This window comes from Gossypium hirsutum, chromosome A07 (assembly GCF_007990345.1).
Source record: "Gossypium hirsutum isolate 1008001.06 chromosome A07, Gossypium_hirsutum_v2.1, whole genome shotgun sequence".
Classification (NCBI taxonomy): Eukaryota; Viridiplantae; Streptophyta; class Magnoliopsida; order Malvales; family Malvaceae; genus Gossypium; species Gossypium hirsutum.
In genome coordinates this window covers 31,422,063-31,494,151 of record NC_053430.1, presented here as the reverse complement: position 1 = coordinate 31,494,151, position 72,089 = coordinate 31,422,063, and the positions used below count along the sequence as shown (strand labels likewise).

General features: G+C 35.6%; 2 protein-coding genes, 1 long non-coding RNA gene and 2 other non-coding genes across 5 annotated transcripts; 4 read left to right on the top strand and 1 right to left on the bottom strand.

Annotated features, from left to right (window-relative positions):
- The first annotated feature begins 3,024 nt into the window (after nucleotides 1-3,024).
- Nucleotides 3,025-4,192, top strand: LOC107956308 (uncharacterized). The gene is made up of 3 exons (XM_016892015.1): nucleotides 3,025-3,230; nucleotides 3,318-3,512; nucleotides 4,051-4,192. The coding sequence occupies exons 1-3, from the start codon at nucleotides 3,025-3,027 to the stop codon at nucleotides 4,190-4,192; spliced, it is 543 nt and encodes a 180-aa protein (XP_016747504.1).
- A 4,929-nt stretch (nucleotides 4,193-9,121) lies between these two features.
- Nucleotides 9,122-14,228, top strand: LOC121232341 (uncharacterized). The gene is made up of 3 exons (XR_005930723.1): nucleotides 9,122-9,907; nucleotides 9,997-10,134; nucleotides 10,225-14,228. It is a non-coding gene; the product is annotated as an uncharacterized lncRNA (long non-coding RNA).
- Nucleotides 14,229-23,126: 8,898 nt separating this feature from the next.
- Nucleotides 23,127-23,232, top strand: LOC121204349 (small nucleolar RNA R71). Its single transcript, XR_005899276.1, has one exon. It is a non-coding gene; the product is annotated as a small nucleolar RNA R71 (small nucleolar RNA).
- A 3,691-nt stretch (nucleotides 23,233-26,923) lies between these two features.
- Nucleotides 26,924-63,361, top strand: LOC121203701 (uncharacterized). Its single transcript, XM_041074141.1, has 5 exons — nucleotides 26,924-27,218; nucleotides 27,415-27,702; nucleotides 62,609-62,844; nucleotides 63,021-63,187; nucleotides 63,238-63,361. Exons 1-5 carry the CDS (start codon nucleotides 26,924-26,926, stop codon nucleotides 63,359-63,361), a joined length of 1,110 nt encoding a protein of 369 aa, XP_040930075.1.
- On the bottom strand, nucleotides 50,825-50,931 carry LOC121204292 (small nucleolar RNA R71). The gene has a single exon (XR_005899220.1). It is a non-coding gene; the product is annotated as a small nucleolar RNA R71 (small nucleolar RNA).
- Nucleotides 63,362-72,089: the final 8,728 nt, after the last annotated feature.

Sequence of the window (72,089 nt, the reverse complement as noted above, 5' to 3'; positions counted from 1 at the left end):
AGCCGAAGCTATCACTTATCACTTTTCACTTGTCACTTGATCAGATAAGTGTAGCCGAAGCTATCACTTATCACTTTGTCACTTGATCAGATAAGTATAGCCGAAGCTATTACTTATCACTTTCCACTTGTCACTTGATCAGATAAGTGTAGCTAAAGCTACCACTTATCACTTTGTCACTTGATCAGAAGTACTCAAATCCGGCGTTCCGCTCAATTTGATCATTTATTCATATATCAGGCTTACCAACATGTGTTAATTCATAAACCATTCATGGTATTATTTCATGCCAAATCATATACTGAATATACCATACACACATACTATGAAACTTTATTTTCACACATGAGCTTAAACCATGATCAATAATGCACAAAAATAAGCATCATTCATATTTCATCGTTTATGAGTTATAATCAAACATATGACCATTTATACACGAATCATTCATATATTTCCCAATTTTCCTCCTCCTCCTCTCCATTCCACATCCTTAATGTGTATAACACACTTAAACAACATTAACCATAATTTCAATATTCACTAACATGTATATTCAAAGCTGTTTATCCGAGTCAGAGTCACTAAATTATTTTTATCCGGAGCTACAGAGCTCCAAATTAAGATCTGTTAATTTTACCTGAAACTAGACTCACATATCTTCATACCATAAAATTTTCATAATTTTTGGTTCAGCCAAATAGTACAGTTTATTCTTTAAAGTTTCCCCTGTTTCGCTGTCTGACAGTTCCGACCACTCTTCACTAAAAATTAATTATCTCATTGTACAGAATTCGGATGATGTTTTAGCTTGTTTCTTCTAAAAATAGACTCATTAAGGATTCTAACCATATAAACTATAACTCATAATCATTTTTGTACAATTTTTAATGATTTTCCAAAGTCAGAACAGGGGAACCCGAATTCATTCTGACCTTGTCTCACAAAATCTATTATATCTCATGATTTACAATTCCATTGCTCACATCATTTCTTTTATAAGAAACTAGACTCAATAAGCTTTAGTTTCATATTTTATTCATCCTCTAATTCAATCTATACAATTTTTGGTGATTTTTCAAAGTTACACTACTGCTGCTGTCCAAAACTGCTTTAGTGCAAAATGTTGATTTCCATTTTGCCCCAAATTTCACAGTTTATACAATTCGGTCCTTTCTCAATTAACCCCTCAATTAATCTAATTTTCTCAATTAGTACTTTACTAGACATTATAAGTTGTTACACAACTATTGAAATTCAGAATTTCCACATATAACTCTATCTTCAAACTCTTTTACTATTAGGTCCCAAACATTCACTTTCTATTCAATTCTTTCAATAAAATCAGCATATGAACAATTTAAAGCTCTAATTTCATGCTAAATCATCATATACTTCCAGCACATATTCATATCAACTTTTAACTTCTTTCATAAAATCAAAAACTAATGGATTTAACAAGTGGGCCTAGTTGTAAAAGTCATAAAAATACAAAAATTTCAAGAGATAGTCAAGAATTGAACTTACTTGTAATAAAAATATGAAGAACCAGCTTGAAGAAGCCCTTCCATGGTGTTTTAGCTGATGAGAATTCAGAAAAATGAAGAGAAATCTAGATAATTCCACTTGGGTCCTAACTTTATTAAGCAAATTTTGCAATTTTCCAATTTTGCCCTTAATTCTCCTTACTTTCTTGCTGATTTCATGCCTCTGCCGTCCAGCCCAAATAGACCTTGGGTCTATTTGCCTTTTAAGCCCTCTTCCTTTTATCATTTAAGCTATTTAATCATTTCCCAAAATTTTGCATTTGTTACAATTTAGTCCTTTTAGTTCAATTAATTATCGGAACTTTAAAATTTCTTAACGAAACTTTAATACTAACTTTTTAACACTCCATAAATATTTATAAAAATATTTATGGCTCAGTTTAAAATCCCCGAGGTCTTGATACCTCATTTCGATTCTAATTATTTTAATATTTATTTCTAGTGTACTATTCACTATTTCAAAAATTTTCCTAACTTCATATTTAACTTATACTTACTAAATTAATAATATTTTCTACCCATTTGTCGAATTTAGTGATCTCGAATCACCGTTCCGACACCTCTGAAAATTCAAGCCATTACATTTTTTTTTTCGTCGGATTTGTGGTCCCGAAACCACTGTTCCGACTAAGCCTAAATCGGGCTATTACAAGTGGAGCAGGAAAGAAGAGAATCATGGGACTTACTAAGATTGTTGAAACGCGGAAATAACAAGCCCTGGCTGGTTACCGGAGATTTTAACGAATTTTTTTTTCTTTTGAAAAGAAAGGGGGAAGAATTTGGGAGGAAAGACAGATGGCTGCATTTAGGGAGGCAATTGAATACTGCGAGCTATACGATTTGGGGTTTTCGGGACAGTGGTACACTTGGGAAAGAGGTCGTCTGGTTGACAACAATATTAGGGAGAGACTTGATAGGGGGTAGCTAACTCAAAATGGTGGGATCTTTTCCCAGGGTATAAAGTCTGCCATTTGCAACACAATTTTTCAGATCATTGTCCAATCATGGTGGAAACTGATAGGGAGGAGGGGTTGCGAGGAAATAGACAACAAGGTCATTTTCGGTTTAATGCAGACTGGATTTTGGAGGCAGGATTTGAGGAGCGATTAAAATGGGAGTGGAATTCAAATAATCTGGATGTGTTGGAGAAACTAAAGAACTTGGGGTTATCTTTGAGTAATTGGGAAAAACAGGAGAAAAAGCAGACCAACGACGAACGAAAGAACTAAATGACAGGTTGAGCAAATTAAGAGCAGGTCAAATCAGTGATGAAGTGTTGGAGGAAATTACAAACATTAAATTAGAGTTGAATTTGGAAGCGGATAAGGAAGAACTATTCTGGGAACAAAGAGCAAGAGTAAATTGGCTTCGTCTGGGGGATAGAAATACGGCATTCTTTCATAAGAGTGCGACACAACGAAAAAGAAAAAATCTAATTACCGGGTTAGAAAATGAAGCGGGGAATTTAATTACCGATATGGATGGAGTATCTAATTTGGCTACCGAGTATTTCAAAGAGCTGTTCTCATCTACAGAGGTAAGTAATTGTGATAGATTGTTCGAGTCCTTTTTGCCATGCATTACGGAGGAACACAACAGTATGCTAATGGCAACATTTAAAGTAGAAGAATTTGTTGAGGCGATAAAATCTATAGCACCCCTCAAGTCATCAGGGAAGGATGGGTATCCGGCAATATTCTATCAAAAGTATTGGAACATAATAGGGGAGGATGTGACTACATATTGTTTGGATGTTCTTAATGGATGAAGAAGCATAGAAGAGATAAATCAAACAAGCATTGTTCTTATTCCTAAAGAGAAATCACCAAATTCAATGAATAAGTTCCGCCCAATTAGTCTTTGCAAGGTGATCTACAAAATTATCTCAAAGGTACTTGTTTACTGTTTTCGACAGGTGCTGGACTTATGCATTGAAGACACACAAGGGGCGTTTGTACCGGAAAGGCAAATCACAGACAACATTTTCGTGGCATACGAAATTTTGCATTCATTCAAAAGAAAGAGAGGAACAACGAAGAAAAACTTTGCTCTAAAACTTGATATGAGTAAAGCATATGATAGAATTGAATGGGTTTTTTAGAAAAAATGATGCGAAGTATGGGTTTTTGTGAAGGCTGGATCTCGCTTATTATGAGATGTATTACTAGCGTAACATATACAGTGGTGATAAATGGTAGGGAGGGAGAAGAATTCAGACCTCAACGAGGGCTAAGACAAGGCGATCCATTAAGTCCATATTTGTTTCTCATTTGTGCGGAAGGTTTTTCCAGATTAATTACACTAGCCAAAAGGGATGGAAGGCTGTTTAGGACAAGAGTGGGAAGAGGAAATGTATCGGTGTCACATTTATTTTTTACAGATGATAGTGTGCTGTTTGGTGAGGCTTCAAGTGAAGGGGCAATTAATATGAAAAGCGTGATTCAGGAGTATGAAAAAATCCGGGACAGTTGGTTAACTTTGACAAATCTCTTATCTACTTCAGTGGCAACGTGGATTTGGAAACACAGGTACAGGTGGGAAGGATTTTGGGAGTTAGAGTCTCTAACAATCCAGAACAGTATTTAAGGTTGCCAACTATGGTAGGACGCAGGAAGAAGCATGCTTTTGTGGCTATTAAAGAATGATGTGTCAAATTATTGAATAATTGGAGTATGCGCTTTTTATCAGCTAGGGGAAAAGAGATATTTTTAAAATCTATTTTACAAGCGATTCCAACTTATGCAATGCAATGCTTTAAGCTACCAGTTTCATTTTATCGAGAGCTCGAGAATTTAATGTGCAAATTTTGGTGGCGGAATAGTAAAACTAATAAAGGTATCCATTGGTGTAAATGGAGTGAAATGTGCATCCCCAAAGCGAAGGGAGGTTTAGGTTTTAAAGATCTGTCAAAATTTAATTTAGCTTTGTTAGCGAAGCAGGGTTGGAAAATTATCACGAAACCAGATTGTTTGTTTGCACGCGTTATGAAAGCTAAGTATTTCCCGAAAGGAGATTTTATGAGTGCTAGGGTAGGTTCTTACCCTTCGTATACCTGGCGTAGTATTTGGGGAGCCAGACAACTTCTCGAGGAGGGGATGGGGTGGCGAATCAATAATGGGGAATCAGTCAATATATGGAACGACAGTTGGCTTCCAGGACTTGGCAGTGGTAGAATTAGATGTCAGAGTATGGATTTACGAGTTACTCGAGTCTCGGACATAATTGATAAGGAAAATAATACCTGGAAGCAAGACATTATTCAATCATTATTTGGAGAGGAACAGTTGAAGCGCATTCTCACAATTCCATTGGCAAATAGTAGACCACAAGATGCATTGGTATGGCGAGGGGATAATACTGGGACATATACAGCTAAGAGCGGATACAGATGGCTAATTACAGAGGGGGGTACTAGAATACATAATGAACTTCCTACTAATTTTTTTACAAAATTATGGGAGCTCCAAGTGCCATGCAAAATTCGTATTTTTATGTGGAGAATTGCTAACAACTATTTACCCACTTTGCATAATCTAAAAGCTCGTCAATTGGCTGTCAATCCTTTATGCCCGGTATGCAGATCTGAGGAAGAGTCCGTGGACCATCTTTTTAGGGAGTGTTCCTTCACACAGCAGGTTTTGCGGGGTTCGGAGATGCCATTTTCAACATGTAACAGAGAAGCCAATTGAAAAACATGGTTAGTAGCGGATTTTGAAAATAAGAGTCTGGAAGCATGCAAAATCAAATCTATCGCTTACTGGGCCATCTGGTATAATCGCAACAAGCTATATCATGGAGGAGTCAGAGAGCAGGTACATGAAGTTGTTGGATTTATCAAGGCTTACTATGCAGAAATTTCTAGTATGGGGGAGATATTACAGAATACACATGACATTAAAGAGTCTGGAAACCACCGGATAATGACACCATCACAATTAATTTCGACGCCTCATTTAATCGAATCACAAGAAGCTCTATTTCAGGAATCATTGCACGTGATAAAGAGGGTTTGCCTATGGCAGCTTGTACCTTTCCATGGGATAATATTTTAGATCCATTTATGGCCGAGGCAAGGGCGTGTTTACAAGCTATTGTCATGGCAGAAGAGCTGGGTTTTCAGGATGTTTGTGTTGAAGGAGATGCGCTAACTATTATACGAAAACTGAACTCTGCAGAAGAAGATCGATCGTGTATTAGCAATTTGATTAAAGAAATCAAGGGGAGAGTTCTCAAGTTTAGGAGATTGTGTTTCAAGCACGTACCTAGGGAAGCCAACAAAGCTGCTCATGAGATTGCAAAGGAAGGAATCCGATTTCAGCACCCTCGATACTAGATAGAGGAGGTACCGCCTGCAGTGGAGAACCTGGTAAATCAAGAGCGACGAAACGGTGGTTATGGAGGATAGATGAAGAGGTAGAGTCCGGGCTCAGTGATTTTGATTGCCCGATGAACTCGAAATTTTGACAGAGACTGTGGTTCTAGAAAGATTTGATTCTGGGAGGGAATAGGTCTCTTCAATAGCTGATACAAAGGGGTTTTGGTTTCAAATGAGGGAGAAGAAGGGTTACCAGAGATAAGGTTTCATTTCTGCCGCTTCATTTTACTTTACAAGCTTCTGGAATAGTTTTTAATTGTGTTTATTTTTGCTTTCTCAAGGCACCGTTTTGGTGCCCAATCATATTTTGACAGTTTTTATTTCCTTTTTTTAGACTGGTAACCACATTTATTACTTCTTCAAATCAATAATAGTATCAGTTGGTTCAAAAAAAACTAGAGCGAAAATTAAATTGATCGAGTCACTGATTCATTGGTTCAATTAAATAAATTATTAAAAATTATAAAAATATTTAAAAAATAACTCAACTAATTTTTTAATTGAAATTGATCCATACTAATTACAAGTAAATCAATTTTATGTCTTTCTCCGAATCAGTATGTAAACTTATTCTCGATCCATCCAACATAACTAATCGATTTTGTTGAATCAACTATGCATCTAACAGTTACTTTTGAGTCTATAGTTTAATGGTTCTTTATTTCAATACTTCGATTGCCCTTAAGCCACAACCTTCATTCAATAATTATTTTAAAAAAAAACATTATTAAATAACAATTCGAGTAAAATTATCTAAAAACTCAAATAAGTCTAAAGTTAAGCCTAACGCTGTTTTCCATTGCTTAATGAAAAGCTAAGCATTCATCAATGGCTTCAGTTTTTTTATTCAAAAACAAAAATAAAGAAATTAATAGTTAGTAGCCGACCACATATTTGGTTTGATATTCACAGGACTCCTTAGACTGTTTCACCATCTCCGCTCGTTCTGCGATGGCCCTTTCTTTCCAATAATCTTTGTGCTTGTAAACACCACCAAAAGCATATAATATAAATAAATAAAACTTTTCAAGGTTTTAACATTTATTTAGAATTAAATTGATAAAATATGTAAATATTAGAGGATCAAATTTATTATTAGACTAATAAAAAAGGCTCATGTTAGCTTTTAGTTAAGTATTTAACTCTGGGTGGTTAAAATTTAAAAATTAAAATATATTGGTGATGAAATTGAAAATCTTTTAAGTTGGGTGACCAAAATAGAACCTATCTAAAAGTTGGATAACCATCCAGGTAGTTTACCCTATCTTTTAGTTTGGTTTGGTGGATCCTCATTGTTTCCTTTTAGGGTCTTGCCAAATATTTGCTAAAATGGCCTCATTCTCTGGTTCTTTTAAACCAACAAAAAGGTAACTTAATATCAAACGGTCGGCCCTTAGAATGTTGGTAGTTTGGGCTAATATTGGGCTTCACCAGCAGTCGAGATGGTTGGCCCTTGGAATGTTGGTGACTTAATATCACATGCTTCCCCCTTGGATTTTCTTTTTCTTGGAAGTTAAAGAGTTGGGTGGTTCAAACAGTCTCATCTTATCTCTTACTTTTAATATTGTGTCAAATTATTTTTAGTGTACCTATATTATATTTACTTACAATATATTACCCACCAATTAAGTCCCAATTCAACGTGGAATCAGGTAGTCATTTCTTTTACAAAATAACAGGTAGTATTTTGTGGATATTTATATTTTTGTATATTTTGATAAATCTAAAAAAATACTTATAAATGATGAAAACGGTAAAATTTGAACCCAAAACATTATGAATTTCACTATATACATAATTTTATCATTCTAACTAAAGTTACATTTAGTTTTTAAATCATGTTTTATAATTTTATTATATAAAAATTTTCACCTACATCATGGTATATAATCTACTATCTATATTCTAAGTTAATTGAAAAAGAAAATACTCATTTTAGTGCGTTCGAATCCATGTTCTCCTAGTTATTACAATAATTACGATATTAACTAAGTTAAAACTAAATCACAATTTGGTTAATTTTATTAATTGTTACTATATATCACAACATATAAATTTAGGGATGACAATGGTGTGGGACAAGAGTGAATATTGTTAAATCCACCGTGGCACAAGTTTTGTTAGCTTTTTTTTTAGAATAATACAAAAAAATAGATTATTTACTAGAATAGTATGAGTTTTTTTTACCAAAATAATATGGGAGATGCATGAAAACCCCAAATTAACAAGGCAACTGACATTTTGGGGTTGAAATTAATCCATTTGATATGTTTGGAACGAACAAGAAACCTCAAAACCTCAAATCGATAGCCAAATACTGATTTGAGTAAATTATGGCACGTTATTTTTAGCAAATTGTCAAGGTGACTGATGATACGGGGAGGTGACTGATGATATGGGGATAGGTACATTATTAACTCTAACCACCACCCATCTCCATAAATGTTGATCCCCCTAACCCTATAAATACCTTCAATACCCCACTCCTAACCCCACATCACACCTTCATTATTTTCTAACCCCATCAAATTTCTCCCGAAACCTTTCCTCTCCTTCCCCAAACTCCTAAATCAATAGTCACCAAAATATTAAAAAAAGTCAAAACCATTTCCCCACAAAATATCTTAAACTTAAACTACTCTTTCAAACCCTAAAACCATTCAAAAAAAATTCATTCTTAATTTTACAATCCAAAAAAGTTAATTTTTGAAAAAAATACTTTTTAATTATAATTTATAATTAATTAGTTTGTTTTTTTAATTGTATTTGTAATTTTTTTTAGGTTTGGAATAATTGAATCATAAGATAAGTGTTTATACAATTGATATAATTTAAATTTAAATTAAAACCTATTGTTTTTATTAAATTATATGTTTATTTTTATTAAAAAATGTGAAGAAATTGTATGTTGTTTATAAATGTAATGATTATAGATATATATTAGTTTATAATGTAAAATTTATGTCATTATATGTTTAAATGAAAAAATATTGTTATAATTTTATTGGTTTAGTCATTAGTGAAAAATGAGAGTAAATAAATGAAATAAATATTATTATAAATTTATTATAGGTATATTGTAATTAGTGAAAAATGTAAGTACATATTAAAATAAATTTATTTGTATATAAATTTTCATATTTAATTTTTAAAGTTATATAAATTTTTGGTTTAGGGTTAAGGTTATAAATAATTATGATACAAAAAATATATATTGTTAAATTAAAATTGATTCTTAAATATTGAAGTAAATATTGTATGCAGCATGTTATTGAATTTGGTATTATGATATATATGTTTAGGGTTTATTGTTTGAAAAAGTTATTGCTAAAGTTTTTGGTTTGTGCAAAATGGATTTTGGATATGACAGTATTAATAGTGTCTCACATGTCTGGTGATCTAAAGAATGTGGTAAATTTAATTTAACAGTTATTTATAAGATTTTAAAAATAAATTTAAAATTTTTATTTAAATGTTAACTAAATAAATAGATAGGACGTTGATCACATTCCCGTAATTGGGGCTAGGCTCAAATTGATTTAGGTCTGATAGATGATCAAATCCATGAAGATTGCAATATTGTTGGATTCAGATATGTCTTAAACTTAAGTCCATGCACAATTTAACTGAAGTTAATTGTTGTATTGTTGGAACAGTGGTGACTGGAGATGCATACTTTTCATCTACTGTTAGGGGAGTGTGCTATCACTTTCCAAGATGTCGTAGTTATACTCGGCTTACCCATTGATGGGTTGGCTATAGCAGGGGATACTAAATTCGCCTTGACCAGTGTTTGTGATACTTACCTTGGAGCAAATCCTCCGAATGATAAAATCATTGGGTCGTTTATTATGCATACATGGTTGGATGAGTTCCCTAAAGTGTTATTGGAGGTTATGGTAGATATAGACATGCAGTATGCCGCTTAAGCATTAATACCAAAGCTTATTGGAGCCGTTTTCATCTACACAAATCTGGCAATCGGGTTAGTTTTCATTACCTGCTTTTACTACATGACCTATCTATTTTAAGAGGATATAGTTAGGGATTTGTTGTACTGGCATGATTATATAGGGAAATGTGCTTAGCCACGCATTCGTGTTATAAAGGATTGGGCTTCTATGTTATACTATTGCAGAGTTGGGCATATATTAGAATTCCTTTCATAATCCCATTGAATCGTATTGTCTACCAAGTCCCACTTGCGATATGGTTAGCATTGAATTATTTATATATATTTAAAATTTAAAATTTTGTATTTATGAATAAGTTGTGTTTAACATAGTTACAATGACGATGCAGTGATTGGATTTTTCCTAGGCGCAATAATCGAGGCAAAGAGTCGGCCGTATATAGAATGGAATTGGAATGTAATGCAATAGCTTCTACCCATTTGGACACATAGTCCACTGCTAGGAGAATATATTGATTCCCAAAAGAATTGGGAAATGGTCCCATAAAGTCAATGCCCTAAACATTAAAGATTTCCACTTCTAAGATCCTTGCTTATGGCATTTCATTCCATTTAGAGATACTCTCTTTTCGTTGACATCTATTTCATCTTTGTGCAAACTCGTAAGCATTTCTGTGCAAACACATAAGCATCACTGATCATAGCCGGTAAATAAAATCCAGACTGTAATACCTTCTGTGCAGTTCTTATTCCCTTAAAGTGGCCACCACATGAGGACGTGTAACATCTTATCAAAATGTCATCTATTTCTTCTTCAGCCACACATGGTCTGGTTAATTGATCAGTTTATTGTCAAGAGGCTTACAGTTGCTCCTATATATATTTCCTGGAGTCCTGCATAATTCTCTTTTTCTATTGCCATGATGCATTTGAAGAAAAAACTCCTCTGCCAAATAATTTAAAATATCAACATACCAAGGCACTTAATGGGTTATTTGCATTACCTAATACTGCTTTACTTGGAAAAACTGCTCATCGATGAACCTCTCATTTATCGCCAAGTCTATCTCTTCCTCTACTTCTATTTCTAGCCTCGAGAAATGATTTGTAACTTGGTTTCCATCCCTTTTTTGTCTAAAATCCAAGGTCAAATTCTTTAAATAGTAATGATTAGTGTAGATGTACACTCGATTCACCATTAGATAAGGTCAGAATTTTTTGCAAGCAAACACTACAGCTAACATCTCTTTCTCAATTGATGTGTAATTGAATTGGGCTAGGTTTAGTGTTTTGCTAACATAATGAATAGCATATAAGATGTTGTCTCTTTTGTGCCCTAGTAGTGCTCCAACAACATAGTTACTAGCATCATACATGATCACAAATGGTTCTGTTCAGTCTGGGTTTATTATAATGGGAGCTGAAATTAACTTTTGTTTTAGTACCTCAAAGGCCTGTGCACACTCTTCTTCAAATACGAAGGGTGTGTCCTTCTATAAGTGTTGAGTCAATGGCTTCGCAATCTGAGAGAAGTCTTTAATGAACCAACAATAAAAAGCCTACATGACCTAGGAAATTCTAAGACTCCACAAACTGTTGCTAAATGTGGCAGTTTCTCAATGACCTCCATCTTGGCCTTGTCCACTTCCAACCCATTTTTAGATATTTAATGCATCAAGATAATCCTCTCATTCACCATAAGGTGACATTTTTCCTAATTAAAGACCAAATTTGTGTCTTCACACCTTTCCAAAACCCTTTCTAAGTTGTTCAAACATTCTATAAATTAGTTCCCCAAATACTGAAAAATCATCCACAAAAACATCCAACCCATCTTCTCTCATGTCAGTGAAAATCACTGTCATACACCAAATGAAAGTGGCTAAGGCGTTACACAACCTGAATGGCATTCGTCTGAAAAGCATAAGTCCCAAATGGGCATGTAACATTTGTTTCTTCCTAATCATTTAGATGTACCAAAATTTGGTATATCCAGCGTACCTATCAAGGAAACATTAATATTCTTTTCCAATTAACATGTTTAACATCTAATCAATGAAATGAAGCAGGAAATGATCTTTTCTAGTTTCATCTTTCAGTTTTCGGTACTCAATACATACCCACCATCCTATCACCGTCTGCATTGGAATTAACTCATTCTTCTCATTTTCCACAATTGTTAAACCACTCTTCTTTGGAGCACACAGTATTGGACTAACTCATTCACTATTAGAGATGTCATAAAATATACCTATACCAAACCATTTCAAAATCTATTTTTTCACCACCTCTTTGATTGTTGGATTGAGTCTCTCTTATGCATCGACCGTTGGTTTCTTTCCTTCCTCTAACCGTATCGTATTTTAACATAATGTAGGACTTATCCCTTTTATATTAGCAATAGTCCATACAATACCTTTTCTATATATATATTTTTAAAACCTCCAACAAAACCCTTTCTCACTCTGCAGATAGATGTACGACGATGATCACGTGTAGAGTGTTGTCTTCGCCCAAATATCCATATTTCAAGTGTATAAGTAGCAATTTTAGTTTCAAAGTGGGTGGTTTAATGATCAATGGGACCATCTTTTCTGGTGAACTATTCAATGGGTCCAACGGTTTTTTACAATGCCTCCACCAATCTAATCGATAGATATGCTCGAAATCATTCTTGACGAGTTCCTAAATCAACTTGTTTCGAATCTTATCTTCCTCACTTGATGTGTAATCCTACCATCGTCGACCTATTCTTCCTCTCTATCAGGAGTGTCTTTAATCAATTCTTGCACCATTTATTCATTAATACCTATAACTTTTTCATCTACTTCCTCGTCGACTACCACTACTTCATTTACCAATTTTGATTGCTTGATTTTCTCCCAATTATGACCATTCTTACTCACGTTTTCTAGAAGAACGACAGAAAATGGGCTATTTTGATCTAGATACTACCCTCTACAATAATGTCAAGCTTCTCTCTATTGTACTAATCCAAGCCCCTATAAAGGTGTTGCAAGTGGATGGCTAGATCAATACCACCCCAAGTACTTTTGAAAGAATTGTTTTAAATTTGTCTCAAGATTGACCCAACATATCTATTGCACCTTGCTTAAATTCAAATAATTCCTCATAGGTGCCGAGAATTGTAGTCATAGGTATGGTTCTACACAGGAACAATTGCACAAATTCTTTCCAAGATGTGGTAGCATCAAGTGGTAATGCCTCTAACCATGCATTAGCTTGACGTTCAAGTGAAGAGGGGATTAACAATAATTTAATCACTTCATTTGAAACCTCGATATAAGCAACCGTGCTGCATAGATGTTCAAACCGTCTAAAAAATATCACAAGATCCAATCCTTCATTGTTGTCAAACTAAAAATTTGTTCAAACCCATGTTAATAGAGTCGAGTTAATCTCAAACTAGGGGTTGTTAATGACAAGTCTTACATTGTTAGGTTGAAACCATCTCGTATTGAGGGATATCTTTTCAAGGATTATTGTCATCTTATATTCAATTTTTCTATATAGCCTACTTGTATGTAATATTTAACAATATAACCTAATGCTGAAACCTCCCCGGAACGACACCAATAACTTGATCGTGCTTCGACATGTGTGCTCCAGGGATTTGTAAATCTTCAATTAAATATGATAGTAAGGTGCGTCATCTGCAAGTATAAAGGTCAAATTGTAATATAGTTCTGTTTTATAATGAAACACTTTAGAAGTATTCTGAGAATCATACCCAAAGGAGGTTTGATTAAATTAAATTGTAATTAACAAATTAATGGGGCTAAATAGTACTACCTTACTAATTATATTACAATGATCAATTAAATAAGATGAGATGAAAATCATAAAATAGAACAAAATAACAATTGAATTACAATCAAATAATAGAAACAGAAGATTAACCCACTTTAGTGTTTGTGACTAACTTTGGATCCAGGTTTTAATGATTTAATTAATAATTAACCTAATTAATAGCTTTCAACCTATAACTAGATTAACTAATCATCTTGATCTATTTGCCTTTCGACCTTATAGATTAAATCGGGCTAGATTAAGAGATGCTTAATAGACTATCCTTTTGGCCTCACCTACCTAAGTTACTTCCTAGGGTGGTCAATCCTAGGGTTTAAATTCACTTAACCTAGACCAACTAAATTGGGATAAACCCTAAACCCTTGGCCAATCACTTCCACTTTCACTCATTAATCTCCCTAAAGGTTTCAGTTCATGGCCATTCTAAATGCAATTTTCCCTAATTGGATTTTATACATTCAAAAAAAAGTAAGAGCAAAAAAGAGGGAAAAGAGAGATAGAAACATTGATGATTGGTTAAAGAACAATCTGTAACATCCTGAATTAGGACCTAGTCGGAATAGTGGTTTTGGGACAACAAGTCTGACGTTAAAATAATTATTTCATGATTATTATGAGGTCTAGGATATTAAAATAAGCATGTGTTAAAGTTTCATGAAGAAATTCTATGTGTACGGTGTCCAATTGGAAATTAGGGACCAAATTCAATAAATTACAAAACTTGGATTCTAGAAGCAATTTGTATGAAGTTGCTTTGAATATTTATTAGAGGTCCTTAAAGAGTAATTTTCCCAATTTCTAAGTTTTTGGACAAAAATGGACATGCATGGAAAATTTGGAAAGATTAGTAAGGAAGGGCATTTTGGTCATTTGGTTAATTAATGCAATAAAAAGGGAAAATCAAGCAAAAATTCACTCATTCTCTTCTCCATGTTGCCGAATTTGAAGGGGTCTCCATAGCTAGGGTTTTCCAACATTTCAAGCTTGATAGTAAGTGTTCCCTACCCCCATTTTTAATGTTCTTCGTATTTTTAAAACCCTCGTAACATGCTCTATCCATTTCTACCCATATTTCAAGCTAGGATTCATGTTAGAAATTTGAACCATGCATGAGATGATTGTTATTTGATGATTTATAGAGGATTATGGAAGTGGGATGTTGGATAAACATCTTTTTCTAGGTGATTTTTCACCAAAATAACAAAAAGGGACCTAATTGAAAAAGGCATGAAATGTGGGGTAGAAATGTGAAATGGAGAAAAATGTGGGCTAGTATAAGCTTATAATGCATTTTAATTGGCTTGGGTATCCAGGGAATTTCATGCATTTCATCATACAAGCCTAAGGATTAATTTGTAAAAAAAATGTGAAAGGTTAGGGGCAAAATGATCATTTTTCCCTAGGGTGAGTTTCAGCCGAAATTGAATAATGTATGGTATTAATGATTTATTTTTACTGATATAGACCCCAAGGAACCAATTCCGGAGGTCGACCGTGGAAAACGAAAGGTTTCAAAATAACCGAGACACGAATCTGAAACGACTACCAGGGAAGTTTGTATAACCCGAAGTAAACTCTTAATATACTTAAATATGCATGTTCTTGAATGTATGAAAATTTAGATATTCATGGTATGATAATCCATGAAATGTGCTAGTGCAATGAAAGGATGATAAATGCCCCGGGTGAAATAAAAAGGGAAATCCAATAGATAAATTATGGCTTACATGACACGAGATCCTACATGTGTTGTAGAAATGGATTTAGGCCGGACGGGTAATCTGATGATCTCAAAATAGAAAGGATCTAGCCTGGACGGGTGTTCCTTGAGTGATTGAGCCTCTCGAAGAATATGGGTGCATTAAGGATTTAGCCCGGACGGGTAATCTGATTTAGAACTGAATTTAGCCTGGACTGGCAATTTAGATTCGAGCTTATGAGAGAAATTATCATTAGAAGGGATTTAGTCTGGACTGGTAATCCTGATATTACTTTATGAGTCATTAATACGGGAGATTTAGCCTGGACTGGTAATCCCGCCGTAAGATGTAAGGTTAGTGAGAGTGCGTACTTGTGATGACCGCTTGTATGACTAGACGGTAATTGGGCCATCCATTGAGATTTTTGAGAAATTCAACGAGATTAATATGAGAAATAGAGATGGAAATATTAAATTGATGAGCTCATCTAAGACTAATGATATGATGTATTGTTATGAGACTAACTTGATGATTGAGTGCAAGTGATAGGGAACTATTTCATGCTTGTTGGAATCATTGCCTAATATGGTTGTATGTTAAATAACCGGTAAGTTTACTTTCCAGTTATCCGGACTCACTAAGTATAAAAATGCTTAACCCCTACTCTTTTCCCTATCTTACAAAGCTCGTGGGCTCGTGAAGATTGGAAGACGGTTGGAGAATCAACACACTATCGACTTGTTCCGCTTTGGTATATAGATACTTTTATTTTGTTTAATGACATGTATAAGATTTTTGATTATTTTGTTGTATGTGTCGTTTGGCTAGCCAATGTAAGGGCTTAAATGGTATACTTATTCGTTTGTATATGGCCATGAGATATGGCTCATATTGATGTAGGTATAACCTACTATGCATGTTTATGTTTAAATGTTTCATGAGATATAATGATGAGGTTTATCATGGATGGGTGCTTGAAATGAGACTTAATAATTTGAGAATAGACATAGCATATAATGGTATATTAATGCGTGATATTCGTAACAGGTTTTAAATATTTATAAATGAATTGTTCTTGAGACTAACTTATTATCACGATTAAGGCAAGTGTACCTATCGAACAGTAGTATAGTTCAGCAAGACCGGATTGTCGAACCCAAAGGAACTACGAGTACTAGTATTTACTTCCTTTTATTACCTAGCCTAAAAATTAAGAGGTTTGGTTATCTAAACTAATTACTAACTAAGAATGCACAGAAAGAAAACTTGGGAAAAATACTTTTGGGAAAAATTCGATTGATTGAGACAATACCTAAGCAAAAATCCACCTAGACTTCACTTGTTATTTGACTCTGGATCAGACGATTTATTCATTTGACTTGATCCATTGAAATCCCTAGTTATATTATTATCTCTCTCGAGACTAATAATGTCTAACCCTAGGTTGAATAATTGAAATCTCTTTCTAATTAACACCCTAGAATTGCATTAACTCGATCTATGGATTCTCTTATTAGGTTTCACCCTAATCCGGCAAAATATTGTCACCCTATCTCTAGGCGCGCAATCAACTCTGCTTAATTATGACAAATTTACTCTTAGACAGGGTCTATTCCTCCTCTGAATAAGAGCTTAACTTGAATCAATATCCTGGAATATCAAAACAAGAATTAAGAACACATAATTAAGAACAAGTCAAATATTTATCATACAATTCAGATAATAAGAACAAGATTCATCTTAGGTTTCATTCCTCTTAGGTATCTAGGGGGTTTAGTTCATACTTATGAAAGAAAACATATCAAAAGCATAAAGATAAAAAAACCTAAGAAAACCCAAAACTCCTGAAGGAACTTGAAGGGAGTTCCTCAGTCTTAATGATGAATCCGGCTCTTGAGATGTATCAATCGGCTTTCTTTGAGTAATTCCTTGCTTCCTTCTCCGCGTCCTCCTTCTAAGTGCCTCATCAGGTGTTTATTTGGCTTTAGAATGCCTAAGTGCCTTCAAAATTGGTCTTTTCCGAATTGGACTAAACTTGGGCTCGGTAGGGACACGCCTATGTGCGATTACTTAAGGCCGTGGTCAAGGCTGTTAAATGGGCACGGGCGTGTAGTCTACTCGTATAAGTCGACATGGACGTGTGACACTCTTGTGTGAGGAAGTCTAGGTCGTGTTGATTTCCTACATGGGTCTATTTTCTCTGTTTTCGGCCCGTTTCTCACTCTTTTTATTCTCCTATGCTCATCTAAGTATAAAACATGAAATTAAAGGATTAGGAGCATCGAATTCACCAAATCTAAGGAGAAACCATTCATAAATGGGTTTAAGCATGGGATAAAAATATGTATAAATTACGGTTTATCAAATACCCCCACATTTAAGAGCATTTGCTTGTCCTCAAGCAAAATCCTCAACTCATAATTAAAATAAATTCTTCTCAATTTATAATCCCTATCAATAATATCTCAAAATAATCCATAAGTATTCATACATTGAGAATTCAACTAAAAGTACATCAAAGTTTCAAACATTCCAAGTTGAGCATTTTATCACGAAAACATAGGTTTCTCCTCTTATCTAAGTGATTACCTTTAATCAAAATATCACAGAGTTTAACATCCTCACTAAAGATTCACTCAAATCATTCAAGGTGTTTAAGGACATCAGTAAAAGCACTCATTAGTCAATATGAAAAGTTATTACTATAGGCTTGCTTGAAAATCAAATCTCCACCAATATATATTGAGTTGATACATCAATCAAAAAAGTCTTTTTTAGGGGGTTGTAACGTGGCTTTGGTTAGGGGGTGTGGTCACAAGCTGAAAGAAAAGGTTAAATCGAGATTGAATTGAAAAATTACCTAGCTAGAAAAACAACTAGTCATCAGTTGAATACAAGTGAGCTTCTTCTCAGAATATTGAGGGTAAATCAATTAATGGCTTGTTAGGCTCAAAAGGGGTTCACTAAGGGTTAATTATAGAGGTAGGCTTTTGTGGAGTGAGTGGGTTAAACCTAAGTGCCTTAATCATTTTGATATATCAAATCAAATGGTGTGGTCTTGACATGCATAATCAAGCAAGTTCTAGAATAACAATTCAATACTGACGCACTCAAAGCAACAATAAAAGTGAGCATGAAAGAAATAATAGATGCTCTAAAGGCTCAAGATCTCACAAAAATCAAGACTTTTTGATGTTCAAACTTGTGAATTTCAACTTAAGATAATACTTAAACTTAGGGAAACAACCTAAAAGTTTTTAATTCTTCAAAAATTAACTTATCATGCTTGATTCCCTAATGTCTTAAAGTTTAAACAATCAATGCATAAATGCCTATGTTTTAATTCAAGACATATCAATAAAAATCATAAGTTAATTAAAATTCATTCTAATAGTGATATGAGTGATTCACGTGAGAAGAAGACAGAATTCAGGGATTTCTAATGATGATATAAAAGACTTCCCACACTTAAGAAGTATATTGCCCTTAATGTACAAAGATAGATATATGAAAAAGATAGATTTATAATCATAAGATAGGGAGAGAAGTGAAACTTCCTGAATGATGAATGAACTCCTTGAATTGGAGTTATGGAGAGTCATCGGCCAAATCAAAGATGAGAGTGGAGAAGGATACTCCGGTGGTGGTCGAGGTTCATTAATCCATAAATCCTGCACCAAAAGAATATTATATCTGGTGGTAGCTATGGTCGTGGTCGAGCAGGACATGGCAGTCATGGAGAACCTTTCCCGGTGGAGTTTTTAGTTCCTATGCGATGATGAGCTTTGGAGCTCTTTATAACTTTGATAGAATCAGGAACTTTTTAGGGAATATAAAGAAGCATAATTACTCGTAATGAAATAGCCGAAATTAAAAATTGTAAAATAATAATAATAAAACCTAATAAAAATAAGCTTAAAGAAAAATAAAAAGTAGTATTAAAATATAATAAAAGTAAAAACATAAAATAATAAATAAAAGTTTTTAAACATCTTCATCGCTAGATGGTTCGCGAGGTGGGGGTGGCGATGAGATGTGGAAGTGCTGACAAATCTGCTGTAGAGTAGCATCAATGTTATCGAAGTGCTGAAAACACTGTTGCTCGAATTGAGTAAGGCGCTTAAAGATGTCAGCGTATGAAGCCGACGCATAAACTGGACGAGAGGGGGTGGTGGCTGAGTCGGTGGATTCTCGTGACGTGGAGGGACTTCATCAGTAATGTCCTCTAGGTCCTCCTCCTCGGTGGATTGGGCGAGGTGGTACTGAGGAGGGTATGTGCCACATCGTTTCTCGATCATCCTCATACTTAGCATGCTCGAGATGCCTTGTGGGGACATCTAGCCAATGAGAGTGAGGGAGGATGATTGTATTGCTGTGTTGAAGAGCCCAAAGTTCCGAGCCAATCGAGTCACATAGGGCCCAATAGAGATGACCCCTCTTCTGTGCCGCTCCGTCTGGTGGCGAATGGCGAAGGCAATAAAGTAGGAGAGGTCAATGACGTGCCCATTTGCCATACTCCATAAGAAATAGGCGTCGTGGATGGTGACGACGCCAGTGCTCTCTCGTCTCCCTGTCAGAGTGTGAGCCAAGATGGCGTGTAGATACCTCAAGGAAGGAGGAAGAGCCGATACCTTGGAGTGGCTAGGATCCTAGGTGGTCGAGGTAGGGACGAGGTCCCTCCAACATTTCAAGGGGGAGTAGTGGATGTGGCGGTAGAGGGGGTCGAGGTCATTGTCATCCATGAACTCCTCCGTGTCGTTTAGGATCGTCAAATTTGGTCATGACAGTCTGAAAATGGAACGTCGAGCAGACTTCCAATCTGAACTCGAGATACGTCGGCTCAACGATCTCATAGAAAAGCTCCCACGGGTCAGTCGTTAGGAGGGCTCAGACCACGTCAGCCAATTGAATCTGTTCAAGTGTGTCCCAATCAATGCAGCTGCCCAAACTTAGGGGTCGGGCCCGTAATATTTGATATAATTCCTCCTAGGGTCCTAAAGGAACTTGGAGGAATAGGTGCCTAATCTCCGTGGTAGGACCTGAGGATGACATTGCTCTTTTCCGCTTCTTCGAGGCGGGAACAGCGGTCTTCTTACCACCTGAGGATGACATTGTACTTGCGTTAAAAAATCGAGGGTCAACCAATACGTCCCAAAAATAGCACGGAAGCACAAAACTACGGGCGTGGGTGGTAGGGCGTATGGAGTTGCAGTGGCTAGGGTTAGGGATTTTTGGGGAGGGAGATGATGAATAGTAAGAGGTTTATATAGATTTTGTGGCACATGGCCGTGTGACACATCCGTGTGGATTGGACGTGTGGGCGCACACAGTCGTGTCGCACGGCCGTGTCTTGCTTCGTTCGCTTCTCCCATGCGCGTGTACATAGGTCCACACCCGTGTTGGTTTTCAAAGTGTCGACCAGGGGTGGATAGCACTGGCGTGTCACACACCTATGTTACTTCCTCAGTTTCAACCACGGTTTCAAGGCACAGGCATGTATCACGCCCGTGTTGTTCTGGCAGTTTTGCCCACGGCTATATCGCACGGCCGTGGCAACTTAACGCATTTCGTGTTGGGAAAAATCTTGCCCTATTTTCACATGGCCTAATGCATGCCAATGTGCCTGGCCGTATGGTATTTAGAAAGCCTTCATTCCATGATTCGGTTAGTATGTTAGATATTAAAAACTAAGATTTAAAGAAATTAACACTATTAGTGCTCGGGTTGCCTCCCGAGAAGCGCTTATTTATAGTCTAAGCTCGACTTACCTATTTTCTGCATGGTCAAGGTGGTGCGAGGAGTTTACACTCCTCATCCCTACTATAAACTTTATCAACATAAGATTTAAGACGAGTATTATTTACCTTAAATGTGCCAAATTTGGGATGATTTACCTCGACTGTACCATATGGGAAAATACTGAATATCGTAAGAGGAATTTCTTCACTAGGTTCAGAAGTGGTAATGCAAGGATCTGCTGTATCTAGTAGTACTTTGTCACCAACCTTAAGTTGATTTGGTGAGGTATTGAGCTCGGTCTGGCTCGATTTTGGTTTATTGGGTGTTCTCGATTTCTGTATTCGCCATTCATCTAGCTCCTCGATTTGTAGCCTTTGTTCTTCATAGATAGGTTTTTTGTTGTTGCTTGAACACGGCTCATATGTGTTCTTCGCAACTGTTTCTTGCACAGAAGGTTTCACCACATGATCAGTACTAGTAGAATGATTTATACAACCACCTTCAATTTTCGATGTATTACTCGAATTACGAGCTTGAAGGGTGATTGTTTCGTCTCCCACATGAAGTGTGAGTTCACCTATGCCAACATCAATAATGGTTCTAGCAGTCGCTAAAAAGGGTCGTCCTAAAATTAAAGGTGCGTAACTATCCTCTTCCATGTCTAGAACAACAAAGTCTACTGGGTATATAAATTTATCGATCTTAACAAGAACATCTTCAATGATACCCCTAGGAAATCTAATGGTTTTATCAGCCAATTGAATGCTCATCCTAGTTTGTTTGGGTTTCCCAAGACCTAGCGGTTTAAACATTTTATAAGGCATAACATTAATGCTTGCCCCTAAGTTAGCCAATGCATTATGAACATCTAAATTACCAATTAAACAAGGAATCGTAAAACTCCCTGGATCTTTCAATTTGTTGGGTAGCTTATTCTGTAATATGGCTGAGCAAACTGCATTCAATTCCACATGCGACGCCTCATCCAACTTTTGTTTATTTGTTAAAAACTCCTTTAAGAATTTGACTGCGTTTGGCAGCTACGAAAGGACTTCAATAAATGGTAAGTTAATATGTAGTTTCTTTAAAAGTTTAAGGAATTTACCAAATTGTTAGTCTGATCGGTCTTTCCTTGTCGCATTGGGGTATGGCACATAAGGTTTATATTCTGTACTTACCGATTTCTGGTCATTGTGGTCCACCTCACCCTTACCTTTACTTACCACAATTTATTGCTTCAGTTCTGGTTCAGGTGCAACTAACCCTTCCGCATCTTGAATGGTAATTGCATTGATTTGCTCCTTTGGGTTAGATTCAGTGTTACTCAGTAAACTACCTTGTGGTCATTCAGAAATTAGTTTGATGAGTTGGCCTATCTGAGTTTCAAGCCCATGGATTGACGCTTGTTGATTCTTAAGGGCTGTCTCGGTATTCTAGAAACGAGTTTCTGACACCGAGATAAATTTTGTTAACATCTCCTTAAGGTTCAGATTCTTTTCTTGCTGGTAAGGTGGTTGTTGAAAACCCAAAGGATGTTGTGGCCTTTGATTTCCTTGACCGCCTCACGAGAAATTGGGATGGTTCCTCCAATCTGCATTATAAGTGTTACTATATGGGTTATTTTAGGGTCTAAAGTTAGTTTTACCCATATATTGGACTTGTTCCTCCTCATTACTAGGGTTGAAGGGTTGATATTCTGTGCATGCTCCTTCTCCATTCGAATCTCACCTCATCACTGGATGTACCTGAATAGAACCACACAAACCGTCAATCTTTTTATTTAAGAGTTCTACTTAGTTAGATAGCATAGTAACCGCATCGAGGTTGAAAACACCGGCTGCCTACGTCGACTTTGTCCTCATAACTTGCTACTGATAGTTATTCAGTGACATCTCTTCAATAAATTCATAATCCCCTCAGGTGTCTTATTATTAATAGTTCCACCAGTGGTTGCGTCAATTATCTGCCGAGTCGAAGGATTCAGGCCATTGTGAAATGTTTGAACCTGTAGCCAGAGTGGTAACCTATGGTGAGGGCATCTTCGAAAAAGGTCCTTGTATCTCTCCCATGCATCGTAGAGTTTTCTAAGTCTATCTACACAAAAGAAGAGATATCATTACGTAATTTAGCTATTTTAGCCGGCGAAAAATATTATAATAAAATTTTTCGGTCATTTGTTCCCAAGTAGTGATTGACCCTCGTGGTAATGAGTTCAACCATTGTTTAGCCTTATTCCTTAATGAAAAGGGAAACAACCGAAGGTGAATGGCATCATCAGAAATGCTATTAATTTTAAATGTATCGCAAAATTCTAGAAATTTTTCCAAGTGAGTGTTGGGATCTTCATCCTGCAAACCGTCAAACTAAACAAACTGTTGTATCATTTGAATTATGTTAAGTTTCAGTTCAAAATTATTTGCAGCAATAGCAGGTCTAACTATAGTTGACTCAGTTCCTGTTAAATTAGGTTTAGCATAATCATACATAGTGCGTGGAGCAGGATTCTAATTTACTGGATCAGCAACAATCGTAGGAGGTAGCGAATTTTCTTGGTTTTCAGCCATCTCCTCGATTGTGGTTGAAGTATCGTCCTCTTGCTCGTCCTCTATGTATCTTAGGCTTCGCCTTATTTCTCGTCTATTTTTGTAAACTGTGAGGTCGATCTCACCGTCAAAAAGCAGTGGTCCTGATGGGTTTCTTCTGGCCATAACCTAGAAAAACCTGTCAGAAGAAAACAAATGAAGAATTAGAAAAGAAAATAAAAATTGAAATTGCAATAAAAGTAAAATGGCTATAGTAATAAGAATCGAGTGTTCCTAATAACCTAGTTCCCTGGCAATGGCGTCAAAAACTTGATGCGTGATATTCGTAACAGGTTTTAAAGATTTATAAATGAATCGTTCTTGAGACTAACTTATACGATTAAGCCAATTGTACCTATCGAACAGTAGTATAGTTCAGCAAGACCAGATTTTCGAACCCAAAGGAACTACGAGTACTAGTATTTACTTCCTTTTTATTATCTAGCCTAAAATTAATAGGTTTGGTTATCTAAACTAATTACTAAGTAAGAATACACAGAAAGAAAACTTGGGAAAAATACTTTTGGGAAAAATTCGATTGATTGAGACAATACCTAAGCAAAAATCCACCTAGACTTCACTTGTTATTTGACTTGATCCGTAGAAATCCCTAAGTTATATTATTATCTCTCTTGAGACTAATAACGTCTAACCCTAGGTTGAATAATTGAAATCTCTTTCTAATTAACACCCTAGAATTGCATTAACTCAATCTATGAATTCTCTTATTTGGTTTTACCCTAATTCGGCAAAATCTTGTCACCCTATCTCTAGGCGCGCAATCAACTCTGCTTAATTATGACAAATTTACTCTTAGACAGGGTCTATTCCTCCTCTGAATAAGAGCTTAACTTGAATCAATATCCTGGAATATCAAAACAAGAATTAAGAACACATAATTAAGAACAAGTCAAATATTTATCATACAATTCAGATAATAAGAACAAGATTCGTCTTAGGTTTCATTCCTCTTAGGTATCTAGGGGGTTTAGTTCATACTTATGAAAGAAAACATCTCAAAAGCATAAAGATAAAAAAAACATAATAAAACCCAAAACTCCTGAAGGAACTTAAAGGGAGATCCTCAGTCTTAATGATGAATCCGGCTCTTGAGATGTATCAATCGGCTTTCCTTGAGTAATTCCTTGCTTCCTTCTCCGCGTCCTCCTTCTAAGTGCCTCATCAGGTGTTTATTTGGCTTTAGAATGCCTAAGTGCCTTCAAAATTGGTCTTTTCTGAATTGGACTAAACTTGGGCTCGGCAGGGACACGCTCGTGTACAATTACTTAAGGCCGTGGTCAGGCTATTAAATAGGCACGAGCGTGTAGTCTACCCGTGTAAGTCATGCTTCTATCCTGCCAAATGGACACGGCTATGTGACACGCCCGTGTGAGGAAGTCTAGGCTGTGTTGATTTCCCATGGGGGTCGATTTTCTCTGTTTTTGGCTCGTTTCTCTCTCTTTTTACTCTCCTATGCTCACCTAAGTATAAAACATGAAGTTAAAGGATTAAGAGCATCGAATTCACCAAATCTAAGGAGAAACCATTCATAAATGGGTTTAAGTATGGGATAAAAATATGTATAAATTACGGTTTATCATATATGGTTATAATATGGCCTAAATGTAAAATGTGCTATGTTAATCCTTCATACGAAAAGGATAATTTAGCATGTACTAAGTCGATGAGATGAGGCTAATATGCAATGAGTTATGCCAAGGTTGTTTAAGAGTATAATTAGGTCATGTTAAATACCATTGATGTCTATAAGTGTGTATGAATGTCAGAGGGTGACCAAAGGCTTGGAAAATAGCCCTAAAAAGGTCCACACAGGCAGACACATGGGCATGTGTCTAGGCTGTGTGTGATACACGGTCAGCCCCCATGGGCATGTTGCCTAGTCGTGTGTCCCCTACACCTAAAGTTTTAGGTCAATTTGCATGGTAGTAAACACACGAGCAGAGACATGGCCGTGTGTCTCAACCTGTGGAGGACACGACCTAGCACACGGGCATGTGCCTCAAAATGAATGATGATGTCATAAACAAAATGTCTGAGTTTTTGGACGCAGATGATGACATAGGCATATTTAGGCCGTATAAAGGAACGGGCCAGAGACACGGGCATGTGCTTGGCTGTGTAAAAACCCCTGTAGGTTCAAAATGAAAAATAAATCCAAATAATTCAACACGGGTGAGGGACACACGTGTGTGAGGCATAACCCTAGGAACTTTACTAAAATTTTCTATAGTTTTTGATTTAGTCCCGGATCGATTTAATGTATGTTTTGGACCTTGTAGGTCCATAATAGGGACACTATTATGTTGTTTGATTGGTTTTAAATTAGAATGAATCTTTATAACCCATATTTTCTGAAATGTCTGAGTATGTGTCCGGTAACGCCTCATACTTGTTCTCGGTCTTTGTTACGGGTAAGGGTTGTTACATTTAGTGGTATTGGAGCTGCGGTTTATCCGATTTTTAGACTAACGTAGCATATAATGAGTTTAGCTATACATGCCATTATACAAATTTTGATAGTGTGACATCTCCTAACTTTTAATTAAATTTGAATATAGTAAATGTCTTCCAATTAAGCCTAAGATGAGTCTGAGGAAGCCGAGAGCCATGCTCCAGTTTCTGTATAGCGAGCTGTTTCTGGTAAAGTAGAAGGCCTATGTCTGAAGGCTGGGAAGAGGTAGAGCAGCCTTTTTCGATATGATGGATGAGTGGTTTGGGAAATACCTAGGAAACTGCCCTAAAATACCACGTTCACCTCCACCTGCTAACCGACCTGATGAAGTACCAAGGGTTGTTTAACCAGTAAGAATTGGTAAGGCCTCAATGGATAAACTTAGGAAACATGGGGCTGAAGAGTTTAGGGCTAAGGTTAAGTATGATGCTGAACGAGCTGAGTTCTGGCTCGAGAATACTGTGTGAGTTTTGGATGAATTATTATGTACACTCGAGGAGTGCTTGAAGTGTGTTGTATCTCTTCTGAAAGATACTGCATACCACTGGTGAAAGATGGTGTCCTCAGTGGTACTAAAGGAAGACGTTACATGGGAGTTCTTCCAAGCTGAGTTTAAAAGAAATACATCAGTCAAAGGTTTTTAGACTCGAAGCGAAAGGATTTCTTGGAACTCAAACAAGGAAATAAGACTATATCAGAATATGAAAGAGAATTTGTAAAGTTGAATCAGTATTCAACAGAAAGGATCCACTTAGAGGTAGAAATGTGTAAGCGCTTTGAGGAAGGCTTGAATGAGGAAATTAAATTGCTGATCGGGATTCTTGAGATACGAGAATTTGCCACATTAGTTGATCATGCCAAGAAGGCCGAAGAGCTAAATAATGAAAGAAAGCAAGCTAAGAGAGATGCTCGAGTTTCGAGTAAACGGTCTAGCGGCAGAGTACACTCCTTCCCTACAAAGAAATTGAGAAGTCATCAAGAACGCTCCACTTCCTCGGTAGGATATTTGGGTAAAGCAAGAAGCTCCAAGCGACATAACCCTAAGTCTTATTCCTATGGTAACTAGTTTGGGAAGCGCAGATGATCAAAAGTCGAAGAGTAAAAGCTACAAAAAATTTCACTTCAGAGAGTGCCGAATGAAGAGTGGTGCGTGTTTTATATGTGAGTCTCTTGACCATGTTCTCAGAGACCGCCAAGAGTGAACTAATAAAGAGGTTGAGTTAGCCCCATAGCTGAATGCTCCTATTTCTCGAGGTAGACCTCCGAGACATCTCGAAAGTGCAAGTGATAGTCAAATTGTTGCTAAGGATGCTACTGGAAAATCAGATGCTCGAGCCCCAGCAAGAACTTATGTAATACGCACTCAAGAGGATGCCTATGCTCTCAATGTCATCACTGGTACACTTTCTATCTATAATACTCGTGTCATTGCCTTAACTGATCCAGGATCGACCCATTTGTACATTTGCATAAAATTGGTATCTAGCATGGATATGTCTGTAGAGCCTACGAAATTTGTGATTAAGGTGTCCAACCTTCTACGTAAGTCAGTCCTAGTTGATAAAGTCTGTAAGAATTGTCCCTTGACGATTCAAGGTCATTGTTTTTCTGTTAACGTTATGTTATTGCCATTCGATGTGTTTGATGTAATACTTGGCATGGATTGGTTAACTGTGCATGACATAATTGTAAATTGTGGTAGCAAGTATATCGAATTGAAATGCTTAGATGGTAAGATTCTCTAGATTGATTCAAGTGAGTTGGATACTCTGTCGATTGTGATTACTTCAATGATGACTCAAAGGTAAATGAGAAAATGATATGAAGCCTACCTTGCTTTCATGTTAAATACTAAAGAATCTAAGGTGAAGTTGGAATCGATACCGATAATATGTGAGTATCTGGATGTGTTTCCAAAAGAGATACCCGGATTACCTCCTGTTATAGAAGTAGAGTTTGGTATTGAGCTGGTGCTTGCTCCTATCTCTACTCCGTAGGGGATGGTGCCAATCGAACTGAAAGAGTTAAAAGCACAGCTATAAGAACTAACGGATAAAAGTTTTACAAAACTGAGCTTTTTGCCTTTGGGTGCTTCAGTATTATTTGTAAAGAAGAAAGATGGTTCGATGAGGCTATGCATAGACTACCGACAACTTAACAAGGTAACTATCACGAACAAGTATCTGTTGCTGAGGATTGATGATCTGTTTGATCAATTGAGAGGAGCCACTGTATTTTCAAAAATAGATCTGAGATCCGGTTACTACCAGTTGCGAGTTAAAGAGTCGGACGTGCCTAGGACCACTTTCAGGACGAGGTATGGTCATTTTGAGTTCCTGGTCATTCCTTTTGGTCAAACGAATGCCCTAGCCACGTTTATGGACTTAATGAATCATGTTTTCCGACCATACTTGGACAAGTTTATTGTGGTATTCATTGATGAAATTTTGATCTATTCTCGTAATGAGTCCGAGCATGCTGAACATTTGATGATTGTTTTACAGACCTTGTGAGACAAGAAATTGTATGATAAGTTTCACAAATACGAGTTCTGGCTTCGAGAGGTAGGATTTTTGGGTCACATTGTGTCGGGTGATGGCATCCGAGTGGATCCAAACAAAATATCTGCTATTATCGAGTGGAAGCCGCCGAAGAATGTAACCGAGGTTAATAGCTTTTTGGGCTTGGCCGGCTATTACTGACGCTTTGTAAAAGGATTTTTAATGATAGAAACTCCTTTGATGAGGCTGCTGCAAAATGACGTTAAGTTTGAATGGTCAGAGAAGTGTCAACAGAGTTTTGAAAGATTGAAGACATTGCTGACCGAAGCTCCAGTACTGGTACTACCTGGAAAGGAATTTGTGGTTTATAGTTATGCGTCCTTGAATGGACTGGGTTGCGTACTGATGCAAGAAGGTAAAGTGATAGCCTATGCTTCAAGGTAATTGAAACCACACGAGAGAAATTATCCAACACATGACTTAGAGCTAGCAGCCAATGTATTAGCCTTAAAAATTTGGAGACACCATTCGTATGGTGAGACATGCAGTGTATTCACTAATCACAAGAGTTTGAAGTACTTGATGACTCAAAAGGAATTGAATTTGAGACAGCGAAGATGGTTAGAGTTGATTAAAGATTATGAATTGATCATTGACTACCACCCGAGAAAGACGAATGTGGTCGCAGATGCACTAAGCCGAAAATCCTTGTTTGCTTTGAGAGCCTTGAACAAGCAGTTGGCCTTGTTAGATGGTGGTTCAGTTTTGGCAGAGATAAGAGAACTTAATACGAGTCAGGCACCGAATCAAATTTTCGAATCGGTCTCGATGGTTGCTTGATGTTAAGAGATAGGATCTGTGTACCGAGAGATGGCAAGCTTATTCAAAAAATTTTACAAGAGGCACATGATAACCGTTTGTCTATTCATCTGGGAAGTACGAAGATGTACAATGATTTGAAGAAAATGTACTAGTGGAATGGCATGAAAAGAGACATCTCTGAATTTGTATCGAAATGCTTGATATGTCAGCAAGTCAAGGCTGAACACCAAGTACTTTCAGGTTTGTTATAGCCTGTGATGGTCCCCGAGTGGAAGTGGGATAGGATTACTACGGATTTCGTGACGGGATTACCGTTAACCCTAAAAAAGAAATATATTGTTTCGGTTGTGGTTGATAGGCTAACAAAGTCAGCTCACTTTATTCCAGTATGAACTAACTACTCACTTGACAAGTTGGCTGACTTGTATGTATCTGAGATTGTGAGATTATGCAGGATACCGTTATCGATTGCTTTAGATAGGGACCCAAGATTCACTTCGAGATTTTGGAAGAAGCTACAATAAGCCTTGGGTACAAAGTTGAGTTTTAGCACAGCCTTCTAAAAACAGATTGATGGTTAGTCCGAATAGACGATTCAAATTCTTGAGGACATGTTATGGTGTTGCGTCCTTGAATTTCAGGTAGTTGGGAAAAATACTTACTATTGGTGGAATTCTCCGATAACAATAGTTTCCAGACGAGTTTGAAAATGGCACCCTATGAGGCCTTGTATGGCAAGAAGTGCTGAACTCCACTGTATTGGACAGAACTCAAAGAAAACCAGATTCACAGAGTTGACCTAGTTAAGGAAACTAAGGAAAAGGTTAAAGTGATAAGGGATTGCTTGAGGGCGGCATTGAATAGGCAGAAGTCTTTTGCTGATTTGAAAAGAAAAGAGATCTAGTTTCAAGTCAGAGATAAAGTGCTCTTGAATGTGTCTCCATGGAAAAAGGTATTGAGATTTGGCGAAAAAGGCAAACTGAGTCCGCAATTTATCAGACCATATGAGGTCACTGAAAGACTTGGACCATTAGCCTACCGTTTAACATTACCACTTGAATTGGAAAAGATTCATGATGTATTCCATGTATCCATGTTGCGATGATATCGATCAGACCCTTTCTATGTGATTTCACCTACGGAAGATGAAATTAGACTGGACATGACTTATGGTAAAGAACCAGTCAAGATTTTAGCTCGAGAAGGCAAACAGTTGAGGAATAAGAATATAGCCTTGGTGAAAATTTTATGACATCGACACGGAATGGAAGAGGCTACATGGGAACCCGAAGAAACATGAGAAGTCAATATCCAAACCTGTTTACTGGTAAGACTTTTGAGGACGAAAGTCCCTAAGGGGGGAGAAATGTAACATCTTGAATTAGGGCCTAGTCGGAATAGTGGTTTCGGGATCGCAAGTTCAAGTTAAAATAATTATTTCATGATCATTATGAGGTCTAGAATATGAAAATAAGCATGTGTTAAAGTTTCATGAAGAAATTCTATGTGTAAGGTGTCCAATTGGAAATTAGGGACCAAATTGAATAAATTGCAAAACTTGGATTCTAGAAGCAATTTGTATGAAATTCCTTTGGAATATTAATTAGAGGTCCTTAAAGAGTAATTTGCCCAATTTTTAAGTTTTTGGACAAAAATGGGCATGCATGGAAAATTTGGAAAGGTTAGTAAGGAAGGACATTTTGGTCATTTGGTTAATTAATGTAAGAAAAAGGGAAAATCAAGCAAAAAATTCACTCATTTTCTTCTCCATGCTGCCGAATTTGAAGGGGTCTCCATAGATAGGGTTTTCCAACATTTCAAGCTTGATAGTAAGTGTTCCCTAGTCCCGTTTTTAATGTTTCATATTTTTGAAACCCTCGTAACATGCTTTATCTATTTCTACCCATATTTCAAGCTAGGGTTCATGTGATAAATTTGAACCATGCATGAGATGATTGTTCTTTGATGATTTATAAAGGATTATGGAAGTGGGATGTTGGATAAACATCTATTTCTAGGTGATTTTTCATGAAAACACCAAAAAGGGACCTATTTGAAAAAGATATAAATTGTGTGGTAGAAATGTGAAATGGAAGAAAATGTGGGCTATTATGAGCTTATAATACATTCGGCTAGGCTTTAGTATCCAAGGAATTTCATGCATTTCATCATATGGGCTTAAGAATTAATTTGTAAAAAAAATGTGAAAGGTTAGGGGAAAAATGGTCATTTTTCCCTGGGGTGAGTTTTAGCCGAAATTGAATAATTTAAGGTATTAATGATTTATTTTTACTAATATAAACCCCAAAGAACCAATTCCGGAGGTCGAATGTGGAAAATGAAAGGTTTTAGAATAACCGAGACATGAATCTGAAACGACTACCAGGTAAGTTCGTATAACCCGAAGTAAACTCTTAATATACTTAAATATGCATGTTCTTGAATGTATGAAAATTTAGATATTCATGGTATGATAATCCATGAAATGTGCTAGTGCAATGAAAAGATGAGAAATGCCCCGGGTGAAATAAAAAAGGGAAATTCGATAGATAAATTATGGCTTACATGACACGAGATCCTACATGTGTTGCAGAAATAGATTTAGCTCGAATGGGTAATTCGACGATCTCAAAATAGAAAGGATCTAGCCTGGACGGTTGTTCCTTGAGTGATCGAGCCTCTTAAAGAATATGAGTGCATTAAGGATTTAGCCCCTACGGGTAATCCGATTTAGGACTGAATTTAGCCTAGACTGGCAATTCAGATCTGAGCTTATGAGAGCAACTGTCGTTAGAAGGGATTTAGCCTGGACTAGTAATCCCGACATTGGTTTATGAGTCATTAGTACAGGGGATTTAGCCTGGACTGGTAATCCCGTTGTAAGATGTAAGGTTTGCGGGAGTGCGTACTTGTGATGATCACTTGTATGAATTAATGATAATTGGGCCATCTATCGAGATTTTTGAGAAATTCAACGGGATTAACATGAGAAATAGAGATGGAAATATTGAATTGATATGCTCATCTAAGACTAATGATATGATGCATTGTTATGAGACTAACTTGATGATTGAGTGCATGTGATAGGGAACTATTTCATGCTTGTTGGAATCATTGCCTAATATGGTTGTATGTTAAATAACCGGTAAGTTTACTTTCCAGTTATTCGGACTTACTAAGTATATAAATGCTTACCCCCTTCTCTTTTCCCTGTCTTGCAGAGCTCGTGGACTCGTGAAGATTGGAAGACTGTAGGAGAATCAACGCACTATCGACTTGTTTCGCTTTGGTATATAGATACTTTTATTTTGTTTAATGGCATATATAGGGCTTTTGGTTATTTTGTTGTATGTGTCATTTGGCTAGCCAATGTAAGGGCTTAAATGGTATACTTATCGTTTGTATATGGCCATGAGATATGCTCATATTGATGTAGGTTGTAAACCTACTAATGATGCATGTTTATGTTTAAATATTTCATGAGATATGATGATGAGGTTTATCATGGATGGATGCTTGAAATGGGACCTAATAATTTGAGAGTGGAGATAGCATATAATGTTATTTGGTTATAATATGGCATAAATGTAAAATGTGCTATGTTAATCCTTCATACGAAAAGGATAATTTAGCATGTACAAAGCCGATAGATGCAACTAACATGCAATGAGTTATGCCATGGTTGTTTAAGAGTATAATTATGCCATGTTAAATACCATTGAAGTCAATAAATGTGTATGGATATCAGAGGATGACCAAAGGCTTAGAAAATAGCCTTAAAAAGGTCCACACGAGTAGACATACGGGCATGTGTCTAGGCTGTGTGTGGCACACGGTCAGCCCTCATGGGTGTGTTGCCTAGCCGTGTGTCCCCTGCACCTAAAATTTTAGGTTAGTTTACATGGTAGTAAACACACGGGTAGAGGCATGGCTGTGTGTCTCAACCATGTGGAGGACACGGCCTAGCACGCGGGCGTGTGCCTTGGCCATGTGCCTTAAAATGAATGATGACGTCATAAATAGAATGTCTGAGTTTTTGGACACGGGCAATGACACGGGCGTGTCTAGGCCGTGTGAGGGACACGGGCTATTGACACGGGTGTGTGCTTGGCCGTGTGAAAACCCTTGTAGGTTCGAAATGAAAAATAAATCCAAATAATTCAACACGGGTGAGGGACACGGGCGTGTCCCCAAGCACACGGACGTGTGCTTTGCCTCCACACAGGCGTGTGAGGCATAACCTTATGAACTTTACTAAAATTTTCTATAGTTTTCTATTTAGTCCCGGATCGATTTAATGTATGTTTTGGACCTTGTAGGTCCATAATAGGGACACTATGATGTTATTTGATTGGTTTTAAATTAGAATGATTCTTTATAACCCGTATTTTCTGAAATGTCTAAGTATGTGTCTAATAATGCCTCGTACTTTGTCCTGGTCTTGGGTACGGGTAAGGGATGTTACCCAATCTGCAAAATCTGTATGAATGTCGTTGATTGTAAAATGATTGAAGCATGAAACAAGATAATGAACTCAATTTCTGAATAAAATAAAACTATATTTAAATTGAAAGAAAAATCAACCTAATAGAAAAATCACTAAAACAAGCCCTAATCTAAGAACAAGAAATTAAACTAATAGAAAATGCTCCTTAATTAGGTTTTGAGCACTAATATTTATGGTCTTCCTGTTAAAATACTAACTTTTTTCAATTAAAAGCAACTAATTATGTTAATTTTATTGTACGGACAAAAAACAAATTTGGCTAATAATCAGGTGAGCGATTCTCCCTCGATAGATAAGAGAGATATGGAACACTGAAGTATTCCAAATATCAAACCCAAATGAGTCAACGGTTTAGCGGTTTCTATTCAAAGGTGAGGAGTCTAGCTAGTTACTCTCTAATTGCTATAGTATGGAAAACCATTAATTTGAGAGAAATTAAACTAATTAATAACATAAAATAGAAAAGGACTACGACCGCCTTTAGACATACTAACATCCGGAGTGTGAATACTACAATAGAATGAAGAATTACAAGGTGGTATCTGTAAGTATATGGGTCAAGTTGTAATATAAATTTTACAACGAAGTAGGTAAGTACTCCAAGGATTGTACCCAAGGGAGGCGAGTATTGAATCAATCTTAACCTAAACAATTAAAGATCTAATTATTACTTTAAGTTAGTTATATTACAAAAGTAAAATAAGAGATAATTTTAGGGTTTCTTAAACTAAGAAAATAAAATAACATAAAAAAGACTAAAATTGCAAGAGATAGAAAGAAATAAAGTGAATCAAATCAGAAGATGAGTGTTTAGCTTGCTTCAGCAATCTCAATCAACTGTCGTCTCGGGTTCTTCGTCAACCAACTAGTTGCTACCCTAGCATGTTCTTCCGATCTTCCACTAACATATTGAGTAAGCAAGAACTACTTATCTTTCGACCTCATAGTCCAGATTAGTTTGGGGTCAAAGTGTTCACGGATAGGCAATACCAATTTTGGGTTAATTTCTCCTTGATGACTTCCTAGGGTTGTTAGGCCTAGGGTTTGTTTCACGTTGTTCCTAATTGATCTGTTGAATAACCTTACAAAATAGTTAAGAGATCATGCTTCCACTTGTTAATCCTTCATAGAAGGATTAGTTTCTCATGGCTTTCATAAATAACATGGAATAAATGGAAGAATTAATCATAAGGAATGGACTGAAATCGAGAGTTTAAGAAAAGCCTGATTGATATTGATAATAAGAAGGAATCCACAGAATTTGATCTCCTTTACAATCAGTTTTCTTGAATAAAGAAAATAACTAGAACTAGGAAAACCAAAGAATGAAAGAAAACAAGGCTAAATTTAATGGAAGAAAACTAGGTTAAAACTTAGATGTCTTTTACATGTGCTAAAGGGACCTATTTATAACATTCAAGTGTCGTAGTCTTTAACCCTAGGTTAGCTGATGGTCTCAAGCTTAAAGTTCAATTGTGTAGACCAAAACGCCCTTGCTTCATGTTTTCTTCCCATCACGCAGTCGATGTAGCTACACACTAGGATTTGTGTCATGATGTAGCAACCAACATGTTCCTCTGTAGTCATCTTTATAGGACATTAAAGGCAATTTCTCACTTTCCCTATTCTGCTTTCTATGTTGTGACATTGGATCCCCCATGTTGTGACGTAGCGTCCAGTATTGACCTCAAATGCTCTTTAATGGTCTCCTACACACTCATAAAGTACGTTAGGCTTCATTCAACGCTTAATGTTAATAAAGACTCGATGTGCACATTTTATTGAATGTAAACAAAACTAAAGAAATTGAATTAAAAACATAGCGAAAATGCTTGTATTCAAGCTCTTTAAATATGAAAACTAGTTTAATCAGCTACATCAAATTATGGCAGATCAAAGTCCCCCACACTTAAGTCATTGCTTGTCCTCAAGTAACAGAAACGAATATTACAAAATGAAAAATGACGAACCTTATGCAAGCATGGTACAAGTATTGATTTCAAGGCATATGACTTACGCATTTCACATTTACTGACAATTTCAGCATGATGAGTGGTTGTCTTACCACTTTTGATCAAAACATCTAAGTTCAGTACGTTACAAAATATACAAGTATTAAGGTTTTCATTTATAGCAATCCATCAAAAACTCATACAAGTGCTTTGATTATCCGACCAGAATACAAATAGTTATCTATATGAATGTTTAGTATATGTCCATTCATGTATAAGGATATTTAGGTCACATAGGGCTTTTCGGCTTGTAACGTTATGAGGCTTAGGACATGAATGAAATTCAAAAACAATAAGTATCAAAAGGTTACAAACATGGCAATAGTTTGGCATATCGTATTGATCTCTATTCTTCCTTTCTTAGTGACCTTTACCCACTCACCGCCTTATTTCTCCTTCTCTCACCTTCCTTGCCTCTCCATATATAGGAAATCATATCATGACATAGTAACTATGGCTAGCCCTACGAGTTTTTGTGCACTAATGAACGAGTTCTTCATTCTTTTGTGACTTTTCCACCTTTCTCTTTTTCAATACATCTCATTCATGAATGCTTTTTTGCTGGTTTAAGACTTTTTCTATGCGTTCTAATTCTCTTTTTAGAATTTTCTTTTTCTTTCACACATTAGGCTAACTTATAATTCCTATATCACGCTAATCTTTCCTATTTCACTCTAGTTTTACAAAATCTACTGTAATTTATCTACTTAACCCTCAATACGTATGGCTAGACATCTATAATTGTGCGGTATAGGACCAAAGAAAAAGGGCATGTAATAACTTAATTTACAGTGGTGACAGAACAGTGTTTTAGGACCACAAATTTTCGTCATGTCAACTCATAAATATTATTTATAGAATATATATGGATTCATTAAATTCGTATTAAAATTTGGTTAAAAAATTTTAACGTTTAAATAGCTAATTAAGGAAAAATGACTAAATTATAATATGTGCAAAACTTGTTAATTAATGCATTTAGTGACCAAATGGCTTAATTATTAATTGAGTGAGGATATATGTGGTAATTAGGCCTTAATTAATATGGTGGGACAGCTATTAGAATTAAAAAATGATGGAATATTATATGTTAGTGGCATAATAGTAAATAAATTAAAATTAAACAAAACAAATTGAAAGTTAAACATTTCCTATTCATTTTTCTTCAACCCTTTCTAAACTCACCATTAGAGAGAGAAAGTTTCAAGCTTCTGTTTCTTCATCCTTGTGCATGTGAGCTCAATTCTCACCGATTTCTTGTAATATTTATGTTTTTGAGATCGTTGCAACTAGGTCAAACTAGCCTGTGCCTTCGTTTTTTAATCTGTTAGTTACCAATGATGAATCTTAAATGTTTTTGATGATAGCTATGTATTTAAATCTTTGATTTTGATATTTAGTGATCTTGTGAAGTGATTTTTGTTAGATTTTGATTTAAGGATTAAATTGTGAAAATGTTAAAATTTCAAGGTTGATAGTGGAATTGATGTTTAGTAGGGACTGTAAGGGCCTAGTATATTTAGCTAAAATGTTGACTTGAGAAAAATGGTTAAATTGGTCATTTTCGGGTTAAGGTACTAAATTGCAAAAGTTGTAAAAGTTAAAGGGTAATTGTGTAAATTCAAAAAATAAAAGGGTATAAAATGTAAAGTGAAATTGAAGGTGAAATGTATGTTGATAATTGAGAAATTTTATATTTTAGATCAAGACTTAGTTGATACATGTGGAAAAGGAAAAACCACGGATTAGTCCCTGAACTTATGCAAGTACTATAATTCAGTCCAGGTAAGTTCGTACGGTTTGAAAATTTAGCTTCTATAAGAAATGTTAGATGATATAAAATGGTATAGTAGATATATTTGTTTATAGATAATGTAAATTTATTTGAAAAATGTTATTTAATTTCAATATTTGGATAAGATTAAACGCGGGATAGAGTACAATTGAGGTATGGTGTGTTATAGGGGATTCGAGTGGAGATTGGAGTGGAGATTGTTGTGGAGTCATATGCATATGTTTCCCGAATAGACAAAAATTTAGCACTGATGCGAATTCTTGTGTTGTAATCCCTATTTTGGTGTGTTTAGGATGGATTAGCTCTTATGAGCATCTGGTGTGTTTTAGTTGGAATATGGACGTACTCATATCCGTAAGTCATTCATTAGATTGTAAATCCCGGTAAGGTAACTTGTTTAGTGATTTTGATGGTTTTGTCATGTATTTGAGTTTTGAAATTGAATTTTACAATTCACTAGTTGAGATTGTGGATGACAGGGAACACATGGAGTTGTATTATTATTATTTAACTTATTGTACGTACTTTAGTAAGTTTTATCAATTAAGTACATTGCATTTACTAAGCTTGTAACATCTCAAAATAGGGCCTAGTCGGAATAGCAGTTTTGGGACCACAAATCTGACATCAAAATATTTATTTTATGATTATTATGAGGCCTAGAATATGAGTATATGCTTATGTTAAAGTTTCATGAAGAAATTCTAAGTATAAGCTGTCCAATTGAAAATTAGGGACTAAATTGAATAAATTGAAAAACTTGGATTCTAGAAGCAATTTGTATGAATTGCTTTAGATTATGGATTAGAAAGTCTTGGAGAGCAATTTGCCCAAATTCTAAATTTTTGGACAAAAATGGGCTTGCATGGATGAAATTTTAAAGAAAGGGCAAAAGGGCATTTTGGTCATTTTAATGAAATAAAATGGAAAAAAATGAACCAAAATCAGCTCATTTTCTCCTTCATCCAGTCGAAACTTCAAGGGTCACCATAGCTAGGGTTTTTAAGCTTTCCAAGCTAAATAGTAAGTGCTCCCAAGCCCCGTTTTTCATGCTCTTCGTATTTTTGAAATCTCGGTAGCTTGCTCTCTCAATTTCTACCCATATTTCATGCTAGGGTTCATGTTTAAAAATTTACCCATGCATGAGTTGCTTGTATTTTGATGGATGATGGAAGAATATGAAAGATGAATGTGTATTAAACATTTTTTCCTAATTGATTTTCATGAAAAATCCTTATAGGGACTTTTGCAAAATATGTAAATGTGTGGTAGAAATGAGAAAATAATGGAAAATTTGGGCTACCATAAGAAAGAAAAATGTTTGGCTAGGCTTGGTTGAGATAGAAATTGCATGTGTTTCATTATACGAGCCTAGGGACTAAATCGTAAAAATGTGAAAGGTTAGGGGCAAAATGGTCAATTGGCCCGGGGGTAGATATTAAACTTGAAATGTATAATGTGGGGTATTAATGAGTTAATTTTGCTGTTATAGACCCCGAGAAACAAATTTCGGAGGTCGATCGTGGTAAACGCAAGGTTTCGGAATAACCAAAACATATCTCTGAAAGGAATACCAATGTAAGTTCGGATAACGTAAAGTAAACCCCTAATATGTATAATTGTATGATTTATGAATGCAACGATGATTGTATTTATTATTGGCATGAATATCGTAGAAATGCATATTTGATGATAACATGTAAAAATGTCTCGGTTGAGGTTGAAAAATGGAATTCGATGGACAAACCCTCTTTGGCATGTGAACTGAGATCCTGCATGTGTTGCAGTAGGATTTAGCCCGGACGGGTAATCCGTGATCTCAAGTATGAAAAGGAATCTAGCCCAGACGGGTGTTCCTTGAATGATCAAGCCTCTCAAAGAATATGTGTGCATTACGAATTTAGCCCGGACGGGTAATCCGATTAGGGTCTAAATTTAGCCTGGACTGGTAATTTAGATCCGAGCTTATTAAGGGTGTTTGTCGCTATAAGGGATTTAGCCTGGACTGGTAATCCTGCCATGAGATGTGAGATTCGCGGGAGTGCATATATATGAAATGATCATTCATAAGAATTGACGGATAATGGGTATTCCATCGAGATTTCCTAGAAACTCAATGGGATTAATATGATGTATGTCAATAAGATGATGGATGATGAGCTCACCTACATAAATTACATGATATTTTGTTATGTAACTAACTCATTGATTGAGTGCGCGTGATAGGGAATCATTTCATAATTGATGATTTTATGATTTAAATATGGATGTATGCTAATTACTCGGTAAGTTTCCCATCCGATTATTCGAACTTACTAAGCATGTAAATGCTTACCCCTCTCTTTTCCCTGTCTCGCAGAGCTCGAGGACTCATAAGGACTGGAAGACAATTGGAGAGTCAACACACTATCAACTAAACAAGCTTTGGTATAAAGACTTTGTTTATTTTGTTTAATGGCATGTATAGTATTTGTAAGTATTTTGTTATATGTGTCATTTGATTTTCCAAGTAATGGCATGTAAAAATATGTTTATCTCTTTGTATATGGCCATGAAAATTGGCTTAATTTAAGTAGGCTATGACCTACAATTTTATGCAATGGTTTTAATTACAAATGATGGGTTGCTATCAATTGGCAATGAGTCACATGAATGAGCCAATTTCGGATGGATTAATGTAACATGGGAACCCATGACTCTAAAGAGGAAATAACCATTTATGTATGAAATCAATGATATGAGGTTTCCATACAACTATTTCCATTAAGATTATTTACAAGCGTAAAATTATGTTTTCTCTCAAACTTGGTAACCACTAGGCACAAGTAATAGAAAGGGGTGACTAAAATCTTGGAAAATAGCCTAATAAAGTCCACATGGTTGGACATACGGGCTTGTGTCTAGGCTGTGTGTGACACACGGTTCCCTCCCATGGGCGTGTGCTATGGCCGTGTGTCCCCTGCACTTAAAATTTTAGCTCAAAGTTGTACACGGGTAGGTAGCACGGGCGTCCGCCATGGCAGTGTTAAAATGACAGTTTCATCCACGGGTTGGAAGCACTGGCATGTGCCATGGCCGTGTTGATAAGTCAGTTTTGGCCACGGTTTAAGGGCATAGGCGTGCCCCAAGATACACGGGCGTGTGAGTCCACACGGCCCACCTACACGGGCATGTGTCCCTTTATGTTAAGGAAAATTTTCTGAAGAGCCGAAGGTTAATTGAACGTGCCCGTATTTGTCCCGCATTGCCATCCGATATGATATAGGTCTCGAAGGCCTATATAAGGGATAAGATGTTCATGATTGAAAAGTTTTAAATTCAAATGAAATTTTGTGACTCGAGTTAGTATACTGAAAGTGTAAAGTTTCGGTAGTGCCTCGAGTCCTGTCCTGGTGTTGGATATGGGTGAGGGGTGTTACAAAGCTTCAATAAGTTTATTTGTGTTATTTTCTATTCTTGTAGATACTTTGAAGGTTAGACTGTCAGATCGGCACTCAAGTCACACTATCCACTCATTTTCGGTAGTGTTTGGAACGTTCATTTAAGATTATATGGCATGTAATAGGCTTGTTTTGATATATGTGAATGATGGAAGAGGTTTTGGTATAAGTTTACTATTTGTGTTATGTTGAGTTGGTATGATTTGAGGTGCCTATGATAGGCATATTGGTTGCGTGAATCAATATGTTTTGGTTGATAATTCATTCTGTGTATAATTGTGTATACTTATGGTACTGTAACGCTGGGGTTTGTGTAAGTGTACATAGTCATTATTAAGTAATAAGTAAGTATCGAGTTATCATCTCCACAGGGACCGTATTTATGCTAAGTCACTTAATTTGTAAAATTATATTAACAATTTGGTAAATAAAAACACTATTTAGTTAAGAAGTGATGATTAAAATATATTAGACTAAATGCAATGATCCCTAATGCAAATTAACCTAAGTATGAAAACTATATGAATGAAATAGATTTTAGCAAAATTAAACACATTTTGCAACAATTATAACATAAATAAACTAGGACAATTACTTTAATTAAACTTAACTTATTATCAACATGCTTAATAATATTCGAAAAAACATTCTATGGGAATTCGACCTTTCATGAGTTTGGAAACCACATTAGGTCCTTTCGAAATCCTTTACTTAGTAAATATGCATTTTACTGATCCTTATTTACTAAGGGTTTCTTAGTATTCGTGCGATGTAACATGGACGTGTTAGGTTTGAAACAGTTTAACCACACAAATTTAAAAACTATACAGATAACAGAGCCTGGTTAGGGTTGTTATGCAACTTGCAATTTAATCGGGTTAGGATCTAAATTGAGCATACACATTTCAATTATGCGTCCACTAGCAGTCGTCTGGTTAGGATCACTCAGCTAATTCAAGTGCATTTCAATCACATATGAACGAAACATAGACCTGATTTTAATTGAAAACATGATTGATTGAGGCACAAATATTATTAGCATGAATCTAATAAATATTATTTAATCAAAGCAATCATCCTAGCTTAAATAAAATTAAGCTAACATAGCAAAGATTAAACCCAATTTAAAGTGGCTGTCACCGAAGACTTTGACTAACTAGACTCTCTCGTTCCGTTGCTTCGCTCCTTTGCCGATGGCTCTCCAAGGTGGCTGACTAAGGGTTCTTTAAGAGGCACAAATCCTAAAATCTTTATGAAAAGATGATGATAGGCGTGAGGAGAAAAGAAGAATGCTAAGAGAATTTAGAGAGCAGAGAATGATGAATGATGAGGGATGAGTGATGAGTAGAAATGTGAGAATGAGGTCTTATTTATAGGTGAGGAGAGGGGGATAGTTTACTAAAAATAGGAGTTTTCATGTTTTGAAGCATCTTCCATGGGTGGCCAACCATAAATTGAGGAAGTTGAGCTGATTTTTGCTTGATTTTTGGTCAATTTGAGTGCCACAACAACTCAGGACTGAGATCGGTTAAGTGCAAATCTTCAGGTAAATCTCTAATTTCTTCAACTCTTCAAGGACCTTGTGTAATTAAACCAAAAAGTGGTTTATATACATCCATGTACAGATAAATTTTGGGTTGACTTGGTCCCTATGTAACACCCCTAACCCGTATCCATCACCGGAATAAGGTTACGAGACATTACCAGACTTATACACTAGCATTTGTACAAAACCGAGTCATAAATTTGCATTCCAAATCCAAACTTTTCAAATTTCATCAAAAAGTCCCTAATATGGGCCTACGGGGCCCAATACATGCTTTTGAAGTGATTTGGAACTAAACCGGTAACTATGGAAAACTTTGAAAAAATTTTCTGGAAGTTAGGGGCACACGCTAGTGTGGCCAACCCATCTGGCTCCCATGACCGTGTGGCCAGCCTGTGGGCAGTTCTGGCTTGCAATTTCTTAAGCATCAAAGGAGCACACAGCCTGGGCACATGCCCATGTGGCTAGGCCGTGTGGTAAACTAATTTTTCACCATTTTTAAGCCATTTTCACACGATTTTGACACACGACCATGCTCAAAACCCGTGTCCTTCACACGACCAAGACACATGGCCGTGTCTTCTACCCATGTACTATCCTGACTTCATATTTAAAGATACAGGGGACACACGGTCATTTCACACGCCCGTGGGCTATCCGTGTGTCAAACACGACCTAGACACATGCCCGTGTGTCTTACCCGTTGAGACGAAATAAGGCCATTTCCTAGCCCTATTTCTCACCCAAACTTAACCATTTTCCTGCATGAAAACTTACAAGTATATACCATCCATTTCAACTAATTTCCAATATTCAAATTAATATGTTCCTATTTTCAATCATGCTTCTAAACTTACTTTTACATAAAATTTGACAATTTATGTTCATGGATGGTTTTACTTAACTTGATTAACCAAAAACAACTCATGATACAATACCATATCATATCATCATTAAAACATACATTATTAGCCATTCCAATGGCTAGATTACAAACCAACATTGTTAAGCATTACTTGTCTACATTAGTCTAAACATGCCATTATATCAAAATAAGTCTAAAATAGGAAAAGTAAACATTGTAAGCATTAATGCTTAGTAAGTTCATATAACCAAAATACACTTACCATTCATGTTCATCAAGTAATTCATACATTAAGTAATATGTCCATTAACTTAGTCAATTAGCAAATAAGGCCTATACACAATCATTCAACCAATTGATTTGTTTCCAAAAATACTAAAATACATAGATGAGCTCATCGTGCCATTTCTCTTTATATCATTATGTATGTCGTTACCGCTGAATTATTGAATTTCTGATGGACTTTTCCTTTTCCAGTTGTACGCTTGAGGTTTACATTCATTTCCAAATGGTACACACAAAGTATACCTTTCCTTTTCATATGGTATACACAAAGTATACCTAACCTTTCCAAGTGTACACACGAAGTGTACATAACCTTTTCAAGTTGTACCACTTGGGTACACAAATCCATTTCAAGTATTACCCTTTTAGTTTACATTCCTTTTCATAATGAGATCAAAAGATTATCCTTTCGGAACAACCTTTACTGCAACATATGCAGGATCTCATATACACGGTAATCACCTGTACAATCGGAAATTAATATTCAAACGGATTCATGTACCATTTCATCATTTACATGTAAATCACAAATCAATGTTGGTTTATTACGTGTATATACCAATTACAAATCATGATACACATAATTCAACAATCAATTCAACACATTTACATGCTAATTTAGTTATACGAACTTACCTTGACAATTGATCGTATATACTAATCCAAAACTTTTTCTTTCCCTTGATCTTTTTCTTTGTTCGACACTTCTAGATCTATATAAATAAATTTAATCATCAATTCTATGATTTTTACATTCAATCAAGCCCATTTCACATTTTAGGCAAAAGTACCATTTTGTCCCTAAACTTTTAATTAATTCCAATTTTGTCCCTAGGCTTGGAAATTGAAATTCATGCAATTTACTCCTTATTCCAAGCTTATTCAAAATTCCAACATAACTTTTACAGCACATGTATTTCATAAATTTCAAAATTTTTCCAAGAATTTCACTACTTTGCAATTTTGTCCATACACATATTTTCACTAAAAATCACTTTGTAAAAGTGGTTTATCTATAAATAATCTTTCATTTTCTCTAAAAAAATTTCATTTTACAGCATATTCATCCATGGGTAATTTTCTAAACTTTGGTTTTCTTTCAATTTAATCACCCAAATAACGAAATTAAGCTTTCCCGATCTCAAAAATATAAAAATTACTAAAAACGGGACATTGAACTTACCAAGTCAAGTTTGAGAAATTTCCTTTCTCTCTCCTAGGGTTTCCATGTATTTTATGAAGAAGAAGATGATATAAAATGGGTTTAATTCTATTTAATCATTTATCATACTTTATTTAATTCAATTTCCAATTTAATCCTTAACCTTTTTTAAATTTTCCATGGATGACTCATTAAAAATATCTACATATTTTTCATCAATGGTCTAATTGCCATATAAGGACTTCTCACTTTTAATTCTATAGCTATTTAATTCTTATAACTACTAGAATTCAACTTTGACATTTTATTCAATTTAGTCATTTTTGCAATTAGACACATAATTGATAAAATTTTTCGATAAAAAATTTCATACAATATTCCTATCATAATACCTATCATTTTATGAAATTTAAATAATTTCATTTTTTGGACTCGAATTTGTGGTATCGAAACCACTATTCTGATTTCACTAAAATTGGGCTGTGACACCTCAACTTGGATGGTTTTGTAATCCAGCAAAACTATCAGACCTGTCCAGGATAAATCAACAAGTTTAGAGGACTAAAGAATAAAATTTATCCAATTTAATTAGTTAATTTAAAACCAAATTATTAATGAAATATTTTAAAATGAATTAGTAAATATAATTTTATATTTTATTATTAAATTTAATCATGCATGGCCCATTTTATGTCTTAAAAAATATAATTTATTCAAATTAATATAAAATAAGCCATTTATTGCTTAAAAAATATATAATAAAACATAAATCACATTTTTATAATTTCTATGTCCTAATTTCATTGATAAACCGTAATTTATACATATTTTTACCCTATGCTTAACACATTTTATTGATGATTTTCCTTAGAATTGGTGAATTCGATGCTCCTAATGCCTTAATTTCATGTTTTATACTTAGGAGAGCATAGGAGAGCGAAAGGAACGAGAAACGGGCCAAAAACGGAGAAAATGGGCCAAAGTACGAAATCAACACGGCCTGGACTTCCTCACATGGGCAAACCACACGACCGTGTCAATTTGGCATAATCGAAACACGACTCACACGGGTAGAACACACGCCCGTGCCATTCTAACAGGTTCGAGCACGGTCTGAAGTAATCGCACACGGGCGTGTCCCTGCTGAGCCCAAGTTGAGTCTAATTCAAAAAAGGCTAATTTTGAGGGTTCTTAGGCATTCCAAAGCCTATATGTGACAGCCCTAATTTGACCCTAGTCGGAAAGTGGTTTCGGGACTACAAAATCGAGTCACAAAATTATTAAAATGCTCTTTTCTATGTTTATTATATGTGAAGTTTCATGTGTGAAAGTATCATGTCTTAATTTTGTCATTTGAATGTGGAATTATTAAAAAGGACTTATGTGAGAAACTTAAAAATGTGATAGGTTAATTTGTAGTTGCCAAATATAGTATGGTTTAAAATATGGGGACCTGCATGTCAAATATCCCTTCCTTAAGTTAGTGGACGGCAAGGTTAGTGGATGATTGACATTTTATGTCTTTTATATTAATTAATTAAATGTTTAATGAATAAATAATATGAAATATGAATTTTTTTTATTAAAAGAAAAGGGTGATAAAAATAAAGTTGGTTCATCTTTTTCTTCTTCCATTACCGTACCTAAAGGAAGAAAAGAAGAAATTGAAGTTAAGGCATTCGGTCACCTTTAAGTTGATTAAGGTATGTTTAATGCTCTTTCATTGAAAATATTTGTATATTTGGAGTGGTCATCAAATATAGAAGCTAGCTCATGGCAAAATTTTTGTAAATTGATGAAGATAACATTCGGTCATGGATGTTTGTATTTCTTTGATGTTGTTTTTGATGCTTTTGTGTATTGAGGGTTGATAATAGATGAGTTGAGCTTGGTAAAATTGAATAATTGTGGCTTAATTGTTTGATGGAAATTGGCTATTATGGTGAAATGCAAAGTTAATATTTAGTTGCTAGTATTTATATGTGTGTTAGCCGAATTTGAACTTGAATAATGATTTGAGCAAATGTTGAGTATTAAAATGTTAGATCGATTGAAATTGAATCATGAATGTGAGATGAGAAGCATAGGTGAAGATGTCATATGTGTATGTGTGAATTCGGTTGAATTATAAGTTAAATTTAAAGCTTGATAAATTGCTCTTAATAATTCCGGATAAGTTACTTAGTTAAGCTTGTTAAATTTGCTCTTAATATTTCCGGGTAAGTTACGTAGTTAAGCTTGTTAAATTTGCTCTTAATATTTCCGGATAAGTTACTTAGTTAATTGATACTAGGTTAATGGTGTGTGTATAAATTAATATAAACTTTGTATATGTACTAAAGGTTGTAGATGAATTCGGCCTTGGGAGAAATTTTGGTATAAAATGCTTGAGTGTTAACAGGTTATTGCTTTAATGACCGAATTTGTCAATGGCTAATGCATGGTCTAGTTGATCAATATGTGTTAAAAGGGAAATGTTAAATAAATTGTATTAAATTGCTTAATGTGATTGAAAATGTGTATGACCATTTTATATTTGAGCTAAAAGTAGCTATATGGCCTATTAGGTTTCTTGTCATTTTCGGCCATAAGCTAGCATGATGGGACTTTAATAAGTTAAATTTTGTTTAAATTAGCTCAAGAGCATAGAGAACCAAGGTTGGACAAAGGAAAAGAGAAAGTAGTTGAATAACCGATTCGAGACTGTTCGAATATATTCGAGGTAAGTTTTAAGTAGTTAAATATAAATAATATTCGATAATGACATGACAGATTATGAAAATTAAGTATTACTTGTCATATATGTATATGGCCGAATGGAAATTGTAATGGAAGTAAAATGTGATATGCTTTTATGATCAAATGATAATGTTAGATGAATATGAGTAAGATGTTATGTGTAAACTATCAAATGATAAATGTGAGTGATGAAATGAATTAAAAGTGAATAAAATGTAGGATGATATATTCTAATGATGCTTGTACCTAATTTGGTGTGATTGTGTTATATGAAACTTGTTGAATTGAATATCGTACAGTACTATTCAGGCCTTTGAGCCTAGTAGGCTATAATGCCGGTGATATACTATTCGGGCCTTTGAGCCTAGCAGGCTATAATGCCGGTGATATACTATTCGGGCCTTTGAGCCTAGCAGGCTATAATGTCGGTGATATACTATTCGGGCCTTCGAGCCTAGCAGGCTATAATGCCATTGAAATGATATCGAGCTTCGAGCCTAGTAGGTGAAATGCTGGTGAATGAATTCGGGTTTAAAACCTAGCAGGATGAAAGCCAGTGGTTTGATAAAAGTCTAAAATTAAGATACCTCGTGTTAGAACAACAAATGAATATGTTCAGTACGATAAGTTGGCCAGGTACGTATTATGTACTTATATGTGAGTATGATTTGAATTGAATCATAAGTGTATAATGTGATACATATGTGAATAAATGTTATATCTATATTTATGATCATGATATATTCGGTCAAGGTCTGAAAGCATGCGAAAATATTCGATTTATTTATGCCATATGAATTCAGCTTAAGTGAAATTAGAATGCTAATTGTGCAATATGTGCTTGCGTATATTAGGCCAAATGGTAATATATCTAGAAAATAACCTCTTGAGAAATTGAATAATTGATGTATAATTGAGTTTATTTGTTGCATTGCTTAAAACTTACTAAGCTTATGAAAGCTTACTCCGTTTGTTATGTTTCTCTGTTTTATAGAGTGTTGATTTCAATCACCTGCTCGGGGAGGGGATCGTCAGCAACTCATCACACTATCTGTCATTTTGGTACTACTATGTTTTGAAAGCTAGTATGACATGTATAGAATAGACTTAAATGAATGATATTTTGGAATGTTTTTGTATATAAGCCATGGGAATATGACATCTTTTGAATGTTTGTATAAAGTTTTTGAATGCATATACATTTTAATGTCCTTATATTAATGTGATTGTACAAATGTGGTGTTTTGGGTTGGCAACACTTCATAACCCATTCCGGCGACGGATACGGGTTATAGGGGTATTACACTATAAATAACCCTAAAGGAGGAAGAAAGGGACACGCAGAGAGAGGGAGGCAGGGAACTGCTCAAGGGAAGCTGATTGATCCATCTCAGAAGCCGGATTTATCATCAAGATTGAAGATCTCCCCTCAATTTCCCTTCAAGAGTTTTGGGTTTTCTTTATATTTTGTATTCATTATTCTTCTAAGATGTTTCCCTTTTTAGTTATGAACTAAATCCTCTAAATACCTAAGGGGAATGAAACCTAAGACGAATCTTGTTATTATTTTCTAAATTGTATGATAAATATTTGGCTTGTTCTTAATTATGTGTTCTTAATTCTTGTTTTGATATTCTAGGATATTGATTCAAGTTAAGCTCTTATTCAGAGGAGGAATAGACCCTGTCTAAGAGTACAATTGTCATAATTAATCGAAGTTGATTGCGTGCCTAAAGATAGGGTGACAAATTTTGCCGAATTAGGGTGAAACCTAATAAGGGTATCCATAGATCGACTTAATGCAACCCTAGGGTGTTAATTAGAGAAAAGTCTCAATTATTCAATCTAGGGATTAGACGTTATTAGTCTTGAATAGGGATAATAACATAACTTAGGGATCTCTACGAAACAAGTTAAATGAATAAATCGTCCGATTCGGAGTCAGAATAACAAGTGAAGTTTAGGTGGATTCTTCCTTAGGTATTGTCTTAATTCAATCGTTTTCCAAAAGTAATCCCCCAATTCTATTTTCTGTGAATTCTTAGTTTAGTTAATTACTTAGTTAAAATAAACCCCCTTATTCTTAGGCTAGATAATAAAAAGACAATCATTACTAGTACTTTTAGTTCCTTTGGGTTCGACAATCCGGTCTTGCTAAAACTATACTACTGTTCGACAGGTACACTTGCCTACATCGTGATAATAGTTAGTTTCAAGAACGATTCTTTATAAATATTTAAAACCTGTCACACAAAAATCGTGATCAAGTTTTTGGCGCCGTTGCCGGGGAACTAAGATATTAGGAACGCTCAATTTTTATTACTTTAGCCATTTATTTTTCTTGCAAGTTAATTCTATTTTATTTTTATTATTATTTATTAATTTACTTTTTCTTTCTCTTGGCAGGTTTTTTATAGTTTATGACTAGAAGAAACCCGTCAGGACCACTACTTTTTGACGAAGTCGATCGTACAGTTCGAAGAAACCAAAGAGAAATAAGGCAAAGCTTAATATACACAGAGAATGAGCAAGAGGACGATATTCAAACCCCAACCAAGGAGATGGCTGAAAACCAAGGAAATTTGCTACCTCTTACAATTACTGTTAATCAAAATCCTGCTCCGTACACTATGTATGATTATGCTAAACCTTCTTTAATAGGAACTGAATCGAGCATAGTTAGACCTGCTATAGCTGCAAATACTTTTGAACTGAAACCTAACACAATTCAAATGATACAGCAATTCGTTCAGTTTGATGGTTTGCAGGACGAGGATCCCAACGCTCACTTGGCAAAATTTCTAGAATTTTGCGATACATTTAAAATCAATGGCGTTTCTGATGATGCCATACATCTTCGGTTGTTTCCCTTTTCATTAAGGAATAAGGCTAAACAGTGGTTGAACTCGTTACCATGAGGGTCAATCACTACTTGGGAACAAATGACCGAAAATTTTTTATTAAAATATTTTCCACCGGCTAAAACAACCAAATTACGTAATGATATCTCTTCTTTTGTACAGCTGGATTTAGAAACACTCTATGATGCATGAGAGAGATACAAGGACCTTTTGAGAAGGTGCCCTCACCATGGGTTACTGCTTTGGCTACAGGTTCAAACGTTCCATAATGGCCTGGATCTTTCGACTCAGCAAATAGTTGACGTAGCTGCTGGCGGAACCATTAACAACAAAACACCTGAAGAGGCTTACGAATTTATTGAAGAGATGTCACTGAATAACTATCAGTGGCAAGTCATGAGGACTAAGCCAACTAAAACAGCAGGCGTTTATAAAGTCGATTCGGTTACTATGCTGTCAAACCAGGTAGAACTTCTAAATAAAAAGATTGATGGTTTACTTGGTTCTACTCAGGTACATCCAGTAATGAGGTGCGAGTCGAATGGAGGAGGAGCATGCACGGAGTGTCAACCCTTCAACCCTAGCATCAAGGAGGAACAAGTCCAATATATGGGTAACAATAACTCTAGATTCCAAAATAACCCATATAGTAACACTTATAATGTAGGTTGGAGGAACCATCCCAATTTCTCATAGGGCGGTCAAGGAAATCAAAGACCACAACATCCTTCGGGTTTTCAACAACAACCCTATCAACAGGAAAAGAAATCGAACCTTGAAGAGATGCTGTCTAAATTTATCTTGATGTCAAAAACCCATTTCCAGAACGTCAAGACAACACTTAAAAATCAAAAAGCATCGACCCAAGGGCTTGAAACTCAGATAGGCCAGCTGTCCAAACTAATCTCCGAATGACCACAAGGTAGCTTGCCAAGTAATAATAAACCCAACCCAAGGGAACAACTCAACGCAATTAATGTTCAAGATGAAGAAGGAGTCGTTGAGCCTGAGCCAGAACCGAGGCAAGAAACTGTGGTAAGCAGAGATCAAGGTGAGGTCGGTCATTATAAAAACAAGTCAGTGAATGTCGAATATAAACCTCGTGTGCCATACCTGAATGCGACAAGGAAAGACTGCTCAGATGAAGAATTTGGTAAATTTCTTAAACTCTTAAAAAAATTACACATTAACTTACCGCTTATTGAAGCTCTATCACAGATGCCAAACTCAATGAAATTTTTAAAGGAGCTTTTAGCAAATAAGCGGAAGTTGGACGAGGCGTCTCATGTGGAGCTAAACGCAGTTTGCTCAACTATTCTGCAGAATAAGCTACCCAACAAATTAAAAGATCCAGGGAGTTTTACAATTCCTTGCTTAATTGGTAGTTTAGATGTTAATAATGCATTAGCTGATTTAGGGGCTAGTATTAACATCATGTCCTACAAAATGTTCAAATAATTGGGTCTTGGGAAACCCGAACAGACTAGGATGACCATTCAATTAGCAGATAGAACTATAAGGTTTCCTAGGGGTACTATTGAAGATGTGCTAGTTAAAACCGATAAATTTATATTTCCCGTTGACTTCATTGTTCTAGACATAGAGGAGGATAGCAACACTCCTTTGATTTTAGGAAGACCCTTTTTGGCAACTACTAAAACAATTATTAATGTTGGCACAAGTGAGCTCACACTTCGTGTGGGAGACGAAACAATCACCCTTCAAGCTCGCAATTCTGGCAACACATCGGAAATTGAAGGTGATCGTCTAAACCATTCTACTAAAACTGACAATATGGTGCAACCTACCTTATAGGAAATGAGTCTAAAGGAAGTACATGAGTCATTCTCAAGCAATAGTAGAGGACCTATTCATGAAGATTGAAGGCTACAAATCGAGGATCTAGATGAATGGAGAACGCATAAACCGAGAAAACATGATAAACCAAAACTATGCCAGAACGAGCTCAATACCTTCCCAAATCAACTTAAGGTTGGAGATAAAGTGTTATTAGATGCCGCAGAGCCTCGCATTGTCACTACCGAGCCGAATGAAGAAGTCCCTCTTACGGTACTTAGCATTTTCCCATTCGGTACAATCGAGGTAAGTCATCCCCAGTTCGGCACTTTTAAGGTAAACAACACCCGTCTAAAACCTTATTTTGATAAGATGGATAGCAGGATTGAGGAGTATAAACTCCTCGAACTACTATGACCATTCAATGGAGAGGTAAGTCGAGCTTAGACTATAAATAAGCGCTTCTTGGGAGGCAACCCAAGCATTAATAACATTACTTTCTTTAAATTTTAGTTTTTAAAACCTAACATACTAACCAAATCATTGAACACAGGCTTTTATGAACCACACGGTCAGGCACACGGACGTACCGTAAGCCGTGCACATGCCACGGGATGCAACACGGCCGTGTGAAAATAGGGCAAAAATTTCTTTCCCAACATAGGATGCGATAAGTAGCCACGGCAGTGGGCAAAACTGCCAAAATAACACGGGCATATAACACGCCCGTGTTTGGAAACCATGAGTAAACCTGTCAATTTAACACGGGCGTAGGCCTACATACACGGGCGTGGGAGAAGTGAACGGAGATCGACACGGCCGTGCCACATGGCTGTGTAAACCAATGTGCCTAAATTCAAAAATTATGACATGCATGGGCTGAGCCTAGAAGCACACGGGCGTGTCCCACGGCCGTGTGCTCCAATTTCCATACAAACACCTTTTATTTATATTATTTCATTTTTATCTCTATATTTTCTTTTGATTTCCTTTTAATACTATTTCATCCTTAGTTTTTACAATTTTTTATTCTTCGGCTATTTTATTACGAGTAATTATCCTTCAGTGTACCTCTTAACGAGTTCTTGATCTTATCATAGTCAGAAAGAGCTCCAAAGCTCATCCTCGCATAGGAACTAAAAACTCCACCGAGAAAGGATCCTCCTCTACCCTCATGCAGATTATTCTCCAAAACTCCAGTTCAAGGAAATTCATTCATCATTCAAGAAGTTTCACTTCTCTCCCTATCTTATTTTTATATTATTTTCTAATATATCTATCTTTGTACATTGAGGACAATGTACATCTTAAGTGTCGGGGTATATTCATTTCACTATCAGAAAAATTTGTAACACCCCAAACCCGGCCCGGACGTTATGGCCGAATCTGGCGTGTTACATTGAAGTGTTTTAGCGAAAACCTTGTTTTCATTGAAAACCCTTCCTTGAAAAAAATATGAAACCTTAGTAAACTTATTAAACTCTCTTTTCAATCACAAAAACCTGTTTATAACATATGATTTTATGAAAACCTGTCATTTTGAAATTTAGTTACGGAAACGTAGTTTATAAAAAAAAACTATGGTTCAAAAAATCCATCTTCAACTTCTCGTAATTACAATGCATAAAAATAATAATCCAAATAATAAAAAAGGAAGCCTTATTACATTTCGGTCTGAAAAGTACTTAATAAAATAAAGAACTTATATGCTTTTAAAAGAGAAACAAGTCTAAGTTGTCTTGCTAGCTGGCCACTCAGAGTCCCTCCAAACACCGAACCTTCTACTGAGCATCACCTGAAAATAAAATAAAAGAGGGGGTAAGTTTTCGCAAACTCTGTGTGTACAACCCTCGACGAGTAACAAGCATTCAATAATCACCATACATCAAACATGCAATGCAATGCAGTGCAATCCCATCCCAATATTCCATCCTCTACACACCAACTCCGTCCCCCGATACACATCATGTGGGGATGTAAATATCGACCCACCCAACCGATACACATCCATGGTAGCCCGGTTGTAGAACTACCTTCATTTATACATTGGGATTAAAAGCCATTGGTGGATCCATAGTTGTCAAGCAACCATGCGATCCTCATATACTTCCTCCGTTCCATAATTCCCAACCCATATGCAACCTAATCAGAATATCATATGCGTGCAGCAGATATGCATGTAACATCCATAACACTTACATTCAACACTTAGGGGTAATTTGGTCATTTTCACCCTTACGGGCATATTGGTAATTTTTCATTTATTACGGTTTTCACTTACCTTGGCCCGTTAAAAAATCCCGTAAGCTAAGATGAACGAATACTATGCACCAGGTAGGATTCCAGAGAAGAGGAGGTGGGTCATTAAGACCGCTTAAGTACTAAGCTCTCCCTAGATCCAATCCTAGACATGCATATACTCGTTGCCACACCTTACCCCTATGAATTGTCCACGGTCTCAACAATTTAATTAAGTTTTATGTAGTCATATACTAAGCCCAAAACCCCTACATACACGCATATGGCCCACTAGGCCCAATCTCATTTATATGGCCCATCCGGCCCAATTCACGTTCATATGGCCCATCAGCCCCAATTCACATTCATATGGCCCATTAGGCCCAATCTTATTTATATGGTCCATTCGAACCAAATCACATTATATTCATGCTCACATACGAATTTCTATCACATAGCATCAATGATCAATTTTTGGCCTATTATTGGACCAATAGCCCATCGGGCCCATTAAGCCTATTTTGGCCCGGTTGGCCAATTCAAAACTCGAGTCCATGGAGTCTCCCATGGGCCTCAGATAACCTATCGCTTTTCTCGTCATGAGTGTTCGCACACTCGCAAGACTACCGTAGCCAAACTTTCAGCTTTTCGACATTTCGGCTTTTCGACATTTCGGCTTTTTTCGATCTACTTGTGTGTGCAGTGTATGTACACACTTGGTAAGTAAGCATGCTGCGATTCCCTTAGTCACCAACCTACAAATGATATCACCCTTCAATTGATCGTATGCTTAATACATATTTTACCCAAAAACCGAAACCTCACCTTAACCTTACCTGGAACACCAATCCCTAATAGCTTTTCCTTGATCACGTACTCCCTAGATCTGCATTAATCTTACTCATTAAAATCAAATACTTGGGGAATAGTATCCAACATAATTCACCCCCTTATCTCATTAAAGATCATTCGGCTAACCTTAGCCAATAAGAGAGGAATACTTACCAAAATCGCAAAACACCTAAAGAGCAATTCGGCAGAGAGCTAAAACCCGAGATCTGATATTAATTCCCTACCAAAGTTGATTAGAAAGAGTGAGGGAGGGAAGTAATCGGTATTAACAGTACTAGCTGAAAAAGAGATAAGGTACTTACACCAAAAGAAGTAATCAGCCCAAGGGAGATTCAGCTTTTCGGCTTCCAAACTAATATGGTGAATAAGGTTTATTTGGTACAAATTAAAGAAGAAGGGTAGAAGAAGGAATCGACTAACCCAAAGGGTAAATCAAAAGAGATCTGAGAAGAGAAAGAATGTCAAAAGAATCAGCTAGCAAAGATAGAAAAGCCAATCAACAAAAAACAATGAAGAATTTGGTATTAGCCTAGGATCCCAAACTCAGCACATATTTATAGCCTCTAGCCAAATTGCCTGACCCTCAATTCCCAATTCAGGTCCATCACTTCTCCCTTCTCATCTCTTCGTTTTTCTCCCTGATAACTTCCCAGTCTATTATCTAAATTTTCTCTTCTGAACACTCCCCTTAGAGTCCATCTTCACGCCACTTCCAACCTTTTAGAAGGCCAAAATTAAACATTTAAAAATACTAAGCTAGGATTTGAACCTCGGGTCTCCTTGCTAGCCACTAACGCCACCTCCCTACACCCTAAGTGGCGTCACTTAGCCACTCATCCACAAGGCTTTTTGATGCCATTTTCTCCTATCTTTATTTAAAAGCCCAACTACTCCCAACCCTAATTCTTTTAATAATTAAATTAAAATTTCTCCACCATAAAACTCGAACCCAGAACTTCTCCAACAAACCTAAACACTTCAAATTCCTTAAACCCTTAAAGGTAACATGTCTTTTGTCAATTTCTTGCTCACTTAAAAATTTTATGAAACCCAAAGCCTAAAGCCCAATTCATTTAGGCCCAAAATTCGGGGCGTTACAAAATCCTTGAATGATTGTCTTATTCTCTTAAAAAGCTCTCATATCGTGTTTAGATAAATTTTGATTGATTTATGATTTTTATTGATATATCTTAAATTAAAACATAGGCATTTATGCATTGATTGTTTAAACTTTAAGACATTAGGGAATCAAGCATGATAAGTTGATTTTTAAGAATTTAAAATTTTAAGTTGTTTCCCCAAGTTTAGGTATTATCTTGAATTGAAATCCACAAGTTTAAGCATCAAAAATCCATAATTTTTGTGAGATCTTGAACCTTTAGAGCATCTATTATTCTTTCATGCTCACTTTCATTATGAGTACGTCAGTATTGAATTGTTATTTTAGAACTTGCTTGATTATGCATGTCAAGACCACACTATTTGATTTGAAATGTCAAAATAAGAAAGGCACTTAGGATTAACCCATTCATGCCATGAAAAGCCTACCTACACGATTAACCCTTAGTAAACCCCGTTGAGCTAACAAGCTATATCTTGTATTACCCTTAATATTAACCCTTAACCCATTATTATTGAAATCCCCTAAATTAAATTTGATCCCTATTTTTGTCGAGATTTGAATTGAAATAGTTGCTCAGCTATGTCTTGTTCTTAATAGTTAGTCTATGTTGTTTGACTTGTTCTTAAAAAAAATGTGTATACACATTAGTAGTAATCTTTTGTTTTTGAGGTTAAGTATTTAAATTCCATATTCTAAGAAGAAGCTCTATTTTATGCAAGTGATGATTAAATCTTTTTCTAGTTAAGTGATTTTTCAATTCAATCTTGATTCTAACCATTTCTTTCAGCTTGTGACCACAACCCCTAACCAAAGCCACGTTACAACCCTCTAAAGACCTTTTGATTGATGTATCATCTCAATTTATAGTGGTGGAGATTTGATTTTCATGCAAGCCTATGGTAATAACTTTTCATATTGACTGATGAGTGCTACTTTCATTGTCCTTAAACACTTTGAGTGATTTGAGTGAATCTTTAGTGGGGATGTTAAACTTCGTGAGATTTTGAATCGAGGTAACCACTTAGATAAGGGGAGATGCCTAAGTTTTGCATGATTAAATACTCAACTTGGAATGTTTGAAGCTCTAATGTTCTTTTAGATGAATTCTCAATGTACGACTACTCATGAATTAGTTTGAGATATTTTCAATAGAGATTATAAGTTGAGAAGAATTTATTTTGATTATGAGTTGAGAATTTTGCTTGAGGACAAGCAAATGCTTAAGTGTGGGGGTATTTGATAAACTGTAATTTATACATATTTTTACCCCATGCTTAATGCATTTTATGGATGATTTTTCCTTAGAATTGGTGAATTTGATGCTCCTAATGCCTTAATTTCATGTTTTATACTTAGGAGAGCATAGGAGAGTGAAAGGAACGAGAAACGGGCCAAAAGTGGAGAAAATGGCCAAAGTACGAAATCAACATGGCCTAGACTTCCTCACACGGGCAGACCACACTGCTGTGTCAATTTGGCAGAATCGAAGCACGACTCACACGGGTAGAACACACGCTCGTGCCATTCTAACAGGTTCGAGCATGGCCTGAAGTAATCGCGCACGAGCGTGTCACACGGGCGTGTCCCTGGCAAGCCCAAGTTGAGTCCAATTCAGAAAAGGCTAATTTTGAGGGTTCTTAGGCATTCCAAAGCCTATAAATACACCCTAGAGGAGGAAGAAAGGGACACACAAAGAGAGGGAGGCAGGGAACTGCTCAAAGGAAGCCGATTGATCCATCTCAGAAGCTGGATTCATCATGAAGACTGAAGATCTCCCCTCAATTTCCCTTCAGGAGTTTTGGGTTTTCTTTATGTGTTGTATTCATTATTCTTCTGAGATGTTTTCCTTTTTAGTTATGAACTAAATCCCCTAAATACCTAAGGGGAATGAAACCTAAGACGAATCTTGTTATTATTTTCTAAATTGTATGATAAATATTTGGCTTGTTCTTAATTATGTGTTCTTAATTCTTGTTTTGATATTCCAGGATATTGATTCAAGTTAAGCTCTTATTCAGAGGAGGAATAGACCCTATCTAAGAGTACAAATGCTATAATTAATCGGAGTTGATTGCGCGCCTAGAGATAGGGTGACAAGATTTTGCCGGATTAGGGTGAAACCTAATAAGGGGATCCATATATAGAGTTAATGCAACCCTAGGGTGTTAATTAGAGAAAAGTCTCAATTATTCAATCTAGGGATTAGACGTTATTAGTCTTGAATAAGGATAATAACATAACTTATGGATCTCTACAAAACAAGTTAAATGAATAAATCGTTCGATTTAGAGTTAGAATAACAAGTGAAGTCTAGGTGGATTCTTCCTTAGGTATTGTCTTAATTCAATCGTTTTCCAAAAGTAATCCCCCAATTCTATTTTCGTGAATTATTAGTTTAATTAATTACTTAGTTAAAACAAACCCTCTTATTCTTAGGCTAGATAATAAAAAGGCAGTCATTACTAGTACTATTAGTTCCTTTGGGTTCGACAATCCGGTCTTGCTAAAACTATACTACTGTTCGATAGGTACACTTGCCTACATCGTGATAATAGTTAGTTTTAAGAACGATTCTTTATAACTATTTAAAACCTGTCACACAAAAATCGCGATCATTCATATTTTCATATATTTCATTAATTTAATAAATAATTACTTAGGTTTAAAAACAATTTTAAGTAAAAATGTGATAAATGACATAAGAAAAATCCTATATATTTTTTCGTTTACAAGTACCAATGATGGTACATTGGTTAGGCACTTAGGATGGTTGATTTAACACTTTTTGAGCTTATTTAATGTCATTTTTAATAGGTCTTTTGGCTGGTAAATGGATTTACTTAGAGTCCAAGTAAGCTTGACATGGTAAACTTGTCATTTAAGGCTCATTTAGATCCACCCGACTTGAGACATGGGCATATGACTCAATTGTGTGAGACACACAGCTTGACGACATGACCATGTGTCATCTGATGAATTCTTTAGGGTGCAAGTCAGTGAGTTACAGGACGTAACACACGGCCTGACACACGGGTGTGTGGGGTAACTTAGAGAGTTACACGAGTGATGACACGGGATGGGACACGGCCCTGTGTCCCTAGTTCGATTGTTACATGGCCTGAGACACTGGCGTGTGTCTTAGCCTTATGAGGCACACGACAGTGTGACCATTATTTTGTAAATTTTGCATCTTTTTCCTAAACTTTCTAAACTATTTCAAATTGGTCCCAAATTGTTTCTAGGCTATTTTTAGGGCCTCGAGGGCTCGATTCAGGGTCTGTATACATGTGTATGGATAGTTTATGATGTAATTATATTATTGAAAAATATAAATTTTAAATATTTTTTATTGTTTACTAATTTTTTGTAACCCTAATATGACGACAGAGACGGGTTAGGGGTATTACATTTAGTGGTATCAGAGCTAAAATTTAGTCAGTTCTCAGACTGAACGTAGCGCGTAAAATGCATAGAATTACATGCTATATAAACCTGTGATAGTGTGACGAGTTTGATCCGATCTAACCTTTATTTTTCTTATAGATTGTAAAGATGTCGGTTGGATCTGATCGTGCTGACACTGATAAGGTTAATAGTAATTTATTGACCTCGAATCAAGGGACGACTAGTAATATTCCAAATCCACAAGTACATGAAACCATCTTAACAACACGTTTTTTCAGGTTTATGAACCAATGGTTAAATGACTTTATGCAAATGAATTTTAAGGTAGTCCTCCTCTTGTGACTGAGTGTAGTCGACGTATTCTGATAGAGAAGCTGAAGAAGTATGGTGTTGAAGAATTTTAAGGTAGATAGGAAGATGATCAAGTTAAAGCTAAGTACTGGCTTCGGAACATCTTGCGAGTTTTTAAAGAAGTAGCTTGCCTTTCCGATGATTTTCTTAGATGTGTCATTTCACTATTAAAATAAGAAGCATACAACTGGTGGACTACATTGGTAGCTATGGTATTGAGAGAGAAAATATCCTGGGATTTCTTTCAGACCGAGTTTTAAAAGAAATATGTTGAAAAATGGCATCTTGACAAGAAAAAGAGGGAATTTCTTGAGTTACGACAAGGAAACAGGTCAGTGGCTGAGTATGAGAGAGAGTTTGTGCATTTTAGTAAATATGCTTGAGAAATTGTGCCCACTGAAGAAAAAATGTGCATTCGATTTGAAGACGGCTTGAATGATGAAATTAGAATGATGATCAGAGGTAATGAAATCTAAGAATTTGTTGTTTTATCTGGTCGTGCATAGAAATGAAAGAAGTATACAACCGCAAGATACAAAGGGATTGATGGATTCGAGAGTTTAACAAGAGAGGTTCTTTGAAGTCATTTTCTGTACCACCGGTAAAGAAAACAAAGAGGATTTAAGTCGAGCTACTTAGGCGTCTGAGCATCTGAACAAAAATAAATTGGTTCAACATGATTTTAAATTTTTTACAAAACTAGTTGACAGTGTGGAAAGTGTACAGAATGCTTCGAAGCCCAGTTGTAAACATTGTGGAAAACTTTATCATGGCGAGTATAGAGCTATGTTGGGAGCCTGTTATAGATGTGGGTCGACTGATCACTTTCTCCGGAAATGTCCTTAACGGTTAAAGGAAAAGAAAGAATCGAATGACAAGAAAATGTATACATCTCAGAAAGATTGACGTCTGGGCCAGAACAATACTGCGGGGACTACTCGTACGAGAGTGACAGTACTAGAAAGAACATATGTTTTCTCCCTTCTTATTGCTTAATTTGTTCCCTTGTAGTTATCTTTAGAACATATTTTAGTATTTTCAATTCAATAATTTGCATTATATGACTCAGTGGATCTAAGCTTATTTACCCTTAATTTTGTCATATTTTGGTACTAATGTCGCTGCATGAGTAATTTCAGATTGTGCCCAGAATTATCGCCACACTTGACAGCTATCCGGATAGAAAAAAATGCATGAGCTATCCAGTTTAGTACAGCTAACTTGTACGTATAGAGGCAGCATGATTCTGAGGAAAGGATACCTGGGCTATTTGCGGAGAAATATAAATATGCACATAGAAAGGAAAAAAAAGAGGAGAGAGCCTTTCGGATCATCTTCTTTAACCTATCTTTTGAAGCATTTCAACTATGGCAGCTTAAGCCTCCTACGAGTGAACCGGTGTGAAAATGATACAAATTAGCTCTTGACGAGGAGCCCTGAGTGCGACATAAGGGATTGAGAGATCAAGTCAAGATTTTCTAGGAATAGTACTCTCCACTTGTTTCTTTTACATTTCTTTTCTAAACGATGGTGATTACTTTCTATTTCATGTTTGTACAGAAGTACACATGATTTTTGGGTTAAATGTTATTTATTCGATCTTGTTTCTACTGCTTAATCTTTGGGTTTGAATGTTTTTAGCATGAAAGTGTTATTGCAGTCATTGACATTAGAAAGTGCAGTGACAGTTCAAGTTAACAAGCATGACAACGAAAGTTGCTTGAGGATTAGAGGAATTTAATCCACTTGTTCTTAATAGTGTTCCATTTTCGTCATCAGAAGGTGTGGTTAATGTGCATGTTTAAGTCTTAGATTAAATATAGAAGTTAAGATTGGTAAGATATTCATTGCAATTTAATTCAACGATAATCACCTATCCTTTTATACTTTGTAAGCACTTAGCATTTTGTTGAATATTCAGGTTGGGGATCCCAGTTTATCACTATCATATTTTATCTTGTTGTTTTCAAGTTATTGCTTCGACAACTACTCTCACAATTTATCTCGTTTCTATCTCTTTATTGCATCGATATTGATAGACAAAAGACAACCATCCTCGTGGGATCGATATCCAACAAACTCATATCTGTCTACTATACTTGCATCGATAGTATATGGTTGCAAATTATTTCTGTGATGTTAAACAGTTGATCAGGGAGCAAAAGACATCTTTGTTCGGTCAAAGACTAGAGCACCTGCTTATTCATATGCTATACGAGCTAAAGAGGAAGCTGTTGCTCCTGATGTGATTGTTGATACATTCTATCTCTTTAATGTTACTATGTATACACTGATTGACCTTGGGTCAACTCATTCTTATATTTGCACTGTATTAGTAACGGAAAAGAAATTACCTGTTGAATCAACCAAATATGATATTCAGGTTACTAATCTGCTAGGTCAGAGTGTGGTAGTTAACTTAGTTTGTTGTAAATGTCTACTGAAGTTAGTGGCTATAAATTCACTGCTGATTTGATATTACTACCTTTTTGATAATTTGATGTTATTTTGGGTATGGATTAGCTATCATTACATAATATTATGGTAAATTGTGGACAGAAACGGATTGATTTGAAATGTCAGACAGGAGAGATTATTTCAGTTGAATCTGATAGGCCAAATAATGTTGTTAGAATCATTTTAGCTATTTCTACACAGAGATTGATACGTAAAGGTAGTGAGGAGTTTCTAGCATACATCCTTGATACCAGAGACCCAGAGTTGAAGTTAGAACAGTTATAGATTGTTAGTGAGTTTACTGATGTACTTTCTAAAGAGTTACCGATTTGCCTCCTGATCGTGAAGTTGAATTTGTGATTGATCTGGCTCCTAGAACTGCATCGGTATCGATATCACTATATCGCATGACACCAACTGAATTAAAAGAGTTGAAAGTATAGTTGAAAGAGTTGTTAGACGGAGGGTTTATTCGACTAAGCGTATCTCCTTAGGGTGCACCTGTATTGTTTGTGAAAAAAATGGATGACTCTTTAAGATTGTGTATAGACTACAGACATTTGAATAAACCCTAAAGCTTATTTTGCAAATTTTTCATCTTTTTCCTAAACTTTCTAAACAATTTTAAATTGGTTCCAAATTGTTTCTAGGCTATTTTTTGGGCCTCAAGGGCTTGATTCAGTGACTGTATGCATGTGTATGGATAGTTTATGATGTGATTATATTATTGAATGATATGAATTTTAAATTTTTTTGATTGTTTAGTAACACTCCATAACCCTAATCTGGTGATGGAGAAGGGTTAGAGGTGTTAATAGGCATATACAAATTAAGGTTTTTAGGCTCGAGGTTTGTACTATGGTTCATAAAAAATTGTCAAGAGGTTCAAAATTAGTTCTAGAGGTGAAGTATAGGTAAGACAAATTTTTAGCTCTGGATGTGTTCCAAACAATGCCTTAGGTCATCCCTAAATATCCCAGCATGCATAAATTTAATCAATCAAACAAACACAAATTCAGCCATCTCTCCTTCATACTAGCATGCTCGTTTCCTTTTATTTTTTATATCACTTGGTACAGATGATAGCTTAATACCTATATATAGTGTAACATATAAAACTACAGTAGTTTATTAATCAAAAAATTAAAATCTCCTATTATCATGCCAAATTTAATCATAAACACAAGCAACTTATGTAGATGCTCCTAACTAATCACTTGTGTTTCTACAAGCTCAACACACCAAAAGACAAGAAAAATAAAAGAAAATGTAAAAATTTGAAGCAAATTTTCTATGTTAACCCCCACAGTTTAGTTGACACATTGTCCTCTATTTGTAGCCCATCAAAAGCTAATCAAAGAATTTACCCGATTGATCGTGATTGCTTGAACTCCTATTGGTGGGTGCTTTCTCCTTTGATCGCTGAAAGTTCAAATTTGTTCATGTCTACTTCGTGTTAGGTTCCTACATAAAAAAATTAAACACAAAGCAACAAAACTAAAAGAAAATCTACTTGTAAAACCTACTCCTACAAAGTCTAAATTAAAATCATCTAATAATTAACACAAGTCTTTTAAAATGAAATAAAAATAAACTACTCAATCCTCCTCATCGTCCATCTCCTCATTCCCATCATCCTCTTCTTCTTCTCCTTCTTGTTCACTTTCTGGTGCTCCTTTTTCTTGTTCCATACTCGTTGGAAAAAACATATCTTGTGTATAATTGGGATTCGGATGTTATTTTGCCTCACAAACTCTTGAAAAATTGGTCCTGATTCTTGCATCCACTAAATCATCCAATCTAACTTAGGATGACTACTCTCACCAATGTCCTGTTGAGGTCGTGCCAATTTTGTGATGAGGTGGGGGTAGTTGTTGTTTCTTGCTATTGCTTGTTCTCATCTTTGATTTGTTTGGCCTGCAACTCGATGTATTGCTAGAACAAGGTGTCTTCGATAATGCTTCGTGATGGTTTTAATGACTACTCAGTGGAGGTCATGGGTACACCCACCTTTTTGCATAAACTTGTCACTAGATGGGGAAAAAACACTCCTAACTTCTGGCTACAAATGCATCTTCCCATGTTCTGGTGGATCCATGTACGAACACACACCTACTTTTATTGCAAAATAGCATAGAGTAAAACTACTCTAAAGGTATTAATGTTAGAAACATTTAAAGCAGGTACAATTCATGTGCAAATGAACTGAATCCACATCTTAGCCTTAGGAAACATATGGCTTGAGACTAGGATATTAGTACCTGCGCGATACATCTATTCACCCCTTCCTTTAGTTAAAAACTTTATAACACTATCCATATCTATGTCTTTAAAGTATTCTAAGTTAGTTTCATCAATGAAATCATTCTCATAGTATAGAACATTATAAAAATCGCAAATTATTCTAGGGGTTACTTGCACCTCTTTCCCTTCCACAAGTAATGTATCCCATATATAATCTTCAGTATTTATAGACTTGTGGTGCTATAGAGATGCGTAGAACTCTTGGACAATGGAGATCACAGCATTATCCTTTGGGATTGTCCAAAAACGTTCCCAACGATGATACCTGACCAAAGGCCAAATGTTTTTACACAAAATAATCGATGGATCAAATCCCCTCTCATGAATGAATGATTTTCCTTGAAGTTCACTAAAATACTTTTTAGCATTTGGATTTAGAAAAGTATAAGGATTTTGAACCATCGATGGCTCCGTTTCCCTTGTTCGCCTAACTTTCCTAGAAGGTATGATGTTTCAATCCTAATGACTTACTAAAATAAATGAAGCAATGGAACAGTAAAAAGTTTGAGTTTAGGAACCCTTAACCTTGAATGTATAGTCGAAGGTCACTTAAATTCTTCACTTGCCCGTGATGTCCTTATTCCTTGTTGCATCGAGTTTGTGAATGGAAATTTAGGTAATTGGAGGTTTAGGGTTTAGAATATGTTGATAGATTTGAGAGAGTTTAAGGGGGTAAGGGCTTAGGGAGTGTTTTAATTAGGAGTAAATAGGATTTTTAATTGTAAAACAAGGTTTGAAAGGCTTAAAAATTGGGTAAAAGTAGTGTTTAAGTTGTCGGGTTGCGTAATGGGTTGGGTCAACCCTACAAGAAATAGTAGCGATATCGCGACACAAGGGTTTCGTGTCGCGACATCCCTAGTAGGATACCAATGTTGCGACACAGGGGTTCTATGTCACGGCACATCCACCAGTTTGGAGATTCTCAGATTTGTCTATTACGTCGTGGCTTGTTGTTTTGATGTTATGACAACGACTCTGTTTCAACCTAAAACTCCATCTTAAGGATGTTTCGATCTAAAGATAAACCTAAATCAAATAAAAGTTAAAGTCTAAACTATATGGTTAGTTAAGTTTACAATAACTTTCAATTATCATGCAACAATTGACAAATTTTAAGTTATACTGCCAGATTTATCCAACAGTATTGTCAATTCACCCGTGGACGATTTTTTTATTCTATCAATGTTGGTCCACCGTCCGTCGTGCCATTCCACCCTTGCTTGTTTGTCCCGTTCCTTGAACTTGTTTATTCTTTCTGTATTCATAAAAGGAAACATTTCCTTTGATTTGGGAATGTAGTAATAGATAAGTTTTTGCAATGCTCCCCTAATTTCCTCGTTCAGGTAATAGCCACATTTGAAGGTTTCAATTTCACCATTAATTTTAATTATCAACTCATTTTTCTCTAAATTAACGGTGGATAAAAAGTGGCCAGGAAAGGTCTTCCTAGTAAGATTGGTATCTCACGATCTTCTTCAAAGTCAAGTACTACAAAATCTGTAGGAATAATAAAGCTTCAAACCTTGACTAACACATCTTCTAGTACACCGTTTGGGTGTATTGAAGACCTGTTAGCTAATTGTAATATTATTTGAGTTGCTTTAAGATTCCCTAACCCAAGATTTTCAAAAATTGATAAGGGCATTAAATTAATACTAGATATTGAATCGCACAAGGCTCTGTTAAAGTGAATATTCCCTATTTCTATGGGAATGGTAAAACTGCTCGGGGCTTTTCACTTTTTGTGATACTTGGTTGGAAATTATTACATTACAAGAGGCACTTAAATTAACTTGTTATCCTACCTTTATTTTCTTATGCCTTGCCATCATATCCTTTAAAAACCTGGCGTACTTAGGAACCTTCTTAATTAATTCAATCAAGGGTAGGTTAACATTTAAGTTTTTAAACAAATTCATCCTCATTTAACTTTTGTCTTTATTCTAATCATGATGGGAATGAGACTTTTGTGCTTTTGACATCTTTAAGTGTCTTTTTTCTTGTCTTAACCGTTAGTGCATTTTCCTCCTCTGGTTCAAGTCTATTTTTTTCTTCTAGGGAGTTATTTTGAGGTTTTTCAATATTATCCATAGTTACCTCTGAGGTAGGTATTTCTAGGCTACACAGTTACCTCTGGATTGGTATTTCTCCTTCCCTCCATGGATTATCCTCTGTATTGCTAGGGATACCTATGCCAATTAATCTTTTAATGTCACCCATCATGCTCACTAGTTGGCTCATTTGATCTTCAAGCTTAGTCAATGTTCTTGTTGAGTCAGTGCACACAGATTGCATTTGCTTGACATCTGTTCTTATTGACTGTATTTCTCCTTCAATTCTATTCAGACGTTGACCACATGTAGTATGGTCACTTGGGTTGGCTCTATCCTAAGGCTTTTGTAAGTAATGAGGTTGATAATTAGTATTTTTTAACTTGGTTTCAACAGTTACCTCCCCCCTGTTTTCATCCCCATCTAAATTTGGGTGATCTCTCCAGCTGGGATTGTATGTATTTCAATAAAGGTTTCCACCCCTATTCCTGATGTAATTTATATCATCATCAAGACTATTGATATAATGGAAGTGTAGCTTATCTCCTTCATGCATAGACGGTTGAGTCTATCCACTATTTGCTGATACTTATCATCCTTTTGAATAGCTTTGACCGTAGCGAGTTTCTGACCATATGTGAATCATTCAGTCGGCCATTGACAGAAGTTTAATTCCATAGTTTCAATAATTTCATACGTGTCCTCGTATGTCCTATTCATAAGGGCTCCTTCTGTTGCTCCGTCTAATCCAAATTGTACGTTGGCATCCAACCCATTATAAAATATTTTTGCAATCTCATCCACTAAGGAAACCTGTTGTGCGGGCATTTTTGAATCAACATCTTGAAACATTCCAACATCTCATAAAAACTTTCTCCCCCCATCTGTCTAAAGACATCGGTTTCTCTTCTTAGTTGGTCTGTTTTATTGATTGGGAAAAACTTATGTAGGAACTTTCCAGTAAGTTCATCCCATGTCGTGATAGACCCTGGTGCATGAGAGTATAACAAAAGAAAAGTGTTTTGAATCGAAGAAAAGGGGAATAATCGAAGACGAGTAGTGTCATCAGTGACGCAGTTATAATTAAAAGTATCATAAATTTGAAGAAACTATTCTAAATGTTGATTGGGGTGCTCTGTTAGAGTGCCCCCAAAATGTAGATTATTTTGAATCATTTGTATCATCGCCATTTTGATCTCAAAATTATTAGTTGTAATCGCCGGTCTTGCTATACTTTCCTGAACCATGTTTAGACTTGGTAAGGCATAGTCCCTTAGAGTTCTCTCATTTTGAGCCATATGCACGTTTGCGGGTATGTTCCTCTTTAGTAACCAACAAGTTCCCCCGTAGCCATCTTCAGGGGTATGTCGCGACACCCTCAGCTTGTGTCGCGACATTGGATCTCTCATGTTACGAAATAACATTCATTATTGACCCAAAATGCCCTCTAATAGTCTCCTGCACACTCATAAAGTATGTTAGCTCTTTTAGGCCTCATTCAGCCCTTAAGGTTAATAAAAGGCCCGATGTGCATATTTTTTTAAATGTAAACAAAACTAAAGAAACTAAATTAAAAACATAACGAAAATGCTTGTATTCAAGCTCCTTAAATGTGGAAACTAGTTTAATCTGCTGCATCGAATTGCGACAAATCAGACTAAATTGTAAATAATGCAAAATATAAAACTACTAAATACGATAACAAGAAGCAGTTGGTCAACTTCTATGTTGTTGATTAAATCTCAAATTAGGGATCTAAATCACTCACACTTCCAAATTGGCTCAATTTTATGTCTCAGTCTCATCTTTACCAATTTAGACAAATTAGTCTGGTTTGTCTCTCGAACATACTTGTAATTTTTTCAAACATATTGGTTAATAAAATTATTTATAAATTACATTAATACTTTGTATATTGTTCTCATATGGTTTTTGCATGCAAAACAAAATGGAAGCAAATGTTGTTCATCGGTTGTCTAATGTTTAATTAATAATAAGCGATATTACGTGGTTGAATCATAGTATGGAAAGACAACTTGTATTAGTAGACATATCTAAACGTGTCCTTAGTCTAATTAGAAATGAGCAAACTGGTTGCAAGACTAATATGTCGTCTATCAAGTCCAATTGGGAAGATAACTTGTCTTGGGCATCAGATCGGATGACTCCCAGAAGATAGACACAGAAATGTGACTGACTGGACTGACAGTACATCGGACAAAACCCAAGAAAAATAGATCCCAAACATGTTTATGAATTTATTCACTTGTGACATTCATACTGTGGCATACTTAAATCCTGAGTGGATGATGGACTATATATGTGTGACTAGCATACTTTGATGTAAGTAAAAGCCTAAGATCAAATATATAAGGAACCGAAAGCTGGTGCGTTGGGTGTACAAATTCTGTAGTATGTAGTGTGATTCACAACAGTGGAATTTTGTAGCCCAAAATATGGGTAATGGTATCCTCTCCTTGGCATTACATTGTTGATGAAAAACAAACATGGTCACTAGCCATCCATCTTTGTGATGGATGACTTGATCACTATTTGATAGTGATTGACTTTTCATGAAGGAAAATGTAATGGCAACCATAAGAGAAAATAGGATCATATTAGGAGAATGAATATTATCCCAAAGAGATCAAGGATATCCTATAAGGGTAACACACTCATGATAAGGTTATTGGATGAACACATAGTAGCTTCTTTCATAATGGTATGTCCTTGAGGAGAGCTCAGTCACAATACTATAGTGGAACGAATTCGTGCCTAAATGAGTTTATAATTAATTGGCGAAAAGTCAGAACTTAATTATAAATTATTTGAGCCTCAACTACATATGTCCAATCGATCCCTCCGCTAGGTTTTTGAAACTACAAATCGATTGCGCATTTGAATAGAAATGAACAGAATGAACAGAAAAAGAGAAATGATAAACATACAGGAATGATTATGGTTTTCTTCAAAATGGAGAAATGGAATCATTTGTAAATGAATGTAGGTTTCCAAAAAATGGAAACGGAAATGAAAATGAAAATGGAAACTTGCAATCATATATCGGATTACTAAAAAAAATGATGGAAGAATGAGTTTATATTTTTGAACTGTTTTGAATCCCAAAAGTGAAAATAAATCATTCCATCATAGTGAACATGTTGAGTTGTAACATATTGAATGAATTTTCTCAAAATTTTATCAGGGGTAAAATCGCCAAAATTTTAATAAAGTAAAATTGTCAAAATTTTATTGGGGTAAAATTAGGGTGGGAAAATTATTTAATATGGAGATATTAAAGTTTATTTTGAAAAATAGAATAATTGAATTAGGTTGAATCACATTACAGAGTCTTGGGTGAAAAAGGCCTAGGAAGTACTTGTAATTGGACTCGACATGAGAGAGGCTCAAAACCCTTCAAGTAAGGAGGTGGGACGGAAAAACCATAGTATCATTAACTAGAGTTGATGTCCCTATAAACTAGGATTTTTTTTCTAGTGGAATTAAACTTCTACGACTCTACAAGGATTCTACCTTCTCTTTTTTATAAATAGACACTTATAAAGCTATTTAGAAAACTTTTGAGAGATCATTATTCTGCTGAAACAATAAAGAGAATTTATTCTCAAGTTATAAACATTTTTTTCAGTATAACAATTTTATATGTTCAACCCGAAAAGGAAAACTTTTTCTAATTCTATGTTTTGGTTCAATTCGTTCAAGCCAACAGTCGAAGCTATTTGTGGTACGAGAATAGTAGAGAAGATCATTTGGTTGAAATTCAAAAAAATCAAGGATCCGCTTATCTAAAAACACAAGTACAAATTCAGTTAAGTTTTATTGATATAAATATCACAAACCAGGTCGGTCTTTTAAATTATCATTTTTTGTTGTTCAAGAAAACTATTTTCAAACCGGATTTTTTTCCAATAATTGGTATCATAGCCAGGTTTGTGCTATGTTTAGGGTGTAAATCAAGACCAAACCTCTCTCTTCATCTTGTTTGATTACTATTTGACAAGATGTGGCATTCTTGTAATTATTTGCATGTTTAGGGGAATGTATGTGAATGAATGAAATATTATATATGTATTTTATAATTATCATTTTTTGCCGAGGTTGTTGATCATAGGAAATAGACTGTCGACTATCATCTCCAAGTAGGATTATGTTTATTTATAGAATTCTTGGGAGCCGAAAATGAACATAGGACATAAATGTAATTTTTCTAAAATGTAGTCCATGTCGAGGAGAAGATTGAGCGATAACTTTCGAAGACACAAGGAATGCCTTGTGATGAAAAACTTCGTAATTTTTGTTTTTCATTTATTTTCTAGAAATAGAACCATGGAAACCTTGGCTGATAATTTTATTTTATTAATCATCTCTTTATATATCTGTTTAATAATTATTTATGATATAATTTTGATATATATGTATTAGATGATCCATAGTTGATCTATCAAAGATAAGTGTGGTAATGGGAAAATACATGTGTTGAATTGTTCCATTCACTTCTTTAGGTTATTTGATTACTGTGAGAAGTGTGGTAATGAGAAGCTGCATGTCTAGGATTGGATCTGGCAAGGAAAGACTTGGTTTTTAAGTGGTCAAAGATGAATCACCTCCATTTCTTAGGAACTTACCAGGTGCACGATTCACATTCACTTTTTCGGTTTTTCCCTTAAAAGAAAAACTGTGGAGAATAAAAATGGTTTGATTGACTCTTGTCAATAATTGAATATGAATATTATAAAGTTTCCATAGCATGTCATGCATACATGAGATAAGCATGCCATATAGTTTAAGAAAGAAT

Excerpts from the sequence above, each read along its gene's own strand:
- LOC121203701 (XM_041074141.1), top strand. The coding sequence starts at position 26,924 with ATGTGTAAGCGCTTTGAGGAAGGCTTGAATGAGGAAATTAAATTGCTG. Across the intron at positions 27,703-62,608 it reads TAAGGTGTCCAACCTTCTAC|TTGATCAGGGAGCAAAAGAC; the intron begins GTAAGTCAGTCC and ends GATGTTAAACAG. Across the intron at positions 63,188-63,237 it reads ACCAGAGACCCAGAGTTGAA|AGTTACCGATTTGCCTCCTG; the intron begins GTTAGAACAGTT and ends TACTTTCTAAAG.
- LOC107956308 (XM_016892015.1), top strand. The coding sequence starts at position 3,025 with ATGGATGGAGTATCTAATTTGGCTACCGAGTATTTCAAAGAGCTGTTC. Across the intron at positions 3,231-3,317 it reads AAGTCATCAGGGAAGGATGG|AAGCATAGAAGAGATAAATC; the intron begins GTATCCGGCAAT and ends TAATGGATGAAG. Across the intron at positions 3,513-4,050 it reads GGGGCGTTTGTACCGGAAAG|TGGCAACGTGGATTTGGAAA; the intron begins GCAAATCACAGA and ends TATCTACTTCAG.